Below are 66,028 nucleotides of genomic sequence, written 5' to 3'. Positions count from 1 at the left end.
ACTAAGAGTGAGGGGAGGTAAGCAGTGATATGCCCAAATTCCATTGCCTTGCTTTCCCAGTCAGTTTTTGGTCTTGGCTGTGCTTGTTCAGTAGAAAACCAATGTTGTGGCTCCTGGACAGGGAGCTTGGCTCTTGGAGCAGCAGCAAGTCCCTGAGAGCAGAGGGATGGCCCTGCCTGCCCCAGGGGAAGGGGCCACAGCTCATTCTCATCAGCCACAGTGTGGATTTGGGTGTCGTTGTGCCAGACTCCAGTGCTTCCCTGAGCCGGGACTCCCAGCTGGGATGGGAAGTAGCAGAGGATATTTTCCTGCATCCTCTTTTCTGCCACTGAAGTTAATGACTGTCATCACAAGCCATCGTGGCTCCCGCAAGCTGGGCCGTGCCTAATTTAGAGAGATTTGCATGCTGGCAGCATTCATTTTTTATCTCCAAGAAAAATGCATTGTCAGGCAAGCTTAAAGGCTTCCTTCAATCCTGACTGCTCCGGCGCTGCTGGCCTGGTGCTATTGAACACTGGTGTTCAGGGCATCAGCATGGAAGTCGTGGCTTCAGCAGCCACAAAAAGCTGCAAAAATACATTTTTTTTTTGTGCAGAACTTGTCAAATTCCTCATTTCTTCCTTCTGTTTTCAATCTGCTTCCTTAGAGGTATTTTTTCCTTTAGCTTTCAAGTGTGTTTAGGTTTTTACTTGATTCTGGGAATTATTCCCTTTCCACACCAGTGGAGTTGTGGTCAGAGCTGGTCTCTGGTTTCCCCTGGAAGATAACTGGCTGTCCCCTCACCCTGTGCTTGTGTTGGAGGAGCTGAGGAGAAAGGGAGGGATCACAGACAGAGAGTTTGAGGCAGGGCAGAAAGGGGACTTAGTGAATGTGGAACAGCTTCAGGTGAGAAGTGGAGCCATGTATCTGGGGGAGAAAAGAGCAGGGAAGGTCTTGAGAAAACTTCAGTGAACTGCCTAAGGGCAAGGTAAGTTTATAAGTCTGAGTGCCCATTTTAAACCTGATTTTGCTGTTTGCTGCATGTGTGTGTATACATGTGGTCATTTCCATGCACAGCTGGTGAGCTGCTGTGGGTGTGCAGTGCATGATCCCTGCTCTGAGTTGGCTCCTCTCAGATGGGGAAAACCTCCTGCAGCATCTGCTGGGAGTGAAATGTCAGTCACTGCCACGGGGGGTTGTGCCAGTGAACTCACATTGGAAGCTCTTGCAGCAAGGAACAGGGGCTGGAGGAATGAAAAGCCTGGTGGTGTGGTGTGTGGGTTCCCTGGGGAGCAGGAAAGGGTCTTGGCACTGCTCCAGCTGCCAGCAGTCAGTGCTGTCCTGGATCAAGAGAGGGAACAGGCACAGCCTGTGGTGGGGCCTGGGCTCAGCAGCATCCTGTGAGGTGAGGTGGTGTTCCCTCTGCAGGGCTGGGGACGTGGTGCCACCCCTGCACTGTCCCTCACAGTTCTCAGGGCTGTGGTGCTGCCCCTGGGGAGCAGGAGTGCCTTGCCATGAGTATTGTGTTGCCCAGCTGAAAGAAGAATTTGTGGGATTAGAGAATGGCAGTGTGCTCATCCCACCCAGCCCAGCCACTGTCCTTGTGATGGATGAGGGTGCTCCAGATGTTGCTGAGGAATTTGTGCAGAGATGGCTCCTGCAAATCAGGCTTTTACAAGGTGGATGACGAATTATTCTCTTCTAATTTTCAAGCTCTTTCAGAGGGAGGAACCCCACTGCTCCGAAGGAGCCCAGTCGATTTTGATCCTGGTAATCACAGCAGGCGCTGCCATGTACCCCCACTCTGGGCCCACACTTCAGTGCTGGGAAACACTGGATCCTCTGCCTTGGTCCTTGGGATAGGCTAGGGGCCCACCTGGGCACACTGTTATTAATTAAGGTAATTATTCAGCTTAATGTGCTGCTCCTAGCCAGCTCATTTGTGCTGTCATATTGAGCAGCACAGAAAAGCCTTGGAGGTGTGAGGATGGGCACCCCGAGTCTTGGCAGTTGTGGAGAATGACGTTATTGTAATTGAGGGAGGATTAAAAGGTGGAGCTAGTAACAGATTTCCTTGAGGAAGCATCCATAGGCTGCAGACAGGGGGATTTGTGCCCTGCTTTAACCCTGCTGGTTCTGTAGCCCTGGAACAGCAGCATCGCTATTGGCTTTTGAGCTAAATGTGAATTTTGGGAGAGGGTGCAGAATTGGCACAACCCACAGGCAGCACCTGTGGGACTCTGGGCTGCTGGGAGTGGTGGTGGTGAGTGGTGACAGGAGCCTGGTGGCCTTGGCTCCTCTGTGAGCCCTCACTGTGTTGAGCCACACTCCCTTGCCCACTCAGCTCTCAGAGTACCGGGCCAGCCTCGGCACAGGGCAGCAAAACATGCAGGGACAGAGACCCGTCCCCATTGTACCCCTCCATGGGCTGTGCTTTCTCGTCTCTGATTGTAAACAGATTTGACTAAAGAGGTAAATGAGAAGGTAATTAGAGGGAACATGATGGATGGGGCTCTGGTGATGGGAAGCAGGCATCTTGCCCTCCAGGAGAAAGGAGCTGGGAGGGTGTTCTTCAGCAGAGCACCCGTGGTGCCTCACGCCTCCCTCTGCAGCAGGATCCTGGATGCAGTGGTGGGAGCTCTGACCCCTGGGGGTGCCCCAGGCTGAGACCAGCTGTGGGCAGTGGCTGCTGCAGGCAGGGATGAGCCTGTCACCTGGACATCTGGACTTTGATGCCCTTTTGGCAGGGCACTGATCAGGGCTCTGCAGCCTTCGGTACCAGGCACACGAGGCTGCTGAGCACCAGAGCAGGATTTAAAAGCAGGAAAGCAGCAAAGGATGAGGGAGATGCTCTCCTCAGTCTGTGGGGTCATTGGATTCCTCTCCCCCATGGAGATGCTTGCCCTGGTGGGGTTTGGTTGGGCTGAGGCCAGGCTGGGCTTGGCTGGGGCTGGGGAAATCCTGGGGAGGGAAAGGGATGGTGACACCATCCATGCAGTGGGTGACAGGGTAGGAGCCCCAGTGCTGGCAGTATCAGGGAGGGTGGGAGCCCTGGTTTCCTCCTGCTGGGAGTGGCAGGAGCTGATGGCATTTCCCCCTGGCCACAGGAGGCAGGCACAAACCATCCTCACTGTGTGTCCAAATCCATCTTCAGCTGCTCCCAGCTGAGCCTCCCTAAACGGGGAGAAATGAGTGTAAATCATGGCTGAGGAACATCTCCTGATATCCCAGTGGAGGGACTGAGGCTGTGCTACATACAGCGAGAGGCTGGCAGCACTGGGAACAAACCATCAGCTGCGAAATAAGTCACTTACACTATTGATTTTGTAAAATATTTTTTTTCTTTTAAGGCCTTGCTCTCAGGGAAAGCTTTTCTCTTGGGGCAGGAAATTATTTGGAGACGGAAGGGCTGGTTGCTTTGTGGTATTTTTTGTTTGGTTTTTTTTACATTTAATTTTTTTGATGCTTAATTGTTTGGAAAGAGGGAACTGTTCCACAATGACGGACACCTGTGATATTGCTCCTCTCCATCAGGAACCTGGCAGTGGGTTCTGCAGAGGAAGGAGTTAATGGCCTGGAAATGGGCTTGAGTTCTCTGAAGAAATAGTTCTTTTCAAGTCATTTTCTTCTCAATTTTATGCTTTGGAGACTTCCCTGTGTAGGGGCTGCTCTGGGCAGAGGCCTTTGAGTCCCAAAGCCCCCATGTGCTGGGGGTGGGGGGTTCCTGCTGCCTTTCCCACATGGTGCTGGGACTCCCAGGGCTCCCCAGGGTGGGGGCCAGGGACACGGGGCTGTGACCATCCCAAAACAGGCAGGGGGACAAAAACACTGCATGTCCCTGCCCAGAAATGCTCCCACTGCTCTCCCAGCCAGGTCATGCCACTGGGCAGGGCTGTGCTGGCAGTGACATGAGGAGGCCGTGGTGGTGCTGGTGTCTTGAGCAAGGTTCCCTCTACCCAAAACCCCTCTCCTGCTGGGTCTGTTATTTTTGAAGCTGTTGTGGCTGTCGTGGTGTGGGTGGGTGGGTTGTGTTTGCTCACCTGAGCTCCCACTTGCTGCCTCCCTGGCTGCTCCCTCCCTGCTCCAGGGGATCCCGACAGGCTCTGCCTCCATGGCTGGCTGTGCCCAGGATGATTTGTGCAGGAGCAGGCTCTAATGCTGCCTGGCGGGAGCATTGTTTTCCTGCAGCGCACGCAGACCTTTGCAAATAATCTAATAATGCAGGAATGTCAAACTTCAGCTGTGGAAGGAAATCCTTTTATACAGGAATTGTCAAGTCCCTAAACAAGTATCAGAAATGAGCTCAGTATCAATGTGGAGGGTGTTTATTCTGCCCGTCAGAGAGATGAACAACCCAATTCACTCTCCCAGGCAGACGCAAATTCGAGCGTTGGCTCCTGGACCTCAGGAGAGCTCAGTGCTGAGCCTTGGGGTGCCCTTGCCTGAACCCTTACAGAGGTGAATTTCAAAATAATGCATGAAGCAGACCCCAGTGCTTCAGCAGCTCTGGGGTTTGGGGTTTGAGGTTTTTTTCTTCCCTTTGCTGAGCAGCTTTTGCTGTCGAAAGGGAACATGAGGTGTTGGCATTGGAATGAGCACGAGCAGCACTCGGGAGCCAGCAGGAAGGACCAATGCCCTTGCTTTCATTCTAGGTGTCCTTGGGCAACTCCAGGTTAGAGCTGTGTCCCCAGGGATGTTCTTTGTGCCCCTCAGGGTTTGGGTGTCCCCCTGAGGCTGATGCCCTGTGAGGTGCCACCGATCTGGCTGACCCCCATCCCCTTCCAACCCCATCCAGCTCCTCTGAACTCCACTGCACCCTCCAGCTTTGCAGGTTGCCTTTTCCTGATGGACAGGTGTCCCAGGGAATTCACATGCAAACCTCACGGGCGTACAAGCTGTGCCCACGGTGGATGTGGTGCCTCTGGGATCTCTGTGGTTTCACTTCATGGAAGTGCCCGCTGCTTTCCTCCATCTGGCGAGTGCCCCCCCCGAGCAGAACTGAGCAGTGGGCAGGAACCTGGCACTGGCAGAGATACGGAGTGTTTCATCCTCGAGAGCGAGTTCCTGGGCCCGTTCTGCTGAAAGAGGAGCCCTGTGAGGGCGGTGCCGGCTGTTCAGAGCAATAACGAGAGAGCAGATAAGGGACCCGCTCCGCTCCCGCCTCCGTGTGCGAGTGACCTCCCCCCGCATCCCTGTCACACCACAGGGGCTCATGGCTGCACCCGCAGCAGCAGCACCTGCCCGAGGCCTCGTCACCGGTGGATTAAAATTGAGGAGGAGAACCGAACCTTCCCAGCGTGCTTCAGACTCGGGCACTGGCACTTCCCTGTCTGCTGGGTCCTGCAGAGCCCCAGCACCTGTTTTTCATCCACTGTGATGGCAGAAAATCTGCTGGAAATGGGACTTAATTCAGGTTCTGCCTCTGGAGGTGTTCCTGGCTCCAGGAGGAATTTATGCTCTTTGCTTCTTCCTGACATGATTTAAATATCTCTGATGGTGCACAGGCAGGTTTCAAACCTTGAGGTGCAGCTGCACGGCCTCGGCCTCCCGTGGGGGATGTGCTGCCCTTGTGTTGGGGTGCAGGAGCTGGGCTGGAGCCAGGAACCCCTGCCCATGCCTGGAACGTGCAGTCACCCCTGGATGACATCTGCAGCTCCTGCACTGGCTGCACCTGTGGGTGGGTGCTTCCCAAAGCGGGGTGCCAAGTCTGGGGGAGCACAGTTTGTAGCTGCCAGCTCAGTGTGGGCTTGGTTTTATTCCCTTGCTGGCCAGGGGCAGAGGATGGACCCTGGGCCAGACAGCAGCCATGAGACTTGGGCCAATCACCCAAAATGTGGAGCACACGAGTGCTTGGCCTTTGCTGCTTCTCCTGTTGCACTTGACCCTGTGCATGAACTCTCTCCTTCAGTGCAAGAATCCCCTATTTAAGGGCTTCACAAACCCCATCCTTTGGTACACGAATCCCCCTGTTTTAGTGCATGGTTTTTCCTCCACACATACCTCTGGGAGATCTGATGCTTTTGCTTTGTCAGGATCCAGCCCAGAGCTGCTCCCTGACCCAGCTGTGTTTGCTCAGCAGCTCCAGGCAGCTTCACCTCAGGACACCTGAAGTCCTTTGCCATGGTGCTGTTGCCATCCCAGAGTGAGACCCTCTGATCCCAACCAGCCATGGAAACTTCTAAATGCATGGCTGTGACACCCATTTGTCTGTCACTGCTGCTCCCTCCTTCCCTCAGCTTTTAACTCCAGAGGGAGTAATGAACTTGGGCAGAGATCAATGCTCTGTTCTGAGCCAGGCTTTATTCTGACATGCAGCAAATGCTGCAGCAGGTACAACTTTTTTTTTTTTTTTTAATTATTGATTAGTAAAGCAAGTATGAGGCAGCACAGCTCCTGGCCAGGGACCTGCCTTGCTGGAGGGGAATGGGAAGAATCCCCCCACTCTTTCTGGAGCCCTGCCAAGGGAAGGCTGAGGAAATACAGTCAGTATTTTCAAATCCAATTTAAAGAATCTCTTTGCAGCCAACATCTGTCATCTCATGGCAGAAAACACCTGAAATAATCTGATTTTTTTCCTGTTTATCTAGAGAGCAAATAATATCCTTTTGATTGCTCTGTTGCATGCAGATACTCTCGTGTGAGTGACGCCTGCTCTGTGCCTCCCCCGGTGCTGAGGCCAGGGTTTAGGACACTGATATGGCACCACAGGGCCCCTTGGTGAATTTTAGGCTTTTCAGAAGAGGTGTAGGAATGGCACAGGTGCTGGTGCTGTGGTTGTGACCTGCTGTGAGGCACAGCTCTGGAAGTGTTGGTGCTGTTGGTGGGTTTGGCCTCAGGATTTATGCACCCAAAGGGACGTAGGGATCTTAGCGGTTCCATGAAATTCTGCTCGTGTCAGGAGCAGGGTGGCTGCTCCAGCTCTCTCTGGTGCCACCAGCCCCACTCCAGCTGGGCTCTGAGGGTGCATGTGAGCTTGCAACCCACCCCAGCTGCAGGTTTCTCCTTTGGAGACAAGCCTTGCACAGTCGGGGACAGCGATCAGGATGCACGGGGGACGCGTGTCCTTGTTCTTCCTGTAACGTTTCAAAAACCCCTCCAAGTGCCCCCAGCTGGGCCCTGGCACCGAAGTGAAGCCGGAGCACCGGGCACCGCACCCGCCGGGCACTGCCCCTCCGGCCCTGCCTCTGCAGGCGCTGGGGCCGTGCTGAGATCAACTGGATCGCGCTGGGCTGGGCGGTACCGGGCCGTACCGGGCCGTGCCGTGCCGGGCTGGGCGGGCGGAGCCGCGCCCTGCTCCGGGCGCTGTCCCGGGTGCTGAAGCCTCCCCGGCCGGGACCGGGGGCCGGGGCCGCCGGGGATGCCAGGGAGAAACCTTTCCCTGTGCGGGACCCGTGCGTGCCGCGGGGCTCTGGCCGTGCGGGCAGTCCCGGCAGTGCGGTGCGGAGGGTCCCAGCGAGGCGGGGGAGTCCGGGTGGGACGGGAGGCGTCGGGGGTGCCGAGGGGTCCCGAGGGGGCGCGGAGGGGTCCGGGTGGGGCGGTGCGAGGAATCCCGGCGGTGCCGGGGGTGCCTGGCCGTGCGGAGCAGCACGGGAGTGTCCCGGCGGGCCCGGGGGCAGCACTGGGGGGTCCCGGCGGGGCGGTATTGGGGTGTCCCGGCGGTGCGGGGCAGCGGGCAGCGGGGGGTGCTGGCGGTACCGGGGTGTCTCGGCGGTGCGGGGCAGCACGGGGGGTGCCGGCGGGTCCGGGGGTCCCGGGTGGGCGCGGCGGCTCCGGCCCCGCCCCGCGCAGTTTGGGGATGAACCGTGGGAAAAAAACTTGGGGGGTGCGCGCGGGCCGGGATCCCTCCGCCGGGCGGGGGAGGCTCCGGGCGAGCCGCGGCACCGCCTCGGCGCGCGGCGCCCTCCGCGCGAGGGAAGAGCTCCGCAGCGCGGCGGCGCCGGGACCGCGGCGCAGCCCCGGGGACAGGGCTCGGCCCGGCGGCGCCGCCGCCCCCGGGACGGACGCGCCCGCGGCAAGATGGGCGCCCTGGCCCTGGCCCTGGGGATTTTCCACTACCTGGGGCTCTACCTGCAGCTCGGCGCCGCCTCCCGGCACCCCCGTGGGACGCCCCGGCGGCGGGCAGCGGTGAGGCGGCGGCGGCGGCCGGGGCTCGGGAAGGGGGCGGCTGAGCGGCGGGAGCTCCCGGGGCTCGGTGCCCCGCGGGGCTGGCGGCGGGTCGGGGCGGCTCCTGCCCGGGCAGCGGGACGGGTGCGGGGGATCGGGGATCCCGGTCGGGCTCCGCCGCCGAGGGCAGCTCCGTGTCGCGGTCCGTCGCGCCGGCGGCTCGAGGAGCGGGGAGCAGCCGGGGCGAGCTGGGGCTGGGTTCCGCCGCTCCCGTCTCCGGAGCCCGGGGAGCGGCCTCTGCCTTCGCCGCTGGGCTGCCGGATCGGGGGCTCTGCACGGTGCGTCCCGGTGCCCGCAGCCACCCGCACCCCGTGTCCGTGAACCTCCCGGCGCGCCTCTCGGTGCCCGCCGCCGTCCGCATCCCGTCTCCGTGTGTCTCACGGTGTCGCCGCCACCACCCGCACCCCGCGTCCGTGAACATCTCGGTGCGCCTCCCGGTGCCGCCGCCCGCCCCGCCGTGCGGTGCCCCACGCCCCGGCAGCGGGGCTTCCCGCTGCCTCCCGCTCCTCCGCTCCCTCCGGTGCGCCGTGGTTCGGCGGGTCCGTGCTGCCGAGCCCGCTGGGATCCACAGGGGTTGGGAAGGGGAACCTCGTCCTGTATCCTGCACCCTCCGGTGAGGAGCCTGGCGTAGGGGCAGCTCCCTCGCGGGTACCGAGAAGGTGACAGGGGACCGAGAGCCCTCGGAGGAGGCTGCTGACACCCTCCTGGCTCTCTGTGGAGTGACACGGGCACGTTCAATCTTAGCCCGAGCAGCGACCACGGGGACACGCTGGGTGCCCGGCTCCCAGCTCTTCCCCTGCCCGGCTCCAGGGCCTCCCGTGTGCGGAGGGACCGACTGACCGCCCCGAGGAACCTCCGGGCACACGGCGCCTCGGGCCATGCCAGGGTGGCAGGTGTGAGGTGTCCCGCAGTTTGTGGTGTCCCGCACCTGCCTGCCCAGGGAAGGGATGATCAGCCTCTGCACTGGGGGCTCACAGCAGGAGAGTTTCCAGACCTGCCAGGCTGGCATGCCAGATGGAAAGGTGGGTGAAGAACCTCCATTAGCCACCGCTTCTCCCCACAGAAATTCAGCAATAGGCAAATAAATAGTGAAATGGTCGCTGCGAGGGAGCAGGGAGCCAAGGAGATGAAATATTCTGGGAGGGCGAGTGCACTTTGGAGCCACATTACAGCTTGCTACTCGAGCAGTTCTGCAGCAACTCACTTAATCACAACAGAAACCTTTATTAACGATACTGAAAAGCAGTGAATAAGTGGGTCATGTATAATAAGCCATTTGTGTTCAGTAGGTGAATACCAATTTGATAAAAGCTGTGTGTGCTGAAAACCTGTATAAATCGCTGTTTAGCAGATTGGAGACTGATCATTTCATTACTGGCTGGTGCAGCTTTCCCTCCACACCACGAGAGTCCAGCAGGTTGGAGATGTGGAGCAGGAGAGGGGCTGTGGCCGGCGGGATGGGTTCGGCTGTGGCTGCCGGGCACGGGCAGGTCCTGCCAGGCTCTGCCCGCAGCAGGCAGCGCCCGGAGCTCGCCGCCATCTCTGCCCGATGCTGGAGGCCTGGAGGAGCCTCCACGGCTCTGCCACAGCCCTGGAAGATGTTCACTCTTAACTTGTCCACGCCGGATGCAGCGAGGGAATTGACCGGGAGCAGCGTGTGCTCTGCAGGCATCAGCGAGCGGCCGTGAGCATCCCTGGAGGGCGGGCGGCTCCCCCATCCTGCCACCCCTCAGTGGGCAGCGGGGTTCTGCTCGCAGGGCAGCCCCGGCTCTGGGGAGGGAAAAGTCACAATCAAAGGAAGTCCTTTACCTGCCGCCACAGCAAAGGCTCTGCCTTTGGCCAGGATGGAGCCAGGATGGGCTCCAACTGCCCCGTGAGAGCATCTGAGCTGCAGGATTCTTCCCACCATCCCCTCCCTACCCACAGTGCTGCCTCTCCCCCTCTCCCTCTCCTCTCCTCTCCTCTCCTCTCCTCTCCTCTCCTCCTCTCCTCTCCTCTCCTCTCTCCTCTCCTCTCCTCTCCTCTCCTCTCCTCTCCTCTCCCTCCCTCCTCTCCTCTCCTCTCCTCTCCTCTCCTCTCCTCTCCTCTCCTCTCCTCTCCTCTCCTCTCCTCTCCTCTCCTCTCCTCTCCTCTCCTCTCCTCTCCTCTTCTCTCCTCAGGCTGGCGCCTTCAATTATTCATGCCCCCCATTGCAGCCTGTGCACGCTGGGTTGCTGCCATCGGCTTTCTCATGCGCTGGCTGGGAAGCTCCAGCCGCTTTCCCAGCCTGCTGGCTCTGGAGCGGGGCAGGGGAGCCGTGCCGTGAGGAGGAGCAGCCCGGCTCCTTCCCGGCATGGTGTACAGGGATATTGCCTCGCCTCAGCAGAGCCGCGGCTGGAGGCTGGAGGGAGCGGTGCCCCGGCTCCCCAGGGCGCTGCCCTGCTCCGTTCCCGCACACCCCAGTGATTATTCTATCAATTACTTTCATAAACACTTTGCATTCTGCCGGATTTTTGCACACTTCCTGGTGGGAATTCTCCACGCGATGTGTTTTTCCTGCTGCTGTTCGTGCAGTCATTCAACGCAATTACATCTGACACCTCTCCTCATCAAACGTCTGGGCTTTCTCTTCCCTTGAAGCGGCTGACAGACGACGGGCCAGACACTGGGAATTATTACGTTAGGACAGTGACAGCTAATTTTAATCATAACGTTCCCCGCGAGCGAGGCAGGAATCAACCGAGAGCCGGCACGGCTGCGCGCGGTCTGGGGGCTGTGGGCAGCACGGCAGGGCTGGAGTGAGGTCCTGGAGTGGGCCAGGGAGCTGGAGGCTCTGCACTGCTGCCTCCTTCATCAGGGGCTGCTCCAGGGGCCAGGTGGCTGCCCAGGAGGGCCCCTGCAGGGCCTTCTCCCCTTCACGGCTCCTCTGGGATTTTGGTTCATGGTGTGAGTGGGACTTGTGCACCTCGGGACAGACAGCCCTTCCTGGCCCTGTCCTCAACAGCTCAGGCTCTCTCTGAGCTGCTCTGTTCCATGGCTCTTTCCCCTCCTGCAGGGTCCTTTCCTGCCCGGCTGTCCCCTCCCTACAGCTCCAGGTGCCCGATTGATCACCGGGGATGTTGGCTGGGCTCGGCTGTGACGGGTGCATTCCTGACTTGTGTCGTGTGCTCCGTGTGAAGCTGGGTTGGGATGAGCTCAGCAGTGATGGGGTGGGCAGAGCAGGGCAGGAGGGTGCTGCGTCCATGAGCACCAGGCACTGCCAGCTCTGGGGATGGTACCAGCCCCTGTGTGTGCTGTGGGCAGCTCTTGGCAGCAGCTGCCAGTGGCTCGTGTTTTGGGTGCTGGGTGTGAGACCGGGGGGACTGATCCTGTCTGCCCCATCCCATTCCTACTGAATGATTCCAGCTGAGAATCCTCCCCTGGCTGCTGGGAGCCATCCCCTGGCAGAGAGCAGCACCAGAGCGAGGGGTGGCTGCAGGCTGGCTGCACACACTGCTGGAGCCCCACGGGGAGCTGGCAAAAAGAGGCCGTTTTAGGGCTTTGCTACTTAAATATCAAATAGCAGCTCTTCCTTGAGGCCCTTGGGAGAGAATTTTCTGAGAACTGCGAGTCCCCAGGAGCCAGAAGGGAGCAGCAAGTCCCCTTGCATGGGAAAAGCTCTGTGTAGCCAGGGCCAGACTGGAGACACTCCCCACTGACCTCACTCTTGCTGAGGGGGTTAAACATTAGGGGAGTGGGAAGCACTGGGGGCAGGTAGCTGAGGCAGCCCATCACTGTTGGAAATATCGGTAGTTTTCAAGGTTAATTCCAGCTCTCTGGTCAGGTGAGTGCTACCCTGATCACATCCACCGAGTTAGGTGCGGGGTTTTTTTTGTTTTTAATTCACATGCTGCAAATTTGAGCTCCTTCTGCTGCTCGTATGACAGTAAAGAGGGGCAGAGCAATGGCGCTGCCATTCCCAGCGTGTGGTGGGAGCCTCCCGGCCCCAGCCACGGCCGCGGCGCTCCAGCCTGAGCGTCTCGAGGGAAGGGAGATGGCTGGAGGAGAGCAGCGCTCGCCGCCAAAGTGCTCTGCCCGCTCATGCCGGGGCCGGAGCCACCTGCCCTCTGCCAGCGGTGACGCGGCCGTCACGCCGTGTTTGTGCAGCGCTTCGCACCGCGATGTGCTCGCAGCGCCCCGGGGTCAGCATCCCTGCTCGCAGCCTTGTCAGGAGCAGAGGATCCGCAGCTGTTCCTGGCGGTGGGAAGGGAGGGGAGCGAGGCTGCAGCCCGGCCTGTGCAGCGGCCTCTGGCACAGCCGGTGTCCCCGCGGTGGGGACAGTGTGGGTCACCAGGCACTGGGCAGTGCCCGGCTCTCTTCTGGGTCCATCCGGAGGGTGCCTCCCGATCCCCCGGGATGGCTCTTTCCCAGGCAGGCTGTGCCAAGGGCTGGGCGTGCTGTGGCAGCCAGGAGGGTCCATCTGTCTCTGGGTGTCCCTGTCCGTGTGCCGGGATGTGCTCGGGCGCCTTTGCTGCCGGCAGGACGCGGTGCCCCTGAAGCCGGGGCTGGCGCTGTCCAGCAGCCACAGGAGCCGCGGGCTGCTGGGAAGGGGAGGATGCTGGATGGGTCATGGATGTCTGGGGAGGGAGCAGTGCCGGGGGGCTGTGGGTGCCTGGGCAGAGCGCCATGGTGGTGGATCCTGTTGGACACATTTGCTTTTCCTGCCGTGGTGCAGCACAAACCCAGCAGGTCAGAGCCGGCCCCACACCGGGGACGCAGGGCAGGGGCTGGATGGACACTCCAGTGGGCAGGGGGAGGTTTCAGCTCCCCCAGCCCCTGTCCCTGCCCAGCGTGGGACGGCGCCAGCCCCAGCGCCGCCGCCTTGTCACCCCAGCAGCCCGGCAGCAGCTCAGTGAGCTGGCGTAGAGAAAGAGGCTTCTGACTCCTGACTTAGGGAAAAAATCCCTCCTGGAGCAGGAACCCGCGTTGACCGGCTGATTAACAGGAGTTTGTAGCGTCCAATGCATATTTCAGTGTCCTTTGGTACATCTTTACACAACAATTAAGCTGAGTTGGTGCCCATGATGCTGCTCTGGTGTTGTCCTTGGTGCCTTGTGGGGGCTGTGGAAGCTGGCACAGCTGAGGAATGGCAGGCACAGTCCTGCTGGGGCTTTCTGTGCTGCGTGGGGCCTATGGACAAGGCAGGGGGATGGAGCAGGGGTCTGAGGTCATTTCCAGGCACTCGGGGCAGGGCAGGACCTGCTCTTGCCCCAGCACAGCCCCATCCCCGCTGCTGGAGCCCCCTCCCTGTGCAGAGCGTGACCAAGGTGAGGGATGGGGCCCACAGAGGTCTGTCTCTGGTTTATGAGAGCACCAAGCTGTCCCAGCAGGCATTTTCAATTCTGTTTATCTGTGTTTCCCCATTGAGTTCATTTTATTTCCCCTGATTTTTATTTCCTGGAAGATTTATTGATCCTGGTGTTCTCAGTTTATGACAGGTAGCAGGCCATAAAGCACAGGGAGCAGTGGCCCCCTCCCTCCCTCTTGCTGTGGGGATGTGGCTCCAGTGTCAGTGGGGGGAGAGGGATGGGGCTGGGGTGGGCAGGGACTGGGACACTGTGGGGACAGGGCAGTGGCCAGAGTTGGTGACTTGTCCAGTGTTCACAGGAGCAGTGTCCAGGCAGCCTGGCCAACCCAGTGCAGGCTCCATGCCCAGCCTGGGGGCTGCCTGGGGGGACCCTGATCCCGCTGGTGTCCCTGGGAGGGGCAGGGCTGGGGGGCAGTGGGTCACCTCTGTCCAGGCAGGGCTGGGCTCCACGGCATCCATCAGGGAGGGCACAGTGTGCTGCAGGAGGACATGTCTGAAAGATGTGTCCCCAGCAAAGGTGATGACGCTGGGTATCCATCTGCAGGATCTATGCTCCTCTGGATGTGCTTGGAGGTGGCTGAGCTCTGGGGTTAATTAGTACATACGCTTCCCAATTAAAGTCAGAAAGAAAGAAAGAAGGCGCTTGATTCAATCCAGCCTTTTCTCAGCTTATCTGCCAAATTCCCAGCTGTGGCAGCAGGTTTTAATTGTGTTCACAGCAATTTGGACCTGGCTGGAGCCCTCAGGCCATCCCCCCACCCCTGCACTGCTGGAGCTGTGGTGGCTGGGGCTGGTGCAGGCTCTGCTGGGGCCCACTGGCTTTGGCCATTGCTCCTGCCCGCAGGAATTCTGTGGGGCAAGAGCTGATCTGGCTGCAGCCAGGGAATGGGCGGGTGAGTGCTGGGAAATGACTGGACACAACAGCCTCAGCACCACTTGGAGCACAGAGGAACCTTTTGAGCCCCCTGCTCCTCCCACAACCCTCAGTCACCAGAGCTGTTCTCTTGGGGTTCCCTCCACTCCCCAGCACAGAATCCACGTTCTGTGGTGCCAGGTTCTGGATGAGCAGGGCGTGGGAACAGCACTGGAACCCCACCAGGACACCCTGCCTTGGTAAACCCCAGCACTGGGTATTTTCCTCTGTTCCCCGCTGAGATGGATTAAAGGAAAGCGATAAGTGGATGGGATTTCCACGCGTCCAGAGGGACAGGGAGATATTAGAGGTATTAACTTTTTGTCTGGGCTGGTAATAATTGGTTTTCAGAGGGATCGGGGCTGCAGAGAGTGTTGCTCCCGACAGGCTGCGTGTCCCAGAGGGCTGCCCTGGCTCCGGTGGGACCTGCACTGTGGCTGCGAGCCGGCAGTGCCGGCAGCTGAGCTGCTGAGTGAGGACGGGAGGCTCGGGGCAGCCTCGGCAGTGCCCGGGGTGTGCAGGGGGCTGGCAGGGCTGTCCCCGTGCTGTGCCACGGAGGAGCCACTGCACCGATGGTGGCAGCAGCGCCTGCCGGTGCCCTGCGCACCGGGGCTGTCTGTTCGGAGGAACAACAGTCTCACCAGAGGAGATGAAAAGAATTCTAATTACATCTCTGAACAATATTTGTTTTGAGCGAGGAAAGCAAACCATATGGCGTGTGGGAGCCTGTTTGGGGCCGCATTAAGTGAGGATTTGTTTTTCAGTTATGTCCTGATCTGAGTGAGATGCGATCGTGCTCTATTTATTTCCTTCACCTCAGAGGTGTGCCAGGTCCCGCACTCGTTGCGGGACAGGGGTCTGAGGGATGCTGTGGGAGCGGGGGGGCACAGGCTCCTGCTCCCTCCCTTTCCCCCCACTGCTCTTTGCAAAGTGCCTGGGGCGGGGGTGGTGAGGGGACACCGGGGTGGGGAAGGAGAAGCTGGGGATGGCAGGGACCTGCCTGCTCTGCTGTAGGGGCTGGGTCTGTTCGGCCAGGGAAGGATCCAGGCGCTCCTGGTGGCTCTGCCCGTGTGGCTGGAGGCATTGTCCTTCCCCAGGACAGCGCTCTGTCCGCCAGGCCCCACAGCCCCGGCTCTGTCTCCAGCAGCTCTGTTCACCGAGACCCCGCACGACATGACGGCGCAGGCGGGGGAGGATGTGGAGATGGCGTGCTCCTTCCGCGGCAGCGGCTCCCCCTCCTACTCCCTGGAGATCCAGTGGTGGTACGTCCGCAACCACAAGGACTGGACGGACAAACAGACGTGGGCTTCCAGTCAGGTAATGCCCCTCGTCCTCCTCCTCCACGGCAGCACAGAGAGGCAGAGCCCCTCAGGCAGAGCCCTTGCCTGCACTTCCCATGGGGAAGGGCTTTGTTTGCAGCCACTGTTGGGTTTTGTTGGGACCCCCACCCACAGCAGCACCCCCGGTGCTGACCAGACCTGCAGAGCAGGGTGTCACCCTCTGCTCTGACAGAGAACAGCCTTGTGGTGCAGTTAATGGGCTGCACGGGCTGCTCAACGTCCAGCTGCACTGAGGATGCTCTGGGGACAGAGGGGCTGGGCTGTCCTGCCCGTCCTTCCCAGCCAAGGGCCTGCCTGGCCCATTGCCAGGACCCGTCCCAGGCTGAGGCTTCGTTTTTGTGCTTGTGTTTGTGCCTTTGCCTATCTCATCACCAGCTCATCCCTCCTGGCCCTGCACCCTCCATCCCTCCCTTGTCCCCTGTTTCTCTGTGTACTGGTCGGGCAAACAGCCTCTCTTTATTTCCCTCTCTGTTCACACAGAGATAAGGGCCAAAGAATGGGAAACAGCTTTGGGGATTTTAATGAGCCTTTGTTGTAGTGTCTTTGGCAGGGCTGCTGCTGGTGTTGCCATAAACTGAGAAGCCTCAGGGCAGTGCTGCCAGGATGGGGGGATCTGCCAGGGGTCGAGGGTGGGCAGGGTCAAGGGTGTTGGAAGCACTGGGAATGCACAGCCAGGGGCTGCTGGGGGGTGGTGGCAATGGGGCAGGGGCTGGCAGAGATGGGGACAGAGTTCCACAGCAGTGATGCCACAGTGATCAGGGCTCCATCCCCACTCCCGGATCGTGGGGAGCACCTGGAGCTGAGGTGCAGTGGGACCTGTGGGTGAGCACCCCATGCTCCCTGGCTGCTGGTCCCTCCCATCCCGGGTACCCAGTGTGGCTTCATCTGCCCTGGGTGCCGGGGTTTGCTGGGACTGGGCAGTCTCTTCTCTCTTCCCCCTTCTCCCTCTTCCTTCCTCCTTGGGGCAGCCATCCTGGAAGTGGGAAGGGGTCTGGTGGGCTGAGCTGACCATTTCTCTTCCCTCTCTGGTCTTCCCCTTCTCTGCTTTTTCCACAGCTGAAATCATCACCACCAGAGGAGCCCGGGAAAGAGGCGACAAAAATCAGCGTGAGTTTGGCTGATGGTTCTTGTTGAGGGCTCAGCAGGACATCCTGCTGGTCCCAGTGGGAAATCCAGGGTGGGAGACCTGGGTCTGCCTGGGGGTGACCTGGTGAGGGGTGGCTGCCCTGCTCTCCCTGGCACCCAGAGGCACAGCCTGGACCCTGAGCCTCGTCCAGCATCTGAGTGACACATTAATGCCAGGGATAAAATAATCCAATTGACTCAGCGGATTAGCATCCCAAAGCCATTTAGGCTCATGTGAGCAGAATGAGGAGCCACTAATCAGTTAAATAAAACACTCCTGGCCTTCTGCTGCCAGGTGTGTGCCCCCCTGGCTGTCCCTGCCTTGGGGAGCTGCGTTTGGGGGTGCCACAGACACAGAGCAGTGCTGGAAACCTTCCCACTGTCACCTGGCAGCCTCTCCTGGCACTTCCATTTTCCTTCACTGAGTGAGCAAGGGGGGATGGAGTTGATCAGGCACCCGTGGCTTCTCAGATGGGTGCCCCCCACACCCAGGATCAGTCTCTCATCCCTGGGGAACCCTTCCCAAGGGAGAGCATCACCTTTCAGCACCCACCTGCAGAATCAGGGCATGGTTCTCCTGATGGTAGCAAACCCCCCTCCAGGGGTCATGTCCCCTTTGATTAATTGACACCCACAATCCATATCCAAAATGAAGCAGGTTCCTCCAGGATCTGTTCCTCACCAGGATGCTCCCTGCCCCACAGCAGCAAAGCAGCTGGAGCAGCCAGAGCCTGGGCTCTGCCAGACCCTGTCTGCTGAGCTCGGGGGGCTGCTACTCCCTGCAACCCACCCAGGCCCTGCTCCAGGGGCAGGAGCATGGAGCCATCCTGGGGCCAGCATTCCCTCTCAGCTCAACCCGTGCATGTTTCAGCATAATTAGGCAGTTAATTGCACGCTGGGATGGAATTGATGGGTGTGCGAGTGTAACCAGGATTTATTCTGAATCATTCGAGGTCTCTGCTGCCTCCTCCAGATCCAGCCAGCAGGGAGAGGCTGGAGCTTCAAACCTCTTTTGTTTGTTGTTATTTCAAATGTCCTTGATCATTAAGTGTTTATGGAATGGAGGAGGTAAATGAGCATGGGTGGTTCTGACGGAATGTGAGGAGCAGCCACAGCAGCAGGGACTGGGAACAAACAGTGAGGGGGGGATGTAAATCCCAAGGAGGAGCCACCGTGCCAGGCACCCCTTGGCTGTGTGTTATCCACCAAACACACCTGGTGCTGGAAATGCTTTGCAGGGATGAAGAGCAGTGAAACATGATGGGTCTGGGTTTATTTTTTCCCCCTTTTAATCCAATGGCACAGCACAGGGCTGAGCTGGGGCTGGGCATAGGAAATCTGCCCATCCTGGCCGTGCCAGGGGCTCTGCCCCATTCCCATGGGCAGTGAGGGCTGTCCCTGCCCTGCCTGTGCTGGCAGAGCCACAGGAGTTATGTGCCATCATAAAATCTTCCCTCCTGAGGCTCAGTGACCTGCTGGGTAGCGGCTCCATGGCCACTGGTGGCACCAGCAAATTGGGATTTTATTTTATTAGTTCTAAATTTCCCAGCCATTAATTTCAGTGACTCCTGGCTCTCCCAACGAGGGTTTTTTTTTTTGAAGCTCCTTTCCCATGACAGTCTCAGCATCTGGGCACACTTGCACCAGGGTCTGGCACCTCCTGCCCCTGCACATGGCCACTGAGCTGCCCTGAGATGCTGTTTGGGGTGGCCCTGGCTGTGACCTGTGGCAGCAGCTCCCTCTCAGCAGCCCATGGTGCGCAGGGCAGCTGAGTGCAGCAGCCTGTGTGTGCTCATGTCTGTTTGTACGTGCTTGTATGTGCACATGTGGCCAGGCGTCTTCATGTTCCAGCACTGGATGCCCCCACAGTGAGGGGCTGAGGGGACACTGAGGGGTCCTGGTCCCCACGCTGCCTCCCGTGCTGTTTGGGGTGGGTTTTGTCCCTCTCCAGCCCCGTTTCCAAACACCATAAAATCCTCAGCTAACAAATGCAGCGGCGAGTAGAAAAACGGCCTTTGCCATCCAGTGTGATTATAGGGAACAGAGCCAGGGGCCTCGGGGTGGGTTATAAATCTGATTTATTGACCCAGCCCAGAGCAGCCGTGGCTCTGGCTAGTGAGTAAGTCTTAAATTTCATTGGGTGATAAATACTGAGAGCGAATCAATTTGGTAGAAAAGCTAATTAGCCAGCGTGGTTCCGCATCGATCTCTGAGCCCCGCCGTGGCCGGGTGCGAGCCAGGGCTTCTTCCATCATCCCGCGGGTCCGGGCTGGGGCCGGGTCCCCCCGCACCAACCTCGCCGGCCTTTACCTTGTCCTGGCCAGCTGGGGCTGGTGGCGTGGTGCGGTGGCACACGGTCGGGGGTGGCACTGACCCGGGTGTCTGGAGTGGAGAGTCCTGGGGTCCCTGACCGCCCGTCTGCCCCAAGGCAGGTGGTGAAGGTGGTCGGCAGCAACATCTCCCACAAGCTGCGGCTGTCGCGGGTGAAGCTGGAGGACGAGGGGACCTACGAGTGCCGGGTGATCGACTCCAGCGACGGCAAGGCACGGCACCACAAGGTGAAGGCGTACCTGCGGGTGGAGGCGCCGGGGGGCCCGGGGCACCCCCAGGACACCGAGCTGCGGGAGGCGCCGCTGGCAGAGCTCGCCGCGCCCGGCTCAGCGCACGCACACCACCACCACCACCAGCACAAAGCCGGGAGGGAGCTCAAGAAGCGCTCGGCAGACACCTCCTGTGTGCTGTAGGTGGGCGCTGCGGGGGGACGCCGGAGCCCCCCTCCGCCCCGGACTCAGCGGGGCCATCGAGGGTCCCGCACCCCCTGCCAGAGACTGGCCCCAGCACCCCGTCCTGTCCCGCCCCCCTCGCCCCCTCCCTGTCCCTGGGGCCCGGCGGTGCCAGGGCTCGGCGCGGTGCGGAGCGGGACCTGCCGGCGCCCCGGCTGCACCCCGGGGCTGTGCCCGGGGCCGGGGCCTGTGCCCGCGCCTGGGGTCCCCATGCCCCGGCCTTGTGCGGGCGGTGCCGCGGGCTGTGCTGTGCCCCAGCTCTGTGCCCAGTGGGACCCTCCCTGCCCTCCCCCGTGCTTCGCAGACCCAGCCGCCTGTTCCTGTAGGTTGCCCCGTTTAGTTGCTCGGTTCCAGCCCCACAGTGCGTGTCTAAGTTCCAGCCTCCATCCTACAGCCCGTGTGTATCCTCCCTCCCTCCCTGCCCTGCCCTGCCCTGCCCTGCCCTGCCCTGCCCCGCAGCCCCCAGCACGTCAAGGCCTGAGCTCAGCAGAGGAAGGACGGCACGGCACACTGCCCGGCACCTCGGGCATCGCTCAGCCAGGCAGCTGCCCGTGCTCCGTGTGTGCCCGGGAAGGTAGACACCTCCTGTGCCGCGGGCGCTGGCCCCTCGCACCCATCACTCCTCTCCCCTCGCATCTCACACAGGATGGGGCGCTCATCCGCCAGCCCCGTCCAGCGTGGTCCCATCCCCTGCCCGTGCTGCCGTGGCTCTCCGCCCCCTCTCGGTCAAGCATCCCTCCCCTCCAGGCCACAGCACCACGCTGCCCCGGGCAGGGTCTGGCCCAGGGGCTCTTGTGCCGCAGTGCAAACAGCAGAGCCCGTCCCTGCTGCCCCCAGGGGTGACCGCGGCCGCTGGGGCCGGAGCTGTGGGGACGGAGGGGGGCCCGAGCCTCCCCCCCGGGTGCTGCTCCCCTGCTGCCCCCCAGCCTGCCACCATCAGACCTGCTGCAGCTAATAAAGCTCTTTAAACGAAGCCTCTGCCGTCTGTGCTCTCTGTCTGTGGCACGGCGAGGGGACGGGGCTTTGGCACTGCCTCGGGTAAAGAGGGGCAGAGCTGGGGCTGCTGGGGATGGGGACGAGAGTGGGCATCAACATCGCCTCCTGCAGCTGAGGGCTCAGAGCTTTAAAAAGCTGCTGCTGGGGAGCTCCTGCCCAGCCTGGGAACTGCTGCCCTGAGGGGTGCAGGATACAGCGAGGTCCCAGGTGAGCTGGGGATGCTCCATGCTGTGGCCATGGGGTGCTGTGGGCTGGCTGGGTGGGCTGCCAGGTGTAATCCTGGCCACCCAGACCAGATTTCCAGCCTGGTGGAAGGTGGGGTCCGCAAAGCAGGGTGCTGGACTGACCCTGGGCCTGGCTCTGCCTCTGCAGTGGGGGAGCAACTCCAGGCACTGGCAATGCCCAGCTTGGCCCAGCTGCCTGGAGTGCTGCAGCTCCTTTGGAGCTTGTTACTTCCTGGAGCTCCCTCATGCTCACCCTTCGCTGTGCTGATGAGAAAGAGGATGAGCTGGTGGCTCTTTCTGCCACCAGAGGTGTCAGTCTGTGCTGGGGGCAGGAGCAGGCAGAGGTGGCTGGTGTCTCTGGAGCCATGGTCACCTCTGTCACCGGGAGAACTGTGGTCTTGGGGAGCAAAGGGCACAGGAGAAAAACATTCAGGAGCTGCAGGGCAGCAGCTGTAAATCAGTGCAGCAAGTTTTTTCCAATAGTGGTGGCTGTACCCTAGCAATCCCTGGCAGAGCTGTGGGGCTCGGGCTATGCTCAAATTCTCTGTCAGGGAATGGGATTGCTGGGGGAAGAAGAGAGATTGGGATGCATTGGCCACCAGTGCAGCAAAACACAGGACACAGCAGAGGAAAAGGAAGACCCAGGGGCACGCTAGGGAGGGCAGGAGGCTGCAAATCACCTCAAACAGGGAATAAACAAATTGCTGTGCAGCACAGTGATTTGTAAAACCTGGAGGTGAGCTTTAACAATAACAGGTTTTATTAGAAGAGATTAATTTTGCCGAGTTTATAGGAAATCTTGGGAGCAGGAGTTGAGGAGCGGACCCTGCTGGATCTGTGTGTGTGGGTCAGCAGTGCCTGGTGCCAGGGGCTGTGTGGGACTGTGCCCCCGGCACAGTGTGGCAGTCCCCCAGGGTCCTGGCGGGGTCTGTGCATGGAGGAGGAGCTGGACACGGCTTTCTTTGCTCTCTGATCCCAGAGAGGGTGCCTGGAGTGGGGGGAGCTGGGGGTCCCCACCCCAGAGTGTTGGGGGCTGCTTGGTGGAGGAGAGTTCTGGTGGGGAAAGCCTGGGGCTTGTGAAGGGGCTGAGCTTAAAATGCAAGTCACTGCTGGGGAGGAATCAGCCTCATGAAAATGCCGTTGCCACGCAGTCCCTCTCCCAGCCATTATCCTGCCTCAGACAAAAGCAATTTACTCAGCCTTCAATAAAGCAAGGGCGATAACGAAGCTGAGAGGAGCTGACTGACGGGCAGGACAGCCTCCCCTGCCACCAGCACCCACCTGCTGCCTGGGGCTGAGGGGAAAATCTCTGGACAGCACTGAGACTCACAGGTTCTGGGCGGGGGTGTCAGTGCAGCCAGAGCCCTGTGCCAGAGCCCTGCCTGGGTGATGTGGTTGAGTGTCACCTGCATCACCTGTGTCACCTGTGTCACCTGCATCACCTGTGTCATGTGTCACCTGTGTGTCACCTGTGTCACCTGCATCACCTGCGTCACCTGTGTCACCTGTGTCACTTGTCACCTGTGTGTCACCTGCATCACCTGTGTTACCTGTATCACCTGTATGCATCACTTTACAGAAGTTTTGTGACAGTCACGCTTTATGGCAATTTTACGACAATCGCGATTTACGACACCTTTTACGTCAGTCACACTTTACGGCAGTTTTGCGACACTCGCGCTTTATGACACCTTTTACGACAGTCACACGTTACGACCCCTTTTACGACAGTCGCGCTTTACGGCACCTTTACGACAGTCCCGCTTTACGGCACCTTTACGACAGTCGCGCTTTACGGCAGTTGCGCTTTACGGCAGTTGCGCTTTACGGCAGTTTTTACCCCCAGCTCCCCGTGACGCCCTGCAGCCCCCAGTCCCTGGGGACACCCTGCAGCCCCCTCCCCTCTGCCCCCAGCCCCCGGTGACGCCCTGATGCCCCCAGACCTTGTCCCTGCCTGTTTTATTTGGGTCTTGTCCTGCTGCTCCCTCCTGCTGCACAGGTGGGCGCTGGGTGGGGCAGGGGGCGTGGCAGGGGCGGGGAAAAGGGGGTGTGGTGAAATTTGGGGTCTGAGCAGGTGGGCAGGGCTGTAGGGGGGACCCCGGTGCTCCCCCTTTTGGCACCCCAAGGGCAGCCAGAGCCCCCAGGGCTGGCCGCTGTTCTGGGAGAATTTAGTGCAGTTTTGGGACTTTTTAAGGCTTTTCTGATGTTTTGAGAGTTGTTTTTTCTGTTGTTGTGACATTTGGGTGTTCTGGAGCACGCGTGTGGGTGGCAGCAGCAAGGCTGGGCCAGGTGACGCAGGTGACACTCAGGTGACACACAGGTGAGACACAGGTGACGCAGGTAACACAGGTGACACACAGGTGGCACAGGTGATGCAGGTGACACAGGTGACAAAGGTGACACAGGTGACACACAGGTGATGCAGGTAACACAGGTGACACACAGGTGGCACAGGTGATGCAGGTGACACAGGTGACAAAGGTAACACAGGTGACACACAGGTGACACACAGGTGATGCAGGTAACAAAGGTGACACAGGTACCCCAAAACCCTCCCTGCCTGGGAGAGCCCCTCTGCAGAATTCCTGGCGTTATCCCTGGGAATTCCGCAGACCCGACTGAACAGGCTGGGCTGCGCTCCGCACCCCACCACCCACAACCCCAAATTCCAGGAGCCTGCAGCTGCTCCGGGCTGCATTTCACAAATGCAGGACCCCAACCCCTCCTAAAATCCCTCAAAGCCCCCCAAAATCCTTCACACATCTCCGAGAGTCCCACAGGCCACCCCCAAAACCCCCACAACACCGAAAATGCTCAAATTCCCCTGAAGATCCCCTCAAAATCCCCCAAACCCTTCCCCACCCCCCCAAACCCCCAAATGCCCCCCAAAAAACGAGTCTGAGGCGGTGCCAAAGCTCAGTGGCCACTTTATTAAAAGGGGGGGCTCGGGGGCCCCCCGTATCAACATATGTACAGGGGAGAGGGGCATGTACAGGTATTTACACCCCCCGGGGGTATTTACAGAGCTGGGGGGGGGCGGTGCTGGGAGAGCTCAGAGAGGAGCTGGAAAAATTGGGGGGGGGTTTGGTCACTTTGGGGGCACCCCTCCTCAAAGTGACCCACGGGGAGCCGGAAATTAATGGGGACCCCCTCCCCAATTAACAGAGACCCCCAAAATTAACGGAGACCACCCCAAATTAACGGCCCCAACTCAACCTCCAAATTATAAAAAGGGCACCCCTCAAATTAATATCCCCCCCCTCCCCAAAACTCTCAAGGGTCAACCCCCCAACCCCTAGGACCCCCAGGCATTCCCAGGCACCCCCAAACTCCACGGAGCCCCCCCCAAACCTCTCCAAAGACCCCCCTGAGCCCCCCCAAATTCCCTCCGGGCCCCCCAAAACTCCTCCAAGCCCCCCCCCCCCCAAACTCCCCGCGTCACCCTGAGCACCCCCAAATCCTCTCAAACAAACCCCAAGTGCCCCAAATTCCTCTCTGGGACCCCCAAAACTCCTCCGAGCCCCCTCCCCCAGCACCCCAGAGCCCCCCACTCCCCCTCCCCGTTAATGCTCTTAACGAGGGGGGTTCGGGGGGGGGGTTTGGGACACAAACACGCGAATCTGGGCACTGATGGAACAATGCTGCCCTTGAATCCCGTGCCTGTCCTGCAGGATGGCAAGCCTTGGCATGGACAGGATGTGTCCTTGGAGTCCCCACCACAGCACAGCTGAGCAGAGAGAGACTGGATGTAGCATCTGCACCTAATGGATGAGTTTTGTCAAGTGCTACAACAACCCAGGAAACTGCACCAGCCCCGAGGGCGCTTGGAAAGCAAAGGCAGTATTTCAGCTGCCTGCCTGCCCTGTCAGAGCAGCTCTGAAGGCTCCTTTGTATAGAACCCAACCAGCGTTAAGCACTGAACAGATATTAAAAAAGAGTAAAGCTGACCTGCAGCCATGTTCTACTGGATAAAAAGCCACTGACTTGTGTTTTCCCTGGAGAGGCAAACAGGAGGAAAGCCAGAATAAAACCAGGGACACAAGGGAGATAACTTCAGCTGAGGGATGTGGCAGCAGAGGCACTGCCCTTGGGCCCACCAACAGAGACTTGTTTTGGATGTTCACCCAGGATCCCAACAGTGATGCACAAAGCCTGCTCCATGTAACAATCTATTTATTGCTTTGGGTTTTGTATTTCTGGGCTTGCTTCCAAATTTAGTCAAGATCTGCCCTTTTGCTTCACTTGCATAGAGGTTCCCCAAGTGTCAGGAGGGAGCCTGCTGCCAGGAGCTGCTCGGGTGGTGCTCAGGGACCCAGGAGCAGCTGAGCAAAGCTGTGCCTGTGGACAAGCTCTGCAGCAAGAGCCTGGTGATGTGGAAGCTGGAGATCAGGGGAGAGGCCCCACAGCAGGGGGAGTGAGCTGACCCCAAAGAGGAGTCATCCTCTGCTCCCTGTACCACGCTGTCCCTACTGTGACAAACCATGGCACTGCTGGGGTGCCACGGTGCTCACAGGCCCTGTCACCACTGGCACTGTCTGACCATGGACAGACACAGAGGCTGTACTGGGGCACAGGCAGGTGCTTCATCTACTTCTCCTTGGGGTGGGGGTTAAAAATGGCCTGAGAACCACGATCTGGCATGGGAGAAGTGGTAAATCCATCCCAGGTGTAAATCAGGACTGGCTGATTCTCTACAGAACCTCACAGAGAGAGAGACAGAGAACAGAGCACGTTTGGCCACCTCCATCTGCTCTCAGCAAAGTGCAGCTGTGAGGAGCAGCCCTGATGCCTCTGAGAGGACACACTGTTCTTGATAGTAACATAGGTGAGGAATTTATTGGAAATGCACTTTAACTTCTGAGATTAACTGCTTTTAAAGAGAACAGGTTTATAGTGCACCCCAAACAAGATTCTCTTCCTGGGAAGGGTAAAGGCCAGAAAAAGCTTTTGCTTTGAGTTGTCAGTCACTGTCCAGCTGAAAATGGGGAGGGATAATCACAGCTGTGAAGAGATCAGAGAGGTGTGGGGGATGCTAAAGGGGCACCCCCAAGGATCAAGGGTTAGGAAGTAATTTCTGGAAGATGACTCACTCATACTGAAGAATTTGGAACAGATGTGCCATTTTCTCTGCATATGGTGCTGGCCAGGCACAAGTCAGGATGAGTTGGGATCATGCACCCACCTCATCCTCAAACACCCCTTCAAAAAATAAACCCTCTGCCACAAGGACAGTGTCTCAGCCAGTGTCCCAGGCTGGGCAGCCCCTCCTCTGCCCCTGAACTATTTGGGTCCTCAGTGATGGTGTCTTCCCAGGTGAGCTCCATCCTGGTGGTTCCTCTTTCCCGTCCCAGCTGCTGTGTAGGTCTGTCAGGAAGGAGCTGCCTCCTGTGTGCTGGTGCTGGGAGCTGTGCCCTCCTGCTGCTGCAGCCTCTGGAGCAGGAGCAGCACGTTGTCCGTGAGCTCATTGCGCGGCCGCCCCATCCCGCCGAGCTTCACGGGCCGCAGGCTGGCGTGGGGGGGCTCGTAGGGAGAGCAGCACTCCTCACTCAGGAGCAGCCACGTGCTGTCAGGGTCCACCTGCATCAAGTGCAGGAAAACACTATGGAAAACAGAGGAAAGAAGAGTAAGGACAAAGCCTTGTGGTTGGCACCCAACGGGGTTATTAAGAGCTAAGGAAAGCTTTGATGCTGTTGGCAACCTCTGGCAGCTGCACAAATTCTGCTCTTTACAGAGGGCAGTGCAGTGGCCCCTGTGCCCAAGAAAGCAGCTCTGTGTCTCACAGCTACTGGCACGTGGGAGAAAAATATTTATGATACCACACAGTCACTTATGGATATCAAACAAGCAGCTGGTGCAGGACTGACCCAGGCTCGGTGCTGGCACTGTGTGAGCTGCTGCTGGCACAAGCACAAACCTGCCTGTCCCACGTGCTGGATAGATGACTGTGGGTGACTGCATGTGCTACGCATATCTGGGATCTTTTGGACAACAGCTCCTGCAGAGATCTTGGGAGAAGCTGTTTGTGTTGTTCACCACCCTCTCTAGTTTTTGGGGAGTGAGGGAGTTAACCCATCTGGGCTTCTCTGCCTTTCCAGAGGTGGCAAACCCAAGAGTATTTGGGGACAGCTGCCCAGGCTGGGCCCCAAGGGAAGCTCAGCTCTATTTGAGGGCTTTTTGCTCAAGTGAGATCTCCCACAATCCCAAGTCCTTATTAGCTGCCTCCAAATTTTTGCCACCTTTCACAGAGTAGGATTTTAAACCAAAACCAAACACAATCTTCATTAACAACAGAATGAAGGAAAAGAGGAATCACAACTTCCTCTGCAGATTTACTGCTGTGTTGATGGTTTTCACTTTGCATTTCCATACCTCAGTGAGATGGGATTTGCCTTTCCAGCATGCCCTTCACACAGGGCTCCAGCTGTGAGCTGCTGGGACACAGCTGCTGCTGAAGAGCAGGAAGCTCAAGGAGTGAAAGAGCAAATGCTGATTTGTGTGACCTACACCTATCCACCCCCTCCTGCCAGTTCTCCCTGCAGCAACCTTTGGGCTTAAGCTAGGTCTGTGTCAGGGTTTAATGCACACAAGGTGTACTAGGCTTAACTGGTATTAAACTCTCTGGCTGTGCCATGAACAAAATTAGACTGCAATTTGCAAGGCCTCTTCCTGAGTGGTGCTGAGTGCTCTGTGAGCACCACAGGCACACAGCACCCACCACACCTACAGTACAGTTTTCCAAGACCCCAGTAAAGCCCAGCCATGCATCTTCAGGTCTCTAGTTTTCAGTGAAATCATGGAGCTGTGAGAACAGCTGCCAGCTCAGGTAATGGGAAAAGAAATGAAGTAAGTCTGTCTCTGCTCCCCCAAGAAGAACAGGACTGAACTCTCTCTCTCTAAAAGCAAAGATCACTTGCTAAAAAAGCCACACAAAATCCAGATCTGATTGGTGTCCAAATTTCTCCTGGAAGAGCTTTCATCCCTAAAGTGAGGTTGCTTCCAATGTAAAGCAGGGAGAAATCCCTTTGAGAAGCTCTCCTCTGAAAAGGGAGTGCAGTGCCATGGGAAAGTGAAAGAGCACAGAAATGAGATGAAGGTAGGAGAGAGCTCCCTCTCCTTTTCACAATAACCCTGTGGATGTGACTTGTTACTCATGCACAGCCAAAGCTGTTGCTTTTGCCTCTCTGCCATGAACATGTCACCTGTCCCCCAGTGTAGGTCTCTGAACAGCAAGAGGGGAGATGTCACCACTGAAGCTGTTGGCAGTGTCCCCTCCCAAAGGTGCTGGCAGTGCCTATCTGCCTGCTCCAGAGGAACCAGTGGGAATGTGCTCCACAGTGATAGCTGGGCTTGGCAACAGCTGCCTCAGCAACACAACCTTTTTCTGTGGATTGGCCAGATGCAGGTGAGCTCACAGGACTCCTCACTCCCCTGGCTTTGCTCCTGCACCTCTGCTGACTGGAAGGGGAGGACTGGCCCACTCGGTGCCAGCCCAAGCAGGGGCTGGCAGGGGCAGGATATGGAGCTCTCCCTGCTGCCATCCTGGCTCCAGCTCTGCAGACACTGCCCTGCCCGTGCCCTCAGCCTGGCTATGAGAGCAGGAGCCCTCAGCTCTGTGTGCCAGCAAACACCAGCTCCCAGTGCTTCCACCCAGGTTTCAATGGGCAGCTGCAGAGATAATCCTTGCTCCTTATGGCTGGGATGGGAGCAGGCAAGGGCAACGAGTTGCTGTGAAGTGAACATGGGAAGAGGGGATGTTGTGCAGCAGGCTGCTGATCCCCAGCACACACACAGCTGTAGCTCTTGCACTCACAGCACAGACACTCTGCTCTCCAACCTCTTCCCAATCAGCTGCTCCAGGGAGAGCGACCCTGAGAGATTATCCAGACCCTGGAGCACTCACTGCCTCTGGTGCCCATAATGGTTTGAGGCTGTGATTATCCCTGATAGCCTGGAGTGCTCTGCAGCCTAAAGAACAACTTGACTTTTACATTTTCAAACTAACTCTGGGGTAGTTTCCAAGCAACCCGTTTCCATAGCAAAGAATCCTGGGGTTAATCCAAGTTTGTTTTCTGTTGTTGCCTTTTATTTTTTTTTTCTTAAATATCACTTTATTGAATTTTGCCTTGAGCAGGTGGCTGTTCTGGCATGCTTCAATCCAGCCTGGGAGTGACAGCTGACAATGAATACCCAACAAACCCCACAAGCAAACCAGAAGAGGTAAGCTGCATAATCAACTTTGGTATGAAAAAAGCTCCCCAAATACCTCATATTTGTCCCAAGTGTGCTAAACTTATTCTACTAGCATAGAGCAATTTGGCTATTCTACTGCCTTGTCTTTGCCCAAACTCCAAGCAAAGCCATGGGACAGTGAGCAGACTGGCAGAAGGACAAGGATTCCTGGCTTTCCATCCCTGCTGGATGTTTAACTGGATACAGCCCACTATAGGCTTTGGTAAGAACTGAGGAAATTATTTCAGCATCTTAGGGGGAAAAAAAAATATAATTTGTATCCAGACTGCTGACTGAAAGGTCATGGGCTGCAAACATTTAGTAGGAATTAAGTGTAAATTTCAAAACAATCACTTGAAACTGAAAGAACGGAAAACTACTTGTCAGTTTTGACAAGGGCCAGTGACAATTTCCTAATCTCTTTTCCTTCAAGGTTTTATTCCCTGAAGTGAAAAGCTTGTCAGGGATGATGCAACTGCACAAATTGACGAGAAGCTCAGATTTACATACTGTGACTTTCAGTTTCCACCATCTCCCCTGGCCTTGCTCCCAGAGGTGGGGCCCCACATGTTGCCCCTTGCTCAAGTCTTTCTGGGCACTTCCCCATCCTTGCAGGGGCTCATCTTCTTCAATTATGGCAAAGACATTTCTAGTGCTCCTTGCCATTCCCAAACTCTTCTTCAGTAGGTTTGGTCCCTTTGGTGATTTTGCATTTGGTTTTTGTTTGTTGTTTGGTTTTTTAAAAACCTTTGGATAATACTCTCCTGGAATACTCTCAGCAGTCATCTTCTAGTAAAACCTATTGTTATTGTCCCATTTTCTCTTCCTCAGATGTGCTGGAGTTCTTTTTTTCCCAGCATCTATTTTTGCCTGTTGAGTATTGCATGAAACTGCAGTTACAGAAATCACTTACTCCCACTGCTTCATCTAATAAAGCTACAGGGTCCCATAAATGGGATTAAGCAGACTCCTTGGGGCATGATAACATCCCTGGATGATAGCCAAACTCCCTTTTTCCTTCTTTTTTTTTTTTGTGTGGCTCAAGCACCTTGGCCAAAACTTCCTGCTCAGCCCTCTGCATGCTTACAGAATCCTCACATAGTCAGTGCATGATTTTTGGAACTACAGCTGACTTTGCAAGTCCTGACCTTGCTCTTGACAGGTCACAACCCATCAGTTGAATAAGAACCCTAAGAGCTGAGCAAAGGCCAGTTAGTATAAATCACCATGGCAAGCTGATTCCAAACATCCTTTTGCCTCCTATGATTTCTGCAGTGATAAAGCTGAGTTATGTGACGTACGCTGGCGCTCAGGCTGGGGCTAAGATTAGTTCTGGTCTATCTGTTTTTAGAAGCATTTAAAATGCAGAATTTCTCATGTATCAGGCTGATAACACTGCCCTTGCTTAGATGGAAAGGCCCTTATGTGTGACAGCCCGTGTCAGCTGGCAGGATTACTTTCAGGCACATGGAGAGCAAGAAGAGCCAGAACTTAAGAGGAATGTGGTGGTTCAGCAGCTGGAGAACAGAAATGGAAGGGTGGCTGAGAAGTGATTCTTATCCTGATACAGGAGCTGATTGTTATGGTCCAAACTCATTCTGACTTTTCCAGGCTGAAACCTCATATCAGGGAAATGCAGTTAAAAGTGAGTGTGATACAATGAACTCTGGTACATTCAGGCTTCAAGACCAGGGATCACACAGGGCTAAACTGAAAAAAATATAAACCCAAAAGAAACCTCCTTGCTCCATGCTGCCATGTCTGTAGTGTCAGGCACAGGCATGATGCATGCTTCAGTGCATACATGTGTCTGGTCAATGGAGTTAAACAGGAGACAGCAAGGGCTTCCAGGAGCAGCTTGGTTCACATATGTGATGTGTGGTGCATCAAAAGCATGGGGGGAGGAGCAAAACATATGGCATTTTCCCCTTAAAATATAATAAAAATAACACACAGGAGAAAAATGTTACTTGCCCTGAACTTTGCTGCCCTTTTGCTCTAACAAGTGAGCTCACTTCAGCATACAGCTTCCAACAGGGCTCATTTCATATTCCCCCTACCCCTGCTGTTGGGGGGAAATTGCACAGCTTCTCAAGCTGCTTGCTTAATGATTTAAAAGCTTCTGATTCCAAATATCTAGATAAACCCTGGTGTTCTGCTTTTCATCCAGCATTGCTTGCACAGACTGAGGCATTATTGCATTAAGGGGATGCACTCCCACAGCATAGAGCCCCTCTGCAGAACAAATGCTGCTGGAGCCTGCTGTGCTGCTGTGAAAGCCTCCAAGGTAAAAATAAACCTGCTCCCATCCGTGCAGAGATACAAACAAAGGAATGCTCCAGCTCGGGAGAGCTCTGCCTCTGAACTGCTGCCCAGCCACACAAAGCCCTTCACACCCTGCACCCCCGGGAGCCTGGGCTTTGTCAAAGGGAACGGATGGGCTGCACTTCCCTTTGCTTCCCTTTCCAGCAGCCTGCCCTGGAAATCCGAAACCGCAGAGCCTGCTGCTTTCCCCTCCCTTCGGGGGGGGCAGGGCTGGCCACACAGGAAGGGGGGCTGGCTGGTTTTCACCCCCATCCTTCGGTAGAGGGGCTTCCTGATTTATGTCCCATGTTCTGTACCTGGACTTCTTTTGTCTCCTGAAATCCCCAGCTTTGGTTCCAGGTGACAACATATGACAACAGTGATTTCTTATCCTGACAGCAGAACATGCTGAGCTGGATTTTGTACACCAAGCAGCAAAGTATGTCTGTCAACACTTCCTAGAGCTGGAGTGTGCTCACCTAAACTGTCTTTGCTCTTTTAGACTCTCCCAGCCTTCTCAAGAGCAACACTGGTGCCAAGACTGACAGCTTCCCAAACAAACTCTGGTCCACCTGGCAGAGCCTGGGCTGGAGCCCAGGGAAAATGGAAGGATAACAGAAGTAGATCCCCCAGCCTGCAGAAGGTATTAAGTGATAAAATACAAGGGAATGCCTGGCACATCCTCTTCCATAGTTGTCTTCCCTCTGCAGTTTGATGCCACCAGTGGGCCAAAAGCCTCGAGTACCTGGCTAGGAACAAGCAAGTAGCACATCTTCCCCTCTATCCCCAAATGCACCACAAGGTCACCTGTAATGTGACAAGCCCTGTTGTACAGGACTTGAACGTGCTGGAAGGTGGAACAGGGAAGGTGAAAAAGGAATGGGATCACCATGCTCCCTCTGTCCCTCCTGTTTGTACACTCAACACACCTGCATTTAAGAGACATTACCTCTGGGCAGCTTCTTGCAGTTTCACAGGTTGCTTGGCACTGAGGTAAATCAGGCAGGCATCTGCTACTTTATTCAGGTCACTCTCGCCTGCAGAAATGGAACAGGAAAGAAGGGTAGGAGGTGACCTCCTCAGCAGCTGCTGCCTAATGGAATCAGCTCCAAATTGGCAGCAGAGGCTTCAGAGCCTTTGAGCTGTCTGACCCACAGCTCTTCTGACCTTGCCTTTTAAGCATCTTGCTGCAAAGCCAGGAAAGCAATCAAGGGCACTGAGAGGAAAAGAGCAACTAGCCAGCAAACCTTCTCCCTCATCAAAGCCAGTTCCAGAAATTTCACTTGGGGAGAATTTCAGAGTTTCATTCAACAGAAGACTGTGATGTGCTGGATTTAAAGGGTCCCCCAGAGATAAGCCCACAATAGGACTAGTCAAGCTAGCCAGAAGTCTTATCTGGGCTCCAGTTTGTCCAGTAAGAACAAAGTGTGGCCCAACAGCAATGCAGGGACTCTGTTCTGCACCACAAGTGGGATGAGCAGTCACATTTTGCGTGTGGTGGGAACCTTCTCTCCCATTTGTCTCCTGGGGAGAAAAGCACCCAGCACCTCTTTACAGAGCTCCCAAAGAGAACAGATTCAGGCTAGAGAAGATCGGGAAATCAATTCTGGGCAGCAGGAGGAGAAGTAGCAAATTGAGAGGAGACAGTAAAGTCTGGCAGAGATCCACACAACCTGTGCTTCCTCTGCTACTCACCCATGTCCAGCTTCTCACAGAGAGAGCCCAGGCCCTGCAGCACAGCCAGCTGCAGCTTGAAGGCCAGTGTGTGGCTGTACACAGGCCCAGCTCTGGCACTCACTGGGGCCTGGCTGAGGAGGGAGCTGGTCAGCTTGGGCAGGACATCTTTGGAGAACCTCTGCCTCAGGAAGTCCCCACATGTTTGACCCAGGGTACACAGCACCTAAGAGAGACAACAGTTACAGGGGAGAGTGCACACACTGGCCTGGGAGGAGCTCAGTGATCCACACCAGCCTGGAGGGTTCAGACATTCACTCTCCTGGAGAACTGTTTTTGCAGGGGAGAGCACTGTGACCACACCTGCCCCAGTTTCCCCATAATGAGCAGAAGGTGAATGTTTGAGAGGCTGAGTGAGCTCTGCAGTGTCACCTGGCTGACCTCCTGGGCTGCCCTTCCCTCATTAGCACAGTAAAGGTAAGAGCAGCTCTGCATTCTTACTCAGAATTAGTGGAGGAGTCTCTGATGGAAAATCCCATTAAATATGATTATATCCTTAAATCTCTTTTGTAGTGCAGACAACCAATCCTTCCAAACACGTCAGCAAGCAGAAAGGCCAAGTGGCCACAGAAATGGGCACCCAGCACTACTGGTGTCTGCACAGGATCAAACTCAAACTGGGTAGAGAATGGCCCTAAATGCATGTAAAAACAAAGGGGGATCCATGTGGCCAGAACACTGATCTCTCTTTTGGAACTTCACTGAGCTCATGGTCTCAGTGTGCAGGACTGAGATGCTGGTTATGTTATGTTTGTTTTACACCGATATGACACTTCTGGTCCTGGAATTTAGGCAGGAAGACACTTTGGGGGGAATTCATACAGCAAAACCCAAGCTGGGTGCAAATTATAATGACGACTTGAACTTTTCAAGAGTTAATTAGTTTTTGTACAGCAATCTCTACCTCCTTTTAGGACAGGCAACAGGTATGGCTATTCTGAGACTGTAGTGCATGGCTTGTGGAATTTCAGGAATCAAAACTCTCTTTATTCACACTGAAGGATTCTAAAATGAATCTCACTCTGCCCAGCAGACAAATTCCTCTGCAATGCTGGGGCTGGCAACCTCTGGAAACATGCTTTACTGGCCAGCCTGTGAGTCAGGAGGAGAAAGGAGCCAGCTGTCAAGGTCAGGAGCTCTTTAACAATGTCATTATAGGGCCAAGTGTTTATTCAACCTCTCCCTTACCTTGCCAATGCCTCAATCATGAAATGTTCCCCTGTCTTCAATCTGAGACTTCCAAAGAGGATGCTGGGACTGTGTCTCCAGCAAGGCCAAGCTGCACTGCATGGTGCCCCAACATCTGCTGAGGCTGTAGAGCTGTTTTTCTCACCCCTGCAATAACCACCAACATTGCTGCTTCCCCCAGGAACAGCATCAAGGCTTTACCTGTGGACGAGCTGCAGTGAGAGTGGCACAAACCAACCCACAGCAGAGCACAGTGACCCCACGCTCCAAACCACATTTAAACATCACTGCAGGAGCTTGGTGCTCTCTCCTGAGCTGCAGCACTGCCTGAGCCCCCTCCTGAGCCCAAGCCCCAGCTGGAAATGCTGCTGGCAGTCACTGCCATACCTTGAAGGCTCTGAGCACTGCCAGAGGGTCGTCGTTAATCAGCCGGGTGACGAGAACTGGCCAGACACGGTGAGCCATGGGAAGCAGATGGTTTCCATGAGGATGCAGCATGGTTACACAGAGCTCCAGCACGTCCAGGACCTGGGCAGGAGGGGAGGGAACAGACTCTGAGTGCTGCAGTGCCAGGCATTCAGGTGGATCCCAGCATCACAGCAGCAAGCTGGGAGGAGGGGTTGAACTGCAAAGGGTGCGGTTTTACCGCAGCAGGAACGGGGACAAGTGAACAGTGCTAGAAATCAGGCCTGCCTGGAAAGGGACAAGCACTGCAGTGACACAACCTGTGCTGGGTACAGAGCTGGGCTGGGAGCAGGGCAGGATTCCTGCCCCGATCCCACTTGGACTCCACTGCGGCTGCGGCAGCAGGATCACCTGGCAGAGCTGGGGCTGCTGGGATGAGAATCTAGGTTATGCCTCATTTTTCTGTCTCACTTTGCACTTTAAAAGGAGGCCACCTTCAAAGGGTTTTCATAATTAGAAAAAAGCCAGGCTTTTAGCCCTGCTTATCATCACCCCAGCTACTTCAAAAACATTCATCAGCCTGTGCACTGCAGCCTGAGGAAGGGGGATGGGAGGCACAGATGGGAGAAAGATGCTTCTGTTTCCTCCAAAGGACAAAGCACAAGACTTAACTGTCATGAGCATCAAGGCAAAGTGTCCAATACAAAGCCACCCTTAAGATTCTGTTCGGCCTGGCTGCCATTCCTAATCCAGAGCACTCCCAAAAAACTATCTCCCTTTCTCTTGCCAGGCTTGGAGGATCTGTCCTGCTGGAGCATATGGCAGCACAAACCTGGGGATGGCAGGGAGCCCAACGTGCATGGCACACACGCTGACGAGCTACCAGCCCCTTCATGGGCACCATCTGTCCCCTCAGAGCCAGCGATTACCGACCTTCAGCCGCACTCGGAGGCTCCCGTCAGACAGCAAGTGGATGCACCTCTCCATCACATCCTTGGCCAGCTGAGCGTGGCTTGGCATTGGAGCCTCTCCTTCTGGGTCAGAGTTGGGCTCTGGCTTAGCGAGGGGAACCTCATCTGGAAGACAAAACCATTACTGAAGCCATGAAAATGACTTGGGAGCTCTGGGAAATCACAGTCACAGGTCACAGATCACCCACCTACAACGACTCTGCAAATTCCTGAGTAAGGCCTTTGGCATTTTTTAATGTGCTTAGATATAGTTAAGCCTATGAGTTCTGTGAGGTAGTGTCAGGTTCAGTTACGAGTGTGGGGCCAGGGAACATTCGCTTTCTTTACGGGACAATGCAGCTGGTCTGACATTTGCAGTCTCTTCTCACCATGGACTTATTTCCCATTGATTTTTATTAAAAATGAAAAGCCTGGGTATTTAAAGATGAAGTATTTAAAGGTCAGGATTGCAGCACAGTCCAGTGAAGACTAAAAAGTTTCCTATATAAATGTCTGCAGTGCCCGCCACGGCCAAGTGAGAAGGGAGCAGTGGCATCATTAGCCAGGAGAAAACAGTACAGAGATTCCCAAAGGAACATGAGGAAACCACATAGGATCCTGGAAAGAGGAAACTTCAGGTCCTGAACCCAAATGAACTGTTACAAGGGAAGAAAAAACACACTGTGCTTGTGTTTCAGAGCTAGAGAAGCCTTGATCTGCAAACATTTGGCTCCCCTACTCAAAGAGAACAAAGTGAGAACACCCAACAGCACTTTACACGAAGCAAGGCCAGCCCAAAGAAGACCTGAGACTGTCAGCCTGGTCCCAAGGGCCCCATGTGACAAAAGGACATCTCAGAGGTCACAGTCTCTCTGCAAGCTGACCATGCTCCTCTCCAGCACTGACCTGCCTCCTCCTCCTCCTCCAGGTCAGGAAGATCCCCCTCTGCGATCTGCTTCTGGCAGATGTAGTCAAGGAAGAATCTTTCCACTTCTTGACTTGTCAATGTCACCTCCTGCTGTCCCTGGGACTGAGCCCTGCTCTGGCCCTTGTCAGTCTGCCTTTGCTGGTGCCCCTCAGCGCTGGGCATTCCAAACCACTGCACTGCAAAAAAGGAACTGACATGTCACTGGGCAACCATGATCCCCTCCTGCAAGTCAGCAAGGTGCCATGGATTCCATGAGAGATGAGATGGTTCTCACACCTCATGGGATTGCACCTGACTCAGGCATCTGCTGTCACATTCCAGTCACCTCCTTGATAGTATGGGAAAGTTAAAAAGGAATACATGGTAAAAGCAAAAAGAAATACATGCCATGTGCTCCTACAGAATGTTCATGGGAGCAGTGAACCCATCCTTTCTCAGCCACTAAAGGCCATGTTCCTGTGAAAGGCTACAGTCCAGGCAAACTGGAGAGGGAAAGCTACTGGTGATCATTGCTTGAGCACTGCCCCAGCAAGCAAAGCACAGTGGCCATCACACTGCAATGCCTTGGCTACCTGGAACCTCCCATGGCAAGTGGAAAGGCCCAAGACAAGTACCCTTAGTGACAGCAAGGCTGAATTACACAAAGAAAACATTGCTTTAGTACCTAGAGCAGTCATGACTGAGTGGAGGACCCTGAGGAAGGTGGAAGCCTGGCTATTGTAAGTCTGATCTAGTGCAGACAGGACATCTTGGATTACATCTTCTATCAGTGGCAGCAAGCTGGCATCTGAATGCCTCAGCATCGTGTCCAGGACCTGGGATGCACGTGGCTGACAGGCCAGCTGGCGCAGATTCAGGGAAATCCCGTTCACCAGATAGTCAGAGTTCTCATTGATCAAATACCGCACTGAGTCGTAACCACAGGCCTCACATATGTCTGCCAGGGTCCCCAGTGCTGTCTCACTGATGAGCAGAGTCCTGTCACCAGCCTTCTCCAGCACAGGGTAGAGAGCTGACAGCAGCAGCAGCCGGAACTCCTTCCCGAGGACAGCAGCAAAGCAGCCAACGCCCTCCAGCTGGATGCAGATCTGCCAGATGTTGCTATTCATGGTGCGGATTGTGACTGGGGGCTCTGGGGACAGATGGAGAATGCTGCTGGATGCACCCCCTGCATGGACAGCGAGTCCCAGGTGCTGCACCGACTGCTCAGGGCTGCTTTCCTCTGTGTCAATGCTAGTCACCAAATACCAGTTTGCCTGGTCCATGTACTCATCCAGAATGGATGTTATGGACCTTTTGAGATCATCCACGCTCAGTGGAACTTCCCTCTCCTGCAGGAAATCCACTCCCACCCCGGCAGCTCCCATGACCAGCTCGTTGAGGATCATGGCTGCCTGCTTTCGGTACAGGCCAGACTCACTGTACAGCCCCATGAAGTGATCCACAAGCAGGTAGAGGTTCCCATAGTAGCCAAGAACACGACACACTTGCTGAAGGAGCTGGAAAACCTTCTCCTCTGTGAAGAAGCGGAAATATTTCTTCTGGCACCTGCCCTTCTGCACACCCTGCTGCAAGGGGCCCGGTGGCCCAGGGTGCCGGGCCTCCACTATCTTCACATCTGTCACATCCAGCTCCAGAACCTGCACCAGCGCCTTGGACAGGCGCTGCAGGTGGGACACGGAGTTGAGGACAATGTTAATCTTGGGGCCCAGCAGCTTCAGGTAGCCCAGCAATAAGCTCAGCGTGGAAACCTTGCCCATGTCATCCTGAGAGTTCATCAGGCGGGGAAGGGCTGTGGCAAGGGAATGGAGGTTCTCAGAGAGGACATCAGCAAGAGCCCTGCTCTGTGCCACAATCCTCTGCTCTGCAATCCCTTGCAGAACTTTGTTACACCTGCTCTGGACTTCGCTGTTTTCATCATTAACCAGCCCAACCAAGGCCTTTAAGAGGTGACTGAATGAGTCCACCAGTGACTGACTGCAGTTCCTCAGTAAGTGGTGGACCAGCTCCACCAGCTCCTGTCTCACCTTCCAGTGGGGGTGACCTGAAGAAGATTCAACCACCTTATGCAAGAGAAGAGAGAGTTTTTCAGCAGTACTTTTCGTCCAGTCAAGTCCTCTGTGGATCATTAGCTCTGATATTCTGCTGTGCTCCACTAGCAGCTTTTCCTTACTCTTTGGGATTCTGGCTAGCTGTTTGTCAGCCATGACCAAGCCAACAATCAAATAAAAGAGTCTGATGGCAGAAACAGTGGTTTTGTGACCTTGTTTGATGTCTCCAGCAATAACTCGAGACAGTGTAATAGAAATCCCAGGCAGAAAAGAAGCAAACAAATCCCCACATCGCTGTGCCTCGTCTTCATCCAGGTGTCGGTGCTCCTGGCAGTCACACTGCAGAAGCAGGACCTGCAAGCACTCCAAAGCAGAGATCTTGATTTGCTTTGCTTTTTCTTGTTCTGCAAGTGTCAGAAGCAAAGACACAGCAAATCCTAGGAGCGGAAGGGTGGAAGGTTGGTACAGAGACAAGATAACATCCCCATAAGCCGAATGCATCAGGGTGTGGAGTGCCTGGATCACAGCCAGCTTCAGCTCCTCGGACAGCGGGGCGGTTTTGCCCGAGCTGGGAGGGGGAGCGAGGCAGGTACAGAGCTCAGAGAAGAGCTCCTGCAGCAGCTCCTGCTTCTTCACGCACGTCGCGGCAAGCACGGAGGAGATGCACTGCACCAGGCTCTGCACCAGCCGCTCCTGCGTGGGCCCCGGCAGCCGCAGGGCGAAGCGCAGCGGGAACAGCACGTACTCCTGCAGCTCCTGCAGGGCCGCGCCGCTCACCCCGGCCAGGTGCGCCTGCAGCAGCCGCACGTTCTCCACCGTCTGCACCCGCGTCAGCTGCACGCAGACGGGGCGCAGCGCCCCGAACGCCGCCTGCGGGGTGTCGAACACGGCCATGCCGCGGGCCGGCGGCCGCGGGCCCTGCCCGATGCCGGGGGGTCCCACCCGGGCCCGGGGCCGCGCTGGGGCCAGGCCGGGCAGCCCTGAGGGTGCCGGAAGTGACGCAGCAGCCCCAGCACCACAAAGCTCCCGTGAAGTGGGGCGGGCGCTGTGAGAAAAGTCTCGGATGCCCACAAGGCGCCTGCGCCAGAGACGTGACACTGAACTAACGGGGCTATCGGCGCCACAGAGCTCCCGCGGGCCTGGGCCGGCGCTGTGAGAAAAATCGCGAGTGCTCGCAGTGCGCAGGCGCCGAGGATGGTTGCGCATGCGCTGAGCCCGCCCGCCGTGCGGCCCGGCTCCCTCCGGCGCTCCGTACGATGCCGCCCCTCGCCCCGCGGCGGGGTCAGGGCGCGGGCGGCCATCTTGTGGCGGCGGCCCCGGCGGGTTGTTGTCGGTGAGGCCGCGCCGCGCCCCCCTCGCGGGCGGAGCAGCCCCGGCCCCATGTCCTCCTTCTCGGAGTCGGCGCTGGAGAAGAAGCTGTCGGAGCTAAGCAACTCCCAGCAGAGCGTGCAGACGCTCTCGCTGTGGCTCATCCACCACCGCAAGCACGCGGGGCCCATCGTCGCCGTGTGGCACCGGGAGCTCCGCAAAGGTGCGCGGGGGGTTTGTCCGGCGGGGGCCGCTCTGGCAGCCCTTGCCTCGAGGTAACGGAGCTGCCGCTGAGCGCGGCCGGTTCCTCCTGGCGGAGCTCCCCGGGCCGGCCCCTGGAGAATCTGGTGTCCCGGGAGTTCGTGGGAGCCTGGCCGCTGTTTGGCTGCTGTGTTGTTGTTTGCTAAACTCTGGGGGGAACACCACGTGTGAGGGGAGTATCCGCTGATACCGGCGGCGGATTTGGGGAGGCAGAGGACGGAGGCGCAGCCAAGCGTGGGTTGAGAGGGAGGGGATGCTGAGCTCTGGGCGGGTGTAAAACAAGAGATGTACGGATTACGTTCCCCTGACTGTACTCCGGCAGACTTGGAAGTGCTGTGGCTGTTTGGCTCCGTTTTTGAATTTTGGGTTTGGATTCATACAGCTCACCCGTTACAGAGTTAGTGAAAGGAGATAAGCAGAGAAAAAGCAGTTGTGGGAGTCTGTAAAACTCTTTGGTGCTATCAGCCAGAAACATTTTGTGCGTGTTTTCCTTGCAGATTAACAAAAGGTGATTTCCCAGATGGCTTCATCCTGAAGTCAAGGGAGACTGCCAGTGCCCAGTGGAAGGTGTTCCTGCCGGTGGCAGGGGGTAGGAACGAGATGATCTTTAAGGTCCCTTCCAACCCAGACCATTCTGGGATTGGATGTCCTGTCCCAGGTGCAGCCAGTGTCACCATTCCCCTGCAGCACCAGCACTGTGAGCCCCTTGGAGCAGCCGGGCTGTCTTCTATGTGATTGCTGCTTTTTTGCTATTTGTAGTTTATTAATGAGTTTTTGAAGATCTGCCTTTGCCCTGTTGTGGAAATGAGCCCCTTTGTTTTCTGCCTTCTGTGTTGTTTTTGTTGGGGGAACAGTGAAACTCACTAATTCTCGCCATATTGATATAGAAACTGGTGGTGTCAAAATAGGAAAATTTAAGGTATATTGAAGAAATGTGATGTTAGGAGCATTGTTTGGAAAACTTTAGAGTCTCCACAGTAGCTTCTTCCTGCAGTTTCACTCATTCTAAGTTACTCTGTTTTATTAGAGTATTTTTCCTGAAGTAAATTAATAAAAAAATAAACTAATTGGGTTATTAGTTCGCTGATGGGTTAGAGCAGCTTTTTAAAATTGTGTTTAAAATGTATTGGTTTTTCAGAGTTGAGGTGTCACTGTGCACAAAAAGCATTAAAGCTCTTGTTTGTCTTATGAATTAATTAGAAAAGAGCAGAAGTGAGGACATTGAGAACTACTTGACTTGAAAGCCCCTGGTTTCCTTTGGTAAAAAGGAAATGTTTTAAACTTTGCTTTTAGCCTGCAAAGCTATAAACAACTTTGAAAGCCCTGTTAATGATTCTAGGTGAAAGAAATGAGAAATAAACTCTCCTTTTGTTTTTTTTCCTTTTTTTTCTTTTTTTCCCCCTTTCTCAGCAAAATCAAGTAGGAAACTTACTTTCCTATATTTAGCAAACGATGTCATCCAGAACAGTAAGAGGAAAGGCCCTGAATTTACCAGGGAATTTGAATCTGTTCTCGTGGATGCATTTTCTCACGTTGCCAGGTATGTTGCTGTATTTCTTCAGCTTTCTTCTCTAGGGATTTGCATTCTTGTTATTCAAAGCTTAATTCAATTGAGTTTTATTGGTTTTTTAGATCTAGGGTATGCTTGTACCTTCTCTATAGTAGAGATTGGATCCTGGCTGCTTTGTGGTTGGGCACTGTTTAGTGTAAATGGGTAACCGTGTGTGTGGACCAGTCCTTCACAGCTTTACATGTTTGTGAAGCTCCTATGGACTTTATTTCAATTGTTACTTAAAGATCTGGCAGATCTGTTTATGAGCAGTGGAACTGAGCAGTTGGGTGTGTTTGTTAAAGCCACATAATGAATGGCTCTGCCCCATTGTCAAAAGACTTTAAAAGAGCTGATGTTTTGGGTCACTGGGTTCTCACCAGCCTCCTGGGTTGAGCAGTTTCTTTGTGTGTTACCTGATCAGTAATATCCTTGCTGGAGGAAGGAAGAATTTCATAGTTAAAAGGGAAGAAGTGATGCAGCCACCACCTTACCAAAAATGCACTGTTGTTTATTTGAGATTGTGTCTAAATGGCATAATGAGTCCTGTTACCTCAGCTAAACACCATTAATGCTCTGGGTATTTGTCTGTTCTGGAGGGCTGTCTGACTGTCAGAGCACGCTCTGAGTGCATTTAAGTGCCTAATGATCCAATCAACCTGCTTTTAATTGGGATGTTATTGGCTGAAACAGCTGTTTAAAGTTAATACTCAGAGTTGTAAACTTGTCAGCTTCAGGGTTTTTTATAAACTCTTATTGCAAATTCTGAATAATAGCAAGTTTCTTCTTTCACAACTTTTCTGCCCTTACTTTGAGATGGGAATGGTGGGAGACTTCCAGGCAATCTTTAGGTCAAATAAAGGGGAAAATTTGCCACAAGTGCATTTTGCACAGTTTGTCTCAGACAACATGAGCAAGATTCTCTCCAAATGTTCACATATTGCAATGGGTGCAGCTGCCAGTTTGGAAGATGCTCTCTAAAAACATAAGGAGTGTTGATCAGCTGAAGTGTAATGATTTCCCAATCTTTGAACAGAGAAGCAGACGAGGGCTGCAAGAAGCCCTTGGAACGATTGCTGAACATCTGGCAGGAGAGGAGTGTGTATGGCAGCGAGTTCATCCAGCAGCTCAAACTGTCTATGGAAGACTCCAACAGCCCCCAAACAAAAGGTAAATGCATATTGTTTGTCATGTGTGTTTTGTTTTTAAATTGGTGCATGTTTCACTGCAATTACTGTGAGGAGTTGAGCTGGAGCTGGTTGTGGAGATTCTTCAGGACTGTGTTGAGAAGTGTGATTTTCATTAAACCCTCAGTTCTGGTTTGCAGGTATACTGTCTTGGGGCTGGCAGTGAGCTTAACTGGGTGTGATGTCTGGTGCTGCTTGTGCAGATTCAGTGCTCCAGGGCTGCCTTTTGGGGTGAAAGCAAGTCAGTCATGCAGGGAACTGTTGTGTCCACCTCAAGTGTTCCACTCTGCATCTCTGAGACTGCTCAGCTGGGTTATTAGAGTGTCTTATTCAATACTGTTAGTGCTTTCATTCTCATATTAATTGTTTTGTTTTCCATAGTTACTGTATTTTATTATGATGCAGCAAGGAGTTTTGAATAATTGAAGTCTGGAATATATGCCCCAGAAGCTTGTCTGGTCTCTTATTTTCTTACACCAGCTGATGTCATTTGGAGAAAACTCTAACTTTGCATAATTTAATGTCATTAGGACATCACAGGTATAACCTTACTACTGCATGAGATCTGTGAGAAACTGAGCATAAGCTTGTGTTTACTGTGCTTTGATTTACTGCTTTGGCAGATCTTGCCTCTTCTGTAGCACTTGGAGATGTTTCACTGGTAGTGCTCCAGTGGAAAGAGGGGAGCAGTGGGATGCCTCAACTATGGAAGGTGAGGGTCATTAAAAATCAAGAGTGTTCTGGTTAAAGGAATATTTGTCCACCTTACAGCTGAAGGAAGTGGATGCTCCATTCCTGGAAGTGTTCAAGTCCAGGTTGTATGGGGCCCTGAGCAAGCTGGTCTTGTGGCAGGTGTTCCTGCCTGTGGCAGGGGAGTTGGAATGAGGTGGCCTTTAAGGTCCCTTCCCTTAAGCCATTCTATGATTCTATGAAGTGTGTCTTCAAATGAGCTGGAGTGACATTGCTGCTCTATGGGCAATAGAAAAAAATGACCAGAGTTCTGATGATGTGAGAGAGTTGGCTTGGTCATTAGTAAAAGGCTCTTACACCATTCTTAGGTGGTGAAAACAAGGTCTGATTGAGTTGGTATTTAATGTAGAATTAATATGAAGATATGAGCCTAAATGAGATCTGTATGTGAAGACATCTCTGGCTGTAGCTTTGTGCTTTTTCACACAGTGCTTTGGGCAGAACTGCTGGACAGATGCTCTAGCAGCTCACACCAGTGCCCTTGCACCTGCCCCTGATTGAGTTATACCCTTTGGATGATGACTTTTGCAGTTTTTTCCCCAAATGTTGTGAGCCAACTGCCCTGACTAAAGGGGTTATCCCATTTCTATGGAGACAGAGGGAGTTTGTGCTCTGGGAGGGTGAAGGTGAACAGTCTCTGCATGAACTGGCTCATGTTGGGGTTCCTTTTGTCTGGGTGCAGTGAATGAGGCACCTGTGTGTTATCAAAGGCCAGAATTTACACTCCTGATAACCCTGACCTGATTAACTGAGGGTTTGAAACTTTAGTTTAGTGTACCTGGGTAGGTGTTTCGCAAGTGTTTAACATTGAATCTGAAGGCATTGATAATTGATACCATGTGTTATTTCCTGGTCATTTGGCAACCAGCTGTCCCTCAGTGTCCTTTCCCTTTGGCTGATGGTATCAACCACTTCTGCTACTGTTGTCTTTTCAACTTAAAAATATTTGTACAAAATTGAACTTCCTAAGAGTAACAGATCTTTGTCTGTGGGAAGCAGAGTGGAGGAATATAAACCCTTGAAGGACTGCTGTGTGCACAGCTTCACTTGGCAAGAAACTTCATTTTTGGCCTGGGTAATTAGAGATATTAATGTAGTATCTTTTATTTGAAACAAGGTTTGGGCCTTTACGTGAGTGTGAATGTTACTGCCTTGTCAATGCATGTCAAAGAGAAACTTGAAGGATTCAGCAGAGTTATCCTGTGGGTTTTTTCCTTGCTTTGACTGGCATGTGTGCAGATTAGCTTCTTGATGGTAAGAGCTAGTTTCACCTGGGGGCTTTGAGTTTCTGGTGAGTTGCAGAAGGCTTTTTTGTGGTTACTGTATTCCATTTTCAAACAGGTGAACATAAGCAAGATTGAGATTAAGGTGTCCTGGTTTACAGATAGAAAAATTGTTGTAAATGTGGAAAACCATAATCCAGTGCTCCTCCAAAGCCATTCTGGCTTGCTGGGTTTGTGGATGCCCAAGGTAGACACAGCTGAGAAATAGGCAATGTTAGTGTCTGTAGATTGGTGCAAGCTGTGCTGTTAAAATGTTGGAGCTCCTTAAGGGCATCTGGTGCTGTTGATAACACCTGGTGCTTGTGATTACAACTAATCTTTTCTTCAGCCTGAGGGATGGCAACAGGTCAGTGCAGGTAGTTTTCTGTTATTTTTCATACTGCAGTGTCTTAAACTGATTTGGTGGGTGCTTCTCTCTGAGAAGATGACTCTGCTTGTCTTGAGAGCACCACTTAAAGTTGTGTGACTTCCCAAAGTGCAATGGAGTCCTGTATCAGTGAGGAAATACATCTTCAATGCTCATCAGTCAGTGTTTCAGTGCTACAGTTTGTTTCCTGTTTTGTCAGTAGCAAGGCCTTGGGTAATGCACAGCAATTCAGTTGTCTGGGCATGCTGAGCTCCTGCTGTGGAGCAGAGCTGGTTTCCCTTCAGAGAGACAGAGGGGTAAGACAACCAGCCCTTTCTAGGCACTGTATTCCCTGGTTTGACTGCTCAGTGATGCAGCTGACTACCAGATTTTAGTCTTTCGGAGTCCTTAAGGAGATATGCATATGCATGGAAATGAGCTTTTGAATATTGATACATTGTTTTATCTCTAAATGTATTCATTAAGCTTGCATTTGCTTTCTCATTAATCTCATTTTTATTAGAATGTTTCTTTTCACAAGCAATAGGGAAGAGAAAACCCCCCATTTCTCTCAAAGATTGGAAAAAGTAGGTCTTAAAGGTTTGATGTGAAACCCTTCAGGCAATACAACCGATATAGCTGATGTGTTTTCTTTTTGTTGTCTTTGTAACAAGCAGTTGAAGAAGGTCCTTGAATGTGCTGTGATGTAGGAGTGTGTCACTCTTAACACAGAACTGAGATGCTCCCCGACTGCTTTCATTGTGTTTATGTTGCAAATTCTGGCACAGAAAGTCAGACTTGTATTAAAATATGGAGAAGAACAGAGAGGAGAGCAGGCAGGGAGGCTTCTGAGGGTAGCTGAAATGAAGCCACCTGGACACAGAACTAGGTATGGTTTTGGAGCAACTCAGGAGAGGCTGCCAGCAAATATATATTGTAATGAGAGTTTCAGCAGCCACAAGTAATCTAGCCCCAAAGAGAGAAGGGTTTGGAATGGTTGGAGGGGATGCTGGCTCATTAGAAGCCTGTTTACCTCTGAACAGGCATCAAGAACTGAGAACAAAAAAGTAAGCACCTGAGCTGGGAAGATCGCTCAAGTGTCCAGCTGACAGGAAAAGCTCACAGTTGTCTGCAAGGCCTTGGACACTGTAACCTTCCTCAAGCCAGCTGAGATGGTTCCTAGCATAAAAGTTGATGCAGAAATGCTTTTGCTGGTGTCTATGGACTCTGCAACAGCAAGGTAGCAACAGCCTGGAGTCTCACTGCACAGCTGTGAGGAGAGGAATTTGTCTGTTGTTTTGGAGAAGTGGAGAGTGCTTTTCCCTTTGGAGGCTTTTTGGGAGTAGTTCAATTTCTGTGAAGAGCACAGCAAAGCAGGAGAGCTGACTTCATTGGGGCTTCTCTGGCTTCTTTGTGTCCATGTCAAGGTGGGCTCTTGATTTTAATGGAAGAAGCTGTCTGTATTCTACAAGGATATCTTGATTGTTTTGGGTATGTATTACATTCTGATCAGTTCTGGATGTTCTCAGTGCTTGTTTCCCCCTTCTCTGGCTGGATTTGACACGCTTTTCTGCTAGTATAGACTGTGATGGTGAAATTACCCCTGGCTGGCAGATTTTGTAAGTTACCCAGGCAGGGTGTATCTGTGCTGTGCTTCTGTTCTCTTTCAGGGATCCTTTTGCTCCATATGCTCCTGGGTTAGGAAATAAGCAAAGGGTTTTTTTCCTATTTTGTTGAAATTGAGATAGAGTTTCTAGAATTCTCCAGTGACTTTTGCTTAGGTTTGCAGGTGCTCAGCATCACCGATTTCAGAGTGCTTGCAGTCAGACTCACGTGGCCTTGTTCAGATAGAATATTCAATGAATTCTGAATCCTCTGTGTCAGAGTGGTGAGCAAGTGTAATGCTGTGTCTTGTGGTAGACCAGTTGGCAACACAGCAGGAATAACTCTTCAGCAATTTGAATCCCAGCTCTCAATTTAATTTCACTTGTGTGATCGCTGTGGTCATGCATTCTTCTGTTGTTGGCTCAGGTTTATCCTCTGTTGGTTAATTATTTTATGATAAGTACACACAAGTGATAAATACTGATGACCTCCTGTGTTGGGCTGGGTAATTTTAAATGCTCTCTTTGCCCACTTTCTCATCTGCTCATCTCCTGTTCAACCCAACTCGTGTTTCTCACAGACCTCAGTGGGCAGCAGCTGTTTTCCTTGTTGATCTGGTGCATCACTGGCTTGTCAGTCAGATTTTCAAGCACTCATACATCAGTTGGATACATGCAATAATTGGCTGTCCTTTTTCTAGCCTAGGTAGCTTTGTTCTATCAAACATTAACACTTCCTTTGGTTTAGGGTAACTTTTGAGTGCTGCTTTGCCTTCCATTGAGTGAGTCTGTCCTCTGACAGATGTGTTTCTGTCTGTCTTGGGAAGTTGTTCAGCTCTTTCCCCAACGAGCAGGATGTAACAGCTCCTTGATTTCTCTCCGTTAGAATGAAGTTTTTTCATATGTCTCACCTGACAAGGCAGGCAAAACTCTGCATTTAAGGACAGACCTTTCTGTTTGGTTCCCCATTAGAATGGGACAGTCTGGTTTTGTTTTAAATTGAGTGATCTTGGTTTTGGTTTTTCCTGTGAATCAAAGTATATACGGATTATCTTGGCAAGACTGGATTCCATTGAATAGATGTTCTTAAGACTGTCCAAAGATTTCTTACAAATTACCCCATATCTTATTATCTTTGGTGGCAAGTCTGAAAAATGATCCACCTTCTTTTGAAGGTTCTGTGGCTGGATCAAAGGCTTCATTAAGACTTCTGACTCATTTAAATAAACTGTCTCTTCCCTTTCAAGCTAATGTTTGCCGTGCTGAGGTTCATTTAACTAGTCATGTCTTGCTTTATGACATCCCTGTTTCTGAAGTGTTGCAGGTTACCTGCTTGGAGATTAGTTCATGCTTTGGTGTTGCTGCTGTCACATCTTGGAGTTGTAGTTAAACAGAACTGTCCTGAAGCCCTTATTTTGATGAAAGAGTGGAAGGTTGAATAATGAGCAATTACTGTGTTGGTTGTAGGACCACAGGGAGCATATAATTAATGCAGAAAGATAACTTGAAATTCTTCTGTCCTTGTGTACCTTCACATCAGCACTTCATTTCTACTGGTAGAAATCCTCACCTGTATACTCAGTGTTAACCAGAGCATCTGAGGGTTGAAGTCTGTAATTTATTGTCAAATAGCACATTTATTTGTCTTTCCTACTTTCATTGTGAGAGGCACAAACACATATGAAGTGCACACTGCTCGTGTATCCTCAGGCTGGCATGTACAGAGATACATGGAAGGCAGAAATCAATCTTTTATTACTGTTTTGCATTTGAGTGTTTGGAATATGATTCCAACATTAAAGTCCAGCTGTGGTCATCCCCTAGAGGGCTTAATCATCAGAGCATCCATCTGGTGTAATTCTTTGAAGTAGAGATAGTTAAGGTGGGCAGATCTGGCATCCAAATGAGTTGTTTCTGTCTTCAGTTGCAGAGGAGAAGAAATCTTTAAAGCGAACTTTCCAGCAAATACAAGAGGAGGAAGATGATGATTACCCTGGGAGCTACTCACCCCCAGACCCCAGCGCTGGGCCACTGCTGGTATGTGGAATGGGTTGAGCCTGGGAGGAGCTCTGGAAGCCATAGCGCTACCTCCCCTGTGTCACAACCACCTCCCCTGTGTCACAGCCACAAGGTGGAGCTGACAACAAGTGAAATGGGTTTAGTGGAGATGCAGTTTGGGGTTGAGAAGTCCATGTAAAATGCAACAGATTCCTTTTCCCTACTGCAGTTATGTGTCACTTCTGAGCAATTCCCGGTAGTCTAACCCAAGGTCTGAGTAGTGCTGCCAGGAAAGAATCCCAAAGGACTGCTAGAAGAACAGGCCATATTTTAAATTCTTCTCAAAATCAATGTGTAGCTTCTAAAACCTAAAGCTGTGAACAGTTAATACACAATTTTCCTTCATAGGCTGTATCTTTCTGTAAGTTATAATACAGCATAGCATTTGTTGTATTTGTATGGAGCTGGTAGGAAAACGAGCACTGAAGACTTTAGAGGCTCCGTGTTACTGGTGTGGAAATATTTGGAATGAAATAAAAAATCATTGCGGCCGTTTGAGGCTACAGATTGAACATATGTTAACCCAGAGCCTATTTGAAGGGGATAAAAAATTACACCATCCATCTGGTAAACTGTAAACATTGAAAAATAAAAATAAATAACAGTTGTCAAGGAAATAAGTGAAAATTTTGTTGTTGTTTTTACCTCCAGATGCCTTGTAGCTTATAGTTTCTCTTGATTATAAACATCGTCACTGTTGGAAATCATTTGCAGTTTGCAAGGAAGTAGTAAATGTTAGGTAATGGACCTCTTTGTTTTTCAGATTAAGAAAATATTTATTTTAAATTTGTTAGTGTTTTCATTAGCTTTCAAACTATTGAACTGTAGTTTAAAAATCAGTGCTTGTGTTTATGGTCCTAGCGTTCTGTTTCAAAAACCTGCCCTACTTCAGAATTTTTTAAACAAAAAAGCAACACTTTGTTCTTCCTGTTCAGGGAGTTTCTCTGTTTAATTTTTTTTTGAGCCAGGAGGAAATACAATGTGTCAGGGATGGTCCTCCTAGAGCTCTCCTCATCCATGTCCTTTTAAAGTTTGGATGCATCTTGGGTGAATTAATTCAAACTGACACGTCTTTCCTCAGTGCACTAAAGCCAGCTGAGAGATGAGCTGAGGGCACACCGAGGAGCCCATTTGAGTTGCAGAAAGCTGTATGCTTGCAGGAAGCTGGGTGAGGACAGCCATGGCTTTGCAAAATCAGGAGATTGCAGAGTTTGATTTATGGGAGGAGCTTTTGTCATCATTGGAGTTTATAGTCAGTACCAAGTTACAGAATTCTAAACCTTGTCATGATGGAAATTTAGTATAGTTTTGTTTGGGCTGATGGAAATTTGGTGTTGGGTGTTTTTGCTCTGTCAGAATGCAGCTTTAGAACAGAACAAAAAGGTGCCTGTACACTCCAGGGAGGCAGAGAGTCTGTCAGGGATGTTTGGGTGGAAGATTCAGTTCCAGCTTGGGGCAGCACACAGGGCTGGTGGTTCTCTCAAACTGGTGTGGTCATGTCCTTCACAGCTATGTCTTAAATGATCACTTTTCTTAATTGGATTGAGAAGTTTCCCACTGCAGGGCCTTGAAAAGGATGGCCCTGCTGTAATTATGCAGGAGGAGCTAAACACCGGGATAGTGTAAACTCAATGAATACTCCTTGTGTTAGGTTTAAAAATTACTTGAAGAAAATATTCCTCAAATGGTACCTTTCAGAGGTGGGTGAGCTCCTCTGCAGTGACCACATCCCTGGGAAGTGGATGTCGTTAAGGTTACCTGGTTTTACTGTTGGCTCACTTGTAGACCGAGGATTTGATCAAAGCCCTACAAGACCTGGAAAATGCAGCATCAGGAGATGCAACAGTGCGGCAAAAAATTGCTTCCCTGCCTCAGGAAGTTCAAGATGTTTCATTACTGGAGAAAATTACAGGTATGAGACTGGAAGATGAATGAACATGGGTCTAAAGAATAACTTAGAAATCAAAGTGTGGGTTTTTTTTTTTTAATAATCACAATGTATGGTGGAGTGAATTCCTGCTTTTGTGTCCTTGCTTTGTAGTTCTGGGGTAATTAACAGATAGCAATCCTATGACTAACACTGAAGATTAAACTTACATAGCTGCTTCCTTTTTTTGGCTTGGACTGAGGCTTTTGTACTTTGAGAACATCATCAGCATTTTGCAAGAATATAAAGGAAATCGAGCCAGAGTTCTCAAGTGGATGTGTTTGCTCTTAAACACCTCAGCTGTTAAGATATCTTGAAGTTTTATCAGTGTGATGAATATACACATAGTCCTTGATTGATATATTTTCAAGTTCTACCAGACTGCTGAGTACGCACATAGTCCTTGATTGCTATGGAAAAGGCAAATTGCTACCCCCGTTAATCTGTCAGTCTTTGTTTAAATTAACTGCTGCAATTGCATTTGAAAAGTAATTTTAATAGAAGCATTTAGAGGTTGAACTGATTTGACTCTTGTTCCTGGAGGTGGTTTTAATTTAGAACTCATTATGAATTATCACTTATTTGACCATTCATAATATATTCTTACAGTGCCCAACTGGACTGTGTGTAATTCTTAGATTTGTGTCAATACATTTGAAATCGCTCCTATATAACAGGAATTAACAAGTGCACACTGTGTTTAAATGTAGAAACCACCTGATTTGTTTACATGAAGGTACTTCTAACATTTTAATTAACCTGTTCATAGAGGCTTACTATTCATAGATTTATCTCCCTGCTTTCACTGACATCTCTAAGGATTAAATACAGTCAGTTATGTCAATGTCTAAAATACAGCCCACAAAGGGTGAATGTCCTATTTCCTGTTATCCTGTGATAACAGACCTTATTCTCCTGTCAAGCCAGAAGTATATTTACGAACAAGATGTTATTGTGCCTGTGGCTCATGAATCGCAGCCCTTCTGTCAACAATTGGAAGTTTTAAACTTTGTCCTCTAAATCACCCAACGCTTTTGCACGCAGACAAAGAGGCTGCGGAGCGGCTCTCGAAGACGGTGGACGAGGCGTGCCTGCTGCTGGCCGAGTACAACGGGCGGCTGGCGGCCGAGCTGGAGGACCGGCGCCAGCTGGCACGGATGCTCATCGAGTACACCCAGAACCAGAAGGATGTGCTCACGGAGAAGGAGAAGAAACTGGAGGTGAGTGCCTGTTACTGGGGCTGGCAGAACAATTGGCTCACCAGACACTCACCCTGGACTCCAAATCTATGGGTTTCTCCCAAGGGAGATGATTCCGGGTGTTACCTTTACGTGATTCCCGGTCCTGCCTTTGCATGGTCCCAGCTCCTGCCTTTACATTTGATTCCGGGTCTTACCTTTACTTTTGATTCCGGGTCTTACCTTTACTTTTGGTTCTAGGTTATCTAGGCTCTAGTTGTCTTTACACTTGGAGTAAAACGGGTAAGAAAGCAGTGTCAGATCTGCAGAGTGCAAATCTGTCCTGGTGTTCAGTCTAGATGTTTCAATGCACCTGGAAAGCCCAGAGATCTATACTACTTAAAGAAAAATAGACTTGCCTAACACATAGCTTATTTTGTTATGACAAAATTTCAAAAAATTAACCTTTTTTAAAAAAGTAACCTCCCTTTGCCATAATTAGATGAGGTTTTTTTATACTGCTTGGGTTTTTTGTTATTTTCCTGATGGTTAGGTGTCCTTCATCTGCTTCCTGAGACCCTGCTTGTTTAGGGGAAGCAGTTTAAGCCAAATGTTCTGCTCTGCATCCTTTAACAGCCACTTACCCACAGCTTCTGTGGTGCAGTGTAAATGGGGCTGGTAGTGAAAGACAATGACTTGTGTTTCCTGTACAGCTCCTTTAAACAGGGAGGGCAGGACCCTAAAACAGCCTGGGGCTGAGCTGAGCCCCCTTGCTCAGGCTGTGCAGCCAGCTGTTTACAGCTGTTTATCCAAAATGTGCCTTCTCCATGGAAGTTCTTTCAGCAGCACGTTGTGGGACTGGCGAGGAGTTTAATTAATGGCTGTGGTTGTATGTCACTCTGCCATCTGCTAAACTGCCCCTTGGCGGCACATTAAGGGCTTCTCTGCACCGCCGTGCTGGTGATGAGCAGCTGCTGCAGGGTGGGATGGGAGGGGATGTGAAGGACAAGATCTCCTGGAAGGAGACTGAGCTGCAGCATTTGCAGTCTCTGTTTACTCTCATGGCAAACCTCCTCCTCTGACAGCTCGGCAACATTGTTCCCAGATAAAATTCATTTTGAATGTTTTCTTTGCCTGTGTTTATATTGGAGGTTCTCAATGCCTTGTGACTGAATTTCTTCAAGCATAGCATCAGTCTTATGACTGAGTCAGAAAAAACACTTTTATACATGGATACAGATGATGCCATGAAACCAAATGTTGTTTGGCAACTGATTTGTTTTCTGTGGAAGGCTTGGGTCAGGTTTTGAAGTTTTTTTCTTGCTTAAAGGACACCTATGTGTATGTAAAAAAATACATAAATGATACATACTGCTATAGGTAGCAAAATGCTGCACAATAATATTTTAAAAGGCTCAGAACAATTAATAATTTTGAGTCAGTTTGAGACTTTGAAACTGAGAAATCCATAATGACAACATGAAATTAAAATTTCTAATGCATTAGCTGAAATGTTGTGACAATCGTGGAGGGTTTTTGTTTGGAAAATATCCTTTTGCTAAAGAATGTTACTTGAAAATTGTAACTGGCAGAGGCAGAAATGTAACCCTGAAAATTAAGTGTTTTGCTGGTTGAGTTGCTTTGTTAATGATAGTAATCCTGCTGATGGCAATGGAACAGGCTGCTTGCACACTATTAGGTGTAAACGTAATTCTTCACTACATTAGAAAATAAAGAATGATCCTATTTAAATATTAGGATCTTATTAAGTATCTGTTTTGGTTGGCATCTTTGTCATTCTGCCAGACAAGAGGGCCTCAGTGCTGTAGCAGTCTAAACAGAGTTGCAGGAAATGCCACTCCAGCAGTGAACATGAGGCACGATTGATATTCGTGTCAGCTCTCAAACCTCAGTGAGGGATGTTGCCTGATTACAGCATTCCATTGTTCTGCCCTTGTAGAGGGTTAATAAACAGTGGAAGATGCTGGTTACAGATAAGACAGGCCAGATCTGCTTATCAGTTTTATTTGAGTCTTTGATGTTCTCACAGTATTGATAAGGCTGTATTTTTCTTTGTAGTGCTAATAAGCATTTTACTAGAAGGATCTGAAACTTGTAACAATTAAAAATGTATTTAAAAACCAAAACATTTACTCAGGCGAGGTCTGAAATGAGAAAACAACTTAAAACAATCTAATTTTACATATCTACGCATTGTAGGCTTTGCTCTCTTGAAGTGTCTTTCTCAGAATCTTTGGTACTTTGAGTTTTTCCTCTTGTGCTGAGGAAGTTTCCTCTAAGTTTCTTGACTTAGATGAGAGGGTGTGTTTAGATGGAAGATGGATTGTTTACTTCACCATCCTCATCTAGACAAGGCTGTTGGTTGGGGAGAGAGACTTCTGACAGAAATAAAAGTCAGGACTATATTTTAAGAGATGGAAATACCTAATTTGGAAATTACTCTGGGTGGTTTTTTTGTATTTTATTTACTTGCAAAGTCTTTCACTGGGATAGCAATGAAAGTAGCTAATCTGTGAATTCTTGAAAAGCAGCTTTTATGGTCTAAAGAGCTGCAGTTGTTTACTAATCCTGTTAATGCTGTCCCTCATGAAACAGCAAATTATCAAAACATACAGAAACTCAGTATGTTTGTGTTTTGTGGGCTAATGCTCAGAATACTCTGCATGTCAAACCCCTGTGACACAGCTCTTGTCATCAGTTGCAGTAAGGCTGTTTAACTGAGGGGCACTGCTGAGGAACATGCTGAGGATTTGGAAAATAATTACACATCAGCATGGACACAGCTGGCATGAGTAAGGATTGAAGCAGTGAGGGCAAAGCAGCACTGGTGATTTGAAGGGAGGAAGCTGCAACAGAGCCTGAAGATCATAACATGGACAAACTCTGGTTTTAGGGTAGCAGTGGAAAAAATCCAAGTGTAATAATTAGGATTTCTTTATCCTGGGAGTGGTATTTTGACTGTAGTCTAAGAGCACTTAAGAAGGTAGATTTTCTTTAATTCTATCAGTCACTAAAATCAGCTGGCCCCAAGCTGATACTAAAGAGCCTATAACAAGGCATATATCTTCAAAGGTAAGTATTCCTCATGTTAACTTCCTGAAAGGTGTGGGGGATACTGTCGTTCAACAGCTGAACACTGAATTTCTTTTAAAATGGTGTTTCATCTTGCTCAGCAATTGTGGGCTTGATACTGCAGCTGCAGTTTGATCTTCCATGCCAGGGATAGATCAGAGGTGGCCTGGACATTCACAATAGCAGATGACAGGAAATAAAATCCACTTTCAGACAGGTGTAGAAGCAGGAGCTGTTGTTTCTATAAGAATGAGATGTGTCCTTGTATCTCACAGTAGTATTGAACTTCCAATGGAAGTTTCTTGATTTGTGTTATTTTTGGCCATTGCTGCACCATTACAATTACTGAGCACAATCAGCTGGGGATGTTTTTTGTCCTCGAGCACCTGAGCCTGCAGAACTTCAAGGAGAATTGTCTTTTGAAGTCAGAGCACTCTTCTGGAATGCATGGCAGGCAAAGAGAAAAAAACCAGGGAATTAGTTTGTGTAAAATGGAAATGCAGTGGGGAGAACATCCCATATTGGGGTACCAGGTAGCTGTAAAGTGAAGTCAGGTAAACAGATGAGACTGGAAGAACCAAGGAAATGTGCAAGGAAATGGCAAATTGCGTAGAAGCTTCATGGGAACCTGAAATAACTACTGTCAGTAGGAAACCTCGAGTGAGTGGAGGGAGGGTTTTTTTGATATGATGGAGAGAAGAGGCAGAAAAAATAGAAGATTGTGCAGTCAGAATTTTTGGTTTGATGTGCAGTCAGTGAGGGCAATTCTTCCACATACCTTCTGTGTCTGTGTTGGTGAAAGGTGATGTGAGGAGCAGTGCAACACAGGCAGTGTGGATGGAGCAGTGCATGTACTCAAATATGTGTGTGCTTACATGTCTGCAGCTATAAATCTAAAGAACATACTGTATTTAAGATCCAGTTTAGGGGAAATATTCTGATTCTTGGCTGCAGCTGAAAAATTGTCACTTAGAGTCCTGCTGAGAGCTCTGGGGGTTTTTAGATGTTTGTGAGTTTTAATATTCATGGCTTCAAGGCACCTTTAATAAGGTGTTAATGCCGTGCCCACACAAATTTGCAAACCCTCTTTGATAATGCATCTCTGAGGGATGAAGTGCATTCTCACTTGAGGTTTTCTGGACTGCCCAGCACTATACATTTTCTTGAAATACAATTTAGTTCAGTGGGTTAATAGGCAATTTATTGCTGTGCTGCTTCCACTGCCTGGGTCTCTGTAGTGTGTCACCATTGGCACGGCTTTGTGGCTGCTGCTTCCCTCAGACAGCAATTCTTGGGTTCTGTGGTATATTCATTTCAGTGGTTTAGACAGTGAAATAGGAGATTAAATTTTAGGGCTCCTGCCAGGAAACAAAATTGTCAGTATTTGACATGTGTGAAGTAGCAGGAGCAGCTGTGGGAATCAGCAGCAGAGTGGGGTCAGCTCTGCCCCCCTGGCAGGGAGATCCTGAGCTTGGAGCACCCAGACAGTGCCAGACCTGGGGCTGTAGGACCAAACTGGTGACTAATGGGGCAAGAAATGCTGGGCTGTGCACCGGTGACTGCACCAGTCCTGCCAGCTGTGAGCCACTGGTGCCTCTGGGTGTGGGGAAGAGCTCAGGCTGCTCTGTGGGGATGTGAGCTCACAACTGCAGGGAATTTGGGTTTGTTGGGCCATGTATGGCTCGAGGCAACAGCTATGTTTCTTTGCACAATGGAGAGATACAGTTCCTTCATTTGGTAGGTGCTTGTAGATATTTATAATTACAGTCATGCTGCAAATAGAATAATATTAAAACAATAAAAACAATACAATATTAACATACAATGTTTTTATGCATTTTGCTGAAGTGAATGAGTGTTGACCACTCTCTTGCTTAGCTAGAAAAGTATTAAGATGTTTGGAGAGGTGAATGTTGGCTTGTGCTCTGGATGTTGATTTTTATGGTGAACATCAAATGTACCCCCTTCAGTGTTTATTTCTGGAAGGGTATTTGGCAAATGAAATTATGATTTGTGTCCCTCATGCAGTGGCAGCAGCCTGGGCTTTTTCTGAGAGCTTTTGAACATTGCAGAGGTTGAGGTATTCCCAGCAGTTGGAGAAATGCTGCTCCTCTGCTGCTGCCTCTTCTGTTGTCCTAAACAAAGAGGAGAGCAAGGAAACGAGTTCTGGTTTGAGAGCATGTAATTCTGCCAGGAGCAGAAACACCATCTCTGCTGATGTGTGATGAATGATGCCACAGAAGAAAGAAGCCTTGTCAAATTTAAAAGAGCAAGACTGAACAAATTTAAGGTTGAAAATGAACTGAAGACTCTGTAAGGAAATACATCATTCAAGCTCTGATTCCTGGACTGCATCTTTCAGATGAAACCTCAGATTTGCTGGTTTAGTGCTGCTGCAGAATGAGGAAACCTGGTTTCACCCTGGCATTTGGTTTCACTTTGCTTTTGAGGAGGGTTCAATGAGCTTGTGGGATGGCAGAAGTTTTCCTTTATCTTCTTTTTCTAGTGAATATGTTTTAAAAGTACTTTGCATAGGTTAAGTGGCAAGGAGCAGAAGGTAAGGAATACCTAATCAGCCTTCTGCAGTACTGTGGTATATTTAATGTTTTTAAAGAGAGGTTTTACTTGGACATATAATCACATGGCTGTGAAACTTCTCACTTCACTACATACTCTCCAAATTCCTGCTGAGCCTCTGATGCATTTTTCCTGTGGCTTGTTTGTGGTTTTCTGCTTTCCTACAGCTGGCTCAAGCTGCATCATATCAAAACTGCGCCTGACCGGCTGCTCTTCATATTCACTTTCCAAATTCTCATTAATGCTTAGCTAGATGTTTTTTCAGCAGATACAATTGCTGTGATGACTTACAGCATGTTCCTGCTCGACCCTGCACAGGAGAGGACGTGTACACACGTCCAGTACACACTCTGAGCCAAAATAAGCTGAAATCTCTGCTGTGGAACGTGACAAGGTGAACCAGGCCACACAGCAGTGCTCAGGATGAATTTCCTGTCATGTTGATTACAGCCAGTTCTATAATGTTCAAGCACGGCTGCTTTGGAATGAAACACTGTGTCAGCTTCATTCAGCAGTGGCTAATTCTGATTTTGCATTTATTTCAAGGACTGAGTATCTAATTCTCTTGGCCACTGAGGATGTAGAACGCCATGCACTGAAAGGAAACGTTGATTAGCAAAAGCATCCGTGTGGCACAGAGCCAGTTTCTTCCTCTATCATCCTGAAACTCCTGCTTACAGCAGAGGTCTCATTATTTTGTCTAAAAAAAGCAAATAGCATCCAAATACTATTAATCTTAATATAAACCTACTGAGCAGTGAGACAATCAGCTCAACACAGAGTACAAACGAAGGCCTCGGAAAGCAGCAGCTTTTAAACTGGAATTTGTGTTGTTCAGTTTCATGGAATGGAAGGACCTTGTGGAAAAATCTACAAGGTGCAGTTTCCAGGCGTGTCATGGGCTACATGAAAAACATGGTTGCCTATAAAACCTGCTTCCAGAGTCCTGTGTTGCAGAATATGGCCAGAACTTGTGGAAAAAGCAAAGCCCTCAATCTGGAAGGGGTTTCAGTGTCTCTGCTGCTGTGTATTCTTGAGGGAAGCAGCCAGCATTCCCTGTCCCAGCTCTGGCTCGTGGTCTCTCCACTGCTTGACAGCTCTGCCAGGAATCAGCACAGCATCTCAGGCCCAGAGGGATGGAGAGGGTTAAGCATGGAATCGACAGTTTCCTGCCATGCTCTGTGATGTGTATCCAATCTGTGCAGTAAGTATTCATCTATTCTAGGAAATCTTGGTTTCTGGATTACTCCCTTAGTTTCCATTCCTGAATTTATTGATGTTTTTCTGAGCCAGTTTTGGTTTGGGGGCTGTTGCTGCCTCTTCCTGGTGAGAATTTTTTCTATCTTATTTTTTCAGTTTGGTTTTTTAGCAGGTAGGATTTAGGCCTTTGGTGTTGACTAGGTAAGGCTTGCATTTACTTAGTAGTAAGTTGGAATTACTTAGAATTGAAAGGAATATGGTTCTCAAGGTGACTTGATGTTTATTTTTTGTCATCATGTGCATACAAAAGTCTCTCTTCAAATTGGGAGGATGTTTCTGATAGCTCAGTGTTCCATGTAGCCCTCAATGTAGAGTATCCCTGAAAATAAGGACATGCTAAGAGCAATATTTTCCTAAACACTTGAAGCTGTTAACTGTGAATTTGGAAGCAGGTTGGTGCTGTTAATATGCAGAAGAATTGCTCCTAAGTCTGTGTGTTTGCCAGCAGCAGTGTGGTTTGGACACATCTTGGTGGTTCTTAATTTGTCAATATGTTTTATAAGAACTGGGCTGTCAGGCAAGGAAGGCATTGGCAAGATTCTCCATCCCCTAAGTAGCTGTCTTGGGAGAGGAATGTTATTTGCATCTAATATAACTCTAATGGTCACGCAAATCATCTTCAGCTCAAAAGCCATCGCATTCCAGTCCTGACTGTCCATGAGAAGTGATGGATCCTTGTCAGTTTTGCCCTGAAAATGGCAGGACATTAGTCTTTCTGTGGAGGTTGTACCTGGTTTTACGTAATTGTTTTTTCTGGATCTGTAATTGGATCCATAAATCCATAATTGTTTTGTGTGGATCTTGGCGATTCAAGCCATATTTGAGGTATTTTCTTGGCTTATGCCTGGAATTTGCAACTTCTTTTCATCTTCACTGCCCATTTATCAGACCTGGAGGACTTGCCAGCTGCCTTGCCCTTCTTATTTTTTGTTCCTATCTTTAGTGGGAATTACTATAGAAGAAAGAAAACCTGCTGATACTCACTCTTGGCAGTTTGGCATTCTTGAGGAGGAAGTGCTGCTCATTCTTTCCTGGCTTGATATCCATCACTCCCTGACAATGGTGTGAATTATGGATTTTAAAATATTTTTAAGACGGTCTTCTGTGGATCTCCAAGTCCAGCCTCTTCCACCTTCTCTGCGCCAGCATTTGGAGCTCAGTAGATGTTCCTGCCATCTGTGCTGTGTGTGCAGGAGCTGGGGTGCTGCTGTCTCCATCTCCAGCACTGGGGGTGTGCCAGCCCTGAGCTGAGCACTCTGGGCACTCTCTCCCTATCCCCAGGGTTGGCTCCCACGTTCTTTTGGAGAAGAATCCCAAGTGTTGGAATGCTCCATGGCATCCCTCTTTATCTGCTGCTGCTCTCTATTAATGCCAAGGAATCTGGGGGGTTTGTTTTTGTTCTCTGTCGAGTTTCTCGACTTGTTTCTCTTTAAGAATTCCCAAGAGTGTGGTTAGGGCTGTGGGTACATTCTTTTTTCCTGATTCTCTGTCTTTCATTAAAGCAAGACAAATCCTCACAAAATTAATGTGTGCATCTTGAGGTGTTTTTTTTTGTTGCAGTTCTCTAGGCGTGAGAACAGCACCCTGCAGTTCATGGAGCTGGGACGGCTTTGTTTGGACTTGATTATTTCACTGTATATCCTGTGTATGTTAACAGAAGTGTTTGGTTATATTAGCTCACTGAGCCTCATAAAGGATTTAAATTTGAAATAGGTTGTTAAAAGACATTCCTGTTTGGTGCTGGAAGGAAATTTATGGGATGCACTTACACTGCCATTGCAGGGGTATCGGGAGTTGTTGCGATTGACGGCTGCTCTCACTGTTCTAATTCAAAATAATGAAACACAGAGAGTGTAAACTCCTTGCTTGTAACCCCACAGGAACTGCTGTGCTTTGATGTTTGGAGAAGGTGAAGAGAATTTCCATCACTGAGAAGGTTAGAAAGTCTGGATTAAAGTTGTCAACTCTTCAGAAAGATGTTTTGATTAAACATGTGCCTAGTTTCATTTGATCTTCAGAGATATAAACTTCTGTTCTCTTTGCCAAGTAATTAAGAAATGAAAAGTAAATTGATATTCTAGTTGGCTGTGTGGCAGTCTGTTCTGTGTATTTTTTTTTCTCAAGCTCATTGTTTCCTGCATTCTGGAGGTGCCATGAAAAGTAGGCCACATGTAGTTGAGTAAAGACTGGCACATTCAAAACAAAATTATGTGCTATTGGAGTTTTATTCCTTCAATTGCTGTCTTCTCTGACTGTTTCGTGAATGTATAGAATCACAAAACTCTGAAAATTGCATAAACACTCTTTAATTAAAATCTTCTGTATTGGATAATTTGGATGAGTGCTGGGCTGCTCATAAGTGGCTTCTCACCAGAACTGGCCAAAGTACAGTTCTTTCTTTCTTCCATTTTCAGGGTCCAAACTCCTCTCTCTCCTCATTAGGAACACAAGTCAGTGGTGTCTCTGAGACCTGGGGGAATTTCTGCACATGGATAGGGATTCCTTACTGCACTTTTACTGCTCAATCCAGATCTCATTTGTGGGAAAACCATTTGCAAGTTTCCTCTTTGGAGATTTTTAGCTTGCTCTTTTTCCCCTCTGTAATAAAATCCTGAAGATGTTAATGTCTGTATCTGGTGTGGATGTGCCTTTCCCTGGTTTACATTCCGTGGTCCTGCACGTGTTTCCATCGTGTCCCTGCCATGCCAGGGTTGTAGTGTGAGCTCATAAAAGAGGCCCTGTTGGACAACCAAAACTTGGGTTTGATTTAATAGCTTGAAAGGGGGAAATTGGATTAATTAAGTGTTGAGAATTGATCACATTTGAAAGCAATGAGCATTTTGGCAGCGTAGTAATACCTGTGGTGTGCCTCAGCCTGTGGCTTCTGGCAGTGGAGGGGTGTCAGGAGCATTCTGGCAGCAGCTGGGAGTCAGTATTTGGGGAAGAACACAAGGATAAAGCAACTCTGCACTGACAATTCTCTCAAATGCTCTATCAGATCCTGGGGAGTGCTGGTTTGGGGACATTTTACATGTAAAATTAGTAAGGCAGGGCAGGGTTGTTAGTTTAGGGATGCCAGAGCCTGTGGGCAGGCTGTGAATTCGGGGCAGATGACAGGAACTGCACTGCTCAGAGCACCAGGGCCTGGCTACCTTCTGTGAGTCCTCACCTGGAAGAGACTCCTGGCTTAACTAACAGCACTGTTAATTAACCTGTGCTTAATCTTTGTTCTCTTGTCTCTTTCCCTCAGGAATATAAACAGAAGCTCGCTCGGGTAACCCAAGTGCGCAAGGAGCTGAAATCTCACATCCAGAGCCTTCCAGACCTGTCATTGCTGCCCAATGTCACAGGAGGTCTGGCACCTCTGCCATCTGCTGGGGACCTGTTTTCAACAGACTAAAACAAACCATGTGCCCCAGTTTTCATTATTACCAGCAGAAGAAAGAAGACTGGTGTTGGCTGGAAGTCCAGTCTTCCAAGATCTGCAGTAGGAAGGAACTTGCAGACCCTGCTTTAAACCTCTTGGCTGCTCATCCTCACCCTCTCTGTGTGCACTGACTCACAGGAGGGGAGGAAGAGGAGTGAGTTTTGTGAGCTCTGAAGGGAGTGGGGGTGGTCTGTTTAGGCAAACTTCTCTCATCTTTTCCTGTACTCTTTCGTTGCTGTTTGCCCTTAGCACTTGTTACCCCCACAAAGATCACGAATCATGTACACACATACCTAGGAAGCTTCCAGAGGAAGGTTGACTATGCAGCATTTTCCCTCTGTACAAATATTGTATTATTTCTGAAGAAATCTCATCTGTTTTAGTTGGGTTTCTGAGCCCCATCTCTGGGAGCAGTGGAATGGCTCATGGGCCTCGTAGGGATGTGTGTGCATGCCAGTCCTGGGCCACGTCAGGGGAAGCATCTGCTCAGCAATGGTACAGGGAAAGATTTGTTCCTAAACCTGCAGTTCCTCATAATGCTGTGGCCTGATGTGGAGGTAGTTCCCATTTGGCATGGATGTAAATTGAAGTCACAGGCAATAAAAATAAGCAGCTTTTCTTTGTGAAATTAGAGGTAGACTCATAAGTTACACTGTGCTGAGCAAAGCAGAACTGGATGTTACCTAAGTGGGAGTGGAAGTAAATTCTGTTCTAGCTACCTTAGATTTATACCACATTTTTCCTCTTCATAATATGAAATCAGATGGTAATGGAAACTTTGATTTAATGACCTGAGAGGCTGGAATGGTGTGTGGCAGCTGCTGGTGTCCCTGTGACAGGTGCTGTTAGGTCTGCTCTCAGGATGGTTACATTGAAAATCCAGTGATATAAACTCTCTCTCTAGCTTTAGTGAAGTTGTCTGATGCACAGATGTTAAATGTGGTATAAATATTTATTTATATAGAAAATAGACCCATATATATGCATATATCCTGTATGCACATGTACCCTGTCCATGCATGTAGATATTAGAAGGATGTACTTAATTTTGTGTCACAGATTGTGAGTTGATTTTTATAATCAGGAAAAGTGTAAAAAACAAAAAAGGTAAATTTAAAAAGCTCTTAATTCCATTATGTTGCTGGCTAGTGTTTTAGCTGCCAGGGGTGTAGTTACATTTCAGTTTGTGTGTTAGGTGTGACAAGCTGGACTCTGATCACTGAACCATTCCAATCTGGATACAATTCTGTTTAAATTTAGCACCTCTCACTATAAAACAGGTTCTGTTTCTGGAGACACTTGATCTGGTAACACAGGTTTTGTAAGACAGAGGATGAAGTGAGCTGAGATGCTCTCTCTGTGCCTCCCTGTGGTTTTGAGCTGGTGTCAAAGCCAGGAGAAGAAAATGCAGAAATGCAAAGCTCGTTCTGCTCCGCATTAATTTATTTTTCAGGCTGTTCAGTCGCCCGGTCAGCATTCAGTTACAGCAAACACCACCACAGCATCGTTTGATCATTCAGTTGTTCAGAAGCTCACGTCCTTTTCCTACTGACACTTCCTTTTGTCCTTTTTTAACGCTCCTTGCACCCTCACTGCCCAGCCTACAGATGTTTTTTTCTCTTTAGTTTACAGGAATTTTTCCAGTGGCAGAACTCTGTGTTCCCCGAGTCGCTTTGACTGTGCAGCCTTTTATGGTCCATACTTTAGATTAAACACTGTACATTCTCTCTGCTTTTGCCAAAAATGAAAAACAAACAAAAAAAAAACCCCAACACCAAACTTCAAGAACCCAAACCAAAAGACTTTTCCATCCTGATTCAGCTCACAGAGTTACCCCGAGGCTGTTAAACCAAGTTATTTTGAGCATTGATTGAATGTGTATCCATTATAGGACAAAAACTGTCAAAAACTGATGTAGACAAATGTGCTGGCATCTCACGTTTGTGTTTTGGGCAGATCTGTGAGAGAGTTGTCTGTCTGGTTTTTTTATTTTTTAATTGAAATGTTTTGATTTTTTTTCTGAATATATGCGTGTGTTTTATTTTGCTTAATTTAAATGAAGTCTTGTAGTTTTTAATTTTATTTGTTTTACTTTTTGGGCAAAGGGCATCTGGTGAACTGGGTGACATTTTCTGAAGGTTAAACAGATTTACCCACAGTGTGTCTTTTTTAACAAAAGCTTAAATCTGTATATTAATTGACTTAGGAATTAATTTAGACATATAGGCTGCCATTTGACAGCAGTATATTCTGAAATGTCTCATAGATATCTATTTTTGAATAAAGAGGGTGTCATTGAACAGTAGTGTCCTTACTTCTTTCCTCAATGCTCTGGCACCCTGTGGGTTTTGTTTGGGTCTTTTACCCTTCTAAAGCCCAGGCAGCAACTTGGGGAGATCCTTGTGTCAGTTTTCCATGCAGAGTGGAAATAGGGGATTTCTGTAGGACTTGTCAGTTGTTTCTCTGGGAAAAATACAAATAAAAGGCAAACTTGGAATGGGAGGAAGGTGCCTCCCTGCACGAGCACCAGGAGCTGCTGTTCCAGAGGGTCAGTGTGATCGAAGCCTCTCAGCTCTGGGGTCTTCACGTTGCCCTGGGAGTTAATTCTGGAGATTTTGGGGAGGTTTAGGGATTCTTCAATTAACCAGTCTGCAACAGCCTCTGTGGGCAAACAGTGATTGTTTCATATGCCCTGGAGAGGATCTGCAAAGCGGATTATGTTTTATACTGATTTACAAATCTTCCCTTAAAGGCACTATATTTAGCACTGCTTTCACGAAGCCTTGCAGAGGCTGGGCAGGGCTGTGGGAGCAGACAGGAGCTGGTGTGGGTCCTCCTAGTGAAAACCACCTTTGTGTGGTGTTGCAGGAACTAAGGTGGGGTTTTCAAAGACAGAAATGTGACAAGGTACTGGCTGTCCTTCCTCGCCTTTGCAAATCAGGTTTTTGTTTTTTTAAGAGCTGGAACAAACACCTCCAAAAATACTTGACTGTTAGGCAGCTGCCTTTGCAGTTCAGTACCTCAGTGCACTGGTGTGCATTCCCTACTCTGTAACCAAGGAATGGGGGCTTATGCACCTGTATAAGGTGAGGAACTCACTCCTGACTAACAAACAGGTTCACTGTGAGATCCCAGGTTGTGATGGTGATGAGGAAGGGCTGGCAGAGCCTTGGAGTGGTGGAGGCATCCTGTGGGGGGAGGGTGGGAAGTTGTGCTGCTGGAGTTTTGACCCAGGGCAGGCTGCTATGGGCTTTGGTTTTTGGACCAAGTTTTGATTATGTTCCCTGGTCAGTTCCAAACTTTATGTATATTTATCTCTAGGATTAGTTAGAAAAAGTATAAGCTGTTCCTAATGCTCTGAAAAAAAATGACCTGGTAAAACACTTGGATGAAATTACACAGCAGACTTGGCTCCAGTCTGTTGGAGTCAGCTGGGACGCACATTTACCAGTGATGTCACTGGCTTTAGGGATGTGCCACAGGCATCCTTTGCCTCTTGCTCACCTGCTGGAAGGCAACAGTAGGTAGAAAATATGTTTTTTATTTTTATTTTCAGTAATGGCTTCTCATAATGACATTTAG

The 66,028-nt window shown here is 51.1% G+C and overlaps 3 protein-coding genes across 4 annotated transcripts; 2 read left to right on the top strand and 1 right to left on the bottom strand.

Annotated features, from left to right (window-relative positions):
- Window positions 1-7,995: 7,995 nt before the first annotated feature.
- On the top strand, window positions 7,996-20,584 carry VSTM2L (V-set and transmembrane domain containing 2 like). Its single transcript, XM_030963359.1, is given in 5 exon segments — window positions 7,996-8,068; window positions 8,071-8,103; window positions 15,529-15,698; window positions 16,778-16,828; window positions 19,279-20,584. Coding segments are annotated over 5 exon segments (639 nt in total). The 3' UTR covers window positions 19,591-20,584.
- A 3,862-nt stretch (window positions 20,585-24,446) lies between these two features.
- Window positions 24,447-39,842, bottom strand: TTI1 (TELO2 interacting protein 1). The gene is made up of 7 exons (XM_030963063.1): window positions 37,252-39,842; window positions 36,566-36,763; window positions 35,643-35,785; window positions 34,692-34,832; window positions 33,078-33,282; window positions 32,332-32,419; window positions 24,447-26,448 (listed from the first exon to the last, which is right to left on the bottom strand). The coding sequence occupies exons 1-7, from the start codon at window positions 39,530-39,532 to the stop codon at window positions 26,217-26,219; spliced, it is 3,288 nt and encodes a 1,095-aa protein (XP_030818923.1). The 5' UTR covers window positions 39,533-39,842; the 3' UTR covers window positions 24,447-26,216.
- On the top strand, window positions 39,725-64,746 carry RPRD1B (regulation of nuclear pre-mRNA domain containing 1B). Of its 2 annotated transcripts, XM_030963065.1 has the most exons (8): window positions 39,725-40,169; window positions 41,618-41,747; window positions 42,793-42,926; window positions 48,851-48,963; window positions 50,770-50,896; window positions 51,956-52,131; window positions 60,900-60,955; window positions 62,270-64,746. In XM_030963065.1, exons 1-7 carry the CDS (start codon window positions 39,833-39,835, stop codon window positions 60,930-60,932), a joined length of 1,050 nt encoding a protein of 349 aa, XP_030818925.1. In that variant the 5' UTR covers window positions 39,725-39,832; the 3' UTR covers window positions 60,933-60,955; window positions 62,270-64,746. The 2 variants fall into 2 exon arrangements, with proteins under 2 accessions (XP_030818925.1, XP_030818924.1); XM_030963064.1 differs by lacking the exon at window positions 60,900-60,955 and having other exon boundaries at window positions 39,728-40,169.
- Window positions 64,747-66,028: the final 1,282 nt, after the last annotated feature.

The sequence above is a fragment of the Camarhynchus parvulus genome, chromosome 20 (genome assembly GCF_901933205.1).
Source record: "Camarhynchus parvulus chromosome 20, STF_HiC, whole genome shotgun sequence".
Classification (NCBI taxonomy): domain Eukaryota; kingdom Metazoa; phylum Chordata; class Aves; order Passeriformes; family Thraupidae; genus Camarhynchus; species Camarhynchus parvulus.
Note: the sequence above shows the minus strand (reverse complement) of the source record. Positions and strands in the feature narration are given on the sequence as shown.

Excerpts from the sequence above, each read along its gene's own strand:
- TTI1 (XM_030963063.1), bottom strand. The coding sequence starts at position 39,532 with ATGGCCGTGTTCGACACCCCGCAGGCGGCGTTCGGGGCGCTGCGCCCC. Across the intron at positions 33,283-34,691 it reads CAGTGCTCAGAGCCTTCAAG|GTGCTGTGTACCCTGGGTCA; the intron begins GTATGGCAGTGA and ends TGTCTCTCTTAG. Across the intron at positions 26,449-32,331 it reads CTGCAAGAAGCTGCCCAGAG|TGTTTTCCTGCACTTGATGC; the intron begins GTAATGTCTCTT and ends TGTTTTCCATAG.
- RPRD1B (XM_030963064.1), top strand. The coding sequence starts at position 39,833 with ATGGTTGCGCATGCGCTGAGCCCGCCCGCCGTGCGGCCCGGCTCCCTC. Across the intron at positions 48,964-50,769 it reads CCAGCGCTGGGCCACTGCTG|ACCGAGGATTTGATCAAAGC; the intron begins GTATGTGGAATG and ends GCTCACTTGTAG. Across the intron at positions 52,132-62,269 it reads AGAAGGAGAAGAAACTGGAG|GAATATAAACAGAAGCTCGC; the intron begins GTGAGTGCCTGT and ends TCTTTCCCTCAG.